This window comes from Cygnus atratus, chromosome 16 (assembly GCF_013377495.2).
Source record: "Cygnus atratus isolate AKBS03 ecotype Queensland, Australia chromosome 16, CAtr_DNAZoo_HiC_assembly, whole genome shotgun sequence".
Taxonomy (NCBI): domain Eukaryota; kingdom Metazoa; phylum Chordata; class Aves; order Anseriformes; family Anatidae; genus Cygnus; species Cygnus atratus.
In genome coordinates this window covers 2,536,181-2,596,945 of record NC_066377.1, presented here as the reverse complement: position 1 = coordinate 2,596,945, position 60,765 = coordinate 2,536,181, and the positions used below count along the sequence as shown (strand labels likewise).

The 60,765-nt window shown below is 45.7% G+C and overlaps 2 protein-coding genes across 3 annotated transcripts; both read left to right on the top strand.

The window, feature by feature from the left end:
* Positions 1 to 9,271: 9,271 nt before the first annotated feature.
* ARFGAP1 (ADP ribosylation factor GTPase activating protein 1) lies at positions 9,272 to 32,467 on the top strand. Of its 2 annotated transcripts, none has more exons than XM_035548006.2 (14): positions 9,272 to 9,416; positions 9,628 to 9,767; positions 12,711 to 12,774; positions 13,678 to 13,787; positions 15,267 to 15,438; positions 16,300 to 16,400; positions 17,179 to 17,265; positions 17,975 to 18,071; positions 20,492 to 20,548; positions 20,892 to 20,924; positions 24,145 to 24,201; positions 26,210 to 26,269; positions 27,430 to 27,506; positions 27,960 to 32,467. In XM_035548006.2, exons 3-14 carry the CDS (start codon positions 12,715 to 12,717, stop codon positions 28,312 to 28,314), a joined length of 1,266 nt encoding a protein of 421 aa, XP_035403899.1. In that variant the 5' UTR covers positions 9,272 to 9,416; positions 9,628 to 9,767; positions 12,711 to 12,714; the 3' UTR covers positions 28,315 to 32,467. The 2 variants fall into 2 exon arrangements, with proteins under 2 accessions (XP_035403899.1, XP_035403897.1); XM_035548004.2 differs by having other exon boundaries at positions 9,273 to 9,416; positions 17,176 to 17,265.
* An 8,380-nt stretch (positions 32,468 to 40,847) lies between these two features.
* On the top strand, positions 40,848 to 57,901 carry LOC118248987 (DEP domain-containing mTOR-interacting protein-like). The gene is made up of 9 exons (XM_035548489.2): positions 40,848 to 40,933; positions 47,955 to 48,133; positions 51,622 to 51,745; positions 52,935 to 53,113; positions 53,715 to 53,900; positions 54,271 to 54,411; positions 54,726 to 54,796; positions 56,673 to 56,777; positions 57,776 to 57,901. Exons 1-9 carry the CDS (start codon positions 40,848 to 40,850, stop codon positions 57,899 to 57,901), a joined length of 1,197 nt encoding a protein of 398 aa, XP_035404382.1.
* Positions 57,902 to 60,765: the final 2,864 nt, after the last annotated feature.

Here is a 60,765-nt window from a genome sequence, read left to right as displayed (position 1 = left end):
TGGGGCAGCCCGCTGCACAGGGCGGCCCGGTGGGTGCGGGGGCAGGGGGCGTGCTGGGCAGGCGAGCTGTGTATAGGGCACAGAGCCTGCAGGGCGTCCTAGGAGATGCAAATCAGGACTTTTTCCCCCATTCCTACATGTTCTCCTCATCTTCCGCCCCGTGCAGATACTGGCTTACTCGCCCCAGCATCATTAAACCCCGAATTAAGCTAAAATACAAAGGTTCTTACCATAAACTTTGTCAGCTAAAGTGCACGGGGAAGACAAACTCAGGCTGGGGGATAAAGCAAGGAATTCCTTAAAATGCACATTTATGGGTATTTAAAGTCAGGTTTGTGCATGAATCCCACCTGGCTGGCTGCAGAAGTGCGCAGGGGAGCACCTCCCGCATGGAGAGCTTCCCCGGGGACATCTCAGCCCCAAGTGCAGAAAAGCAGGGCTGTCTGCTTCACCTGCAAACGGCACGGCAAAGCCACAAGCACCCAGCCACCTCCTTCACCCCCTGAGCGCTCCCCGCCGCCTCCTGCCCAGAAGGAGGAGTGGGACCGGGAGGCACGGGCTCGTGGCACCTCCTGCCACAGGCTCCTGGCCAGCCCCAGGAGCAGGGTGCACACACGTGTGCTGTGAGCGGGACCTGCTTAGCACTAAGCTCTGCCACAGCAGGATAAGAAGCTTTGGGGGAGACTCATCTGACGGCGACGTGCTCTCTTTGCAGCCTCCAGCGACTTCGGTGGCCGTGTGATGAAGTTTGTTCTGCCACTGCTCCTTCTTCCTCGGACACAAGACCGGGGTTTGCTCCTGCCTCCCAAGCAGAGCGTGACTTTGGTACCAGGAGGGATCGGCTCCACGTCCCTCTGAACAAACACCACGCTGCTTATTGCAGTGGTGGGAGAAGGAGACGGCAGCTGAGATGACAAAGGCTCTATCATCTGGGTTGAGGGAAGCACTGCTTGATTATAACAGAAGGACGCAGAGTTAGTCCTGAGGCGCTGTGAATGCCAGAAAGCTGATATTAACAACGTTATTGTGATTCAAATCAGCCACAGGGAGAAAAACAAACAAACAAGCAAACTGCGAATACCTAAGCTTAGGAGACAGACTCTGAAATGATCACAAGTCCCACTGGTTTTAAATGGTGAAGTGAATTGATTATCTGACCTGTGCACCGAGCATAACGAGGGCAGCAATTAGTGCAGTCAGACACAATAAAACACACTTTATTGTAGGTGAAAGGAGTACACCCAGAGAAGAAACCAATTTACTTCCCCCAGAAAACCGTGGACTGAAGAAGCTGTGGCAGCATTTGTCCTCCCAGGAAGGTGGATTTGGGATGGCAGAGGCAGTAGGAACAAAGACCAGTTTATTTTTTAATGAATGTAGGTGCACCTTTCCTTATGAACTGCATAGGGATGTCCCCCTGCACTGTAGGGTCAGGCAGCCTGACATCCGAGCAGGAGCTCAAGGCCTCCAGGAGTGGTGTGATGTGCTCTGGAGACTGCTGGGAGCAGCACGGAGAAGGCTGGGCTGCAGCTGTGCACGTTACTACCTGGACTTCGGGGCATTTGTCAAGGTTTTCTGCATCTTTTATTGTCTCCTGCGTCTAAAAACCTCCCCTAAGCATAGCTCTTTTCCAGCACAGCCATACTACAAAGGAGACATTGTGAGAAACAGCCAAAGGTATCGCTGCTGAAATAATAAGTTTGACACAAATAAGCAGGATTTCCCCACCCCCTGCACTTTCATCTCGATAAGCCAAGGAAAAGGCAACTACGTGTGGGATGGGACTCCACATGCATCTGAAGGCGAACACTAAATCATCTTAGCCTCTTAAGCAGGGCAAAACTGCAGTGATAATGTAATGGTATCTCAAAGAGAGACCCGGAGCTCCCAGCGCCTGGTGGTGCAATCTACATTTGTGATTTCTCGGCATTGGTACGGCAGGAGGCTCTCTCATAGAGGGGATCTGCCCTGAAACATCCAGGTACCCCAGTGGATGGGGTTAGCGGGGCTGCTCCCACGTCGGAGGCTGCTCTTCGGCCTCGGCTGATGATGGACACCGGTGGAGGTGAGTGAGGTTTGAGCCTCCTGACAACAGGGCTGGTTTTTTGGTCATTCTTTGCAAGCCAATTAAAAAGCCTCCTGCAGAGCTCCAGAAAACCCCTTACCTCAGTGATGAAACATTAACTTAGCTGAATTTGGACCTAAGTGAATAAAACACACAGAATTTAGATCTTAATTGGGTATATTTAATTAGCGGGTGGATTAACAAGGCGCCGTTGGAGGGGTACATAACACAGTGCCACCCCTGATGTGCGCTCTGCCACCGGTGATGTGCCGTGGGCCACAGCACGGGGACACCTGGCTGGGCACGGCGCCAGCAGCTGCCAGCACCTGCTAAAAGCTGTGAGCACCCTGGAGCCATCTGAGTTCCTGCATGAGTGCTCTCCAAATGCGGTGCCACAAATACGTGTAAGGGATCCTGGTTGTTCCTTTTGTCTTCCTCCAGCCTCCTCCTGGGATGATGTCCAGCGGGGAATTATCCCCAGGTACACGCGAGGCTCCAGAGACTGAATGTCCCCATTCTCAGCCAGTGCTTGAATCAGGAACCCCGTCCCATCCCTTCAGAGAGGGAAATTTGTTGTGCCAAGTGGGGGGAATTAACCTGAAACAAGAGGACTGGTGACTGCTTGTTCCTGGCTGGCGACATTTAAATTATTTCACGGTCACAGTTCTGCTTTGGAAGAACCCAAGAAGCAAAGTTAGCACGCTTGAAAGAAAGCAGCAGTGCCTCCCTGCAGCTCGTTATCCCTCACATCCACAGCCTCCTCGGTCTGACAACAAGATGCACACCAGGGGCTGGAAGTATCAACCTGGGACACGTCTTTTCGCAGCCCAAGCCCTGTAGCAGTCAGAGTTGGAAGCTGTAGATGGTCCCACATCCCGCAATGTGCGTGGGGCACGTTATGCCTCTCACTTCATTTACATTCACCTCCTCTCCCTTTTAATAACCCCAGCTGGGTCACGGCGACTTTACGGACGCCTGATCAAACTCTTTGTTTTCAAGGGCTTTGTGCCCTTACTGTGCTCAGCTCGCTCCTTCCCTCGGGGCAAACAGCAGCCTTTCCAAGGTGGCACATCACATCCCGTTCTTCTGTCCCAAATCAGAAGCAAAACTTGCTGCCAGCCGTCTGACCGATGGCTCCTTTCCTCTTTGCAAGGGCCATGTTTGACACGATCGGCTGGAGATTCCTTACGTGGGAGCTGGGTGAGCTGCAAAAGCTCCTGCCCCAGGACGCTGGGGGTGCTCCAAAGGAACGGATGAGGATAAATCAGGAGGAATGTTGGATGCTGTGACAGGACCTGACCCGTGGCGACAGAGGTGTCACCGCTCACCTCGGGCAGCAAGGGCTGACAACAGGAAGCAGGCTTTGTGATACTCCCCTGTGTCCTACCGAAGACGTTTTTATATAGGAAAGGATTACTGAGCCGGCTAGACAAAAAAAAAAAAAATCTCTTTCTTGAGAAAGAGATTATGGAAAGGGCTAGCACTTTTGATCTTCTCAGTTTTAATTTGTGATGTTTTTAAGCTCCCATTACCCTGGGGTAATAACAAGGGAGTTGTTTAGAGCTGTTGAAGCCAAGAGTACCCGAGGAGAAGACCTGAGTGGTGGCAGCAGCACGCACGCGTCCTTCCTCCACCAGAGGGACCAGAGGCAGAGAAGCACAAAGCGAGCATCACTGCACATCACTGCAGTGCTGCACGCCCAGCCTGTGGTGCCCAGAGGAACCACGCTGCTCTTCCGTCCTTTTGCAGCCGAGCAAAACCACTGAGGAAACCAGGACAGCGCTGTGAGAGTGAAGCAAGCGTTTTAAAAATCGGTCTCATCACTACACAAGCGAGGAGACAATCTCGGTGACTTTCATGTTTGGAAATAGTTTCCCAGCAGTCCAGGGCAACCTGTAAAATTGATCAGAACCGGTGCGTGGAATCTGTTATTTTCCTTCTGGTTCCTGTGAAGTCTTGGATGCTGCCGGGGACGGCTCCTGATGAGGCTCTTTGGCATTTCTACCCCGCCGTCATCCGTATTCTGCGCTTGTATTTCCCTACTGTTGGCTTGCTGAGCCGCACGGATCCTCATCACTCTTTGACAAGGAGGTGGAGGGTGGCAGAGGTGGGAGACAGATTCGGAGCTCTCCACTATGCCAGAGCAACAGCGAGGTGCAAGATTTGTCCACATTTAGGTGATACAGCTGCCTTGTTCATATGATCAAAGGTTTGCACAAAGGAAATGTGACCGGTGTCACACCGTGATGCATTTTTCCTCTTAGGGATCACACACCCACGTTCCCAAAGGACACAGGTGCCTTCTCAGGCCCAGCCTGGGGCGGAGAGGAGGGAGTGCCCCAAGGGTTAATTCCCGCAGGGAAAGCAAGCTGTCACAGCTGACAGCCCAGTGTCCCAGCCCCTGCAATCCGAGTCCCTGGCATGATTGCAGCCACATTTCCAGCTGCAGTTTCTCTAGGCAGTGTGACCAAGAAGTAATTCAGTGCAGCTGCCAAGGTCCCTGGGTATCGATACCAAGTGATTATTCAAGGCTTCCATGCAACAGTTGCATTTCTCAAATGATAGGACGAAACGGGCCAAAAGGCTGAGAGCAGCCTCTGATTTTGGGCGGCCGTTTAGGGGGCTATTTTTTAGACAAGCTGCTTCCCTGTGTGCTTAGGAATCGTGTTTTCCTCCCAGAGAATTCCCCCAACCAATTAAAAAAGTTCTCGTATGCTACAATGGAGAAGAAATCAATAGCGGGGTTCTTTTAGGGTGCCTGCTGAAGGGCAGGGGGTCAGGAGGCAGCTGAACTGCCCGTGGTGGGGAGTGCACAGCAGGAGCACAGCCAGTCCAGCATTCACAGACACCGAACACAGCCCTTTTCTGCCCCGTTTAAAACAATATTTTTTTTCCAGTCCCAGCCCTTTTCTGCCCTGTTCCAGACATACTCTTTCCAGTCCCAGCCAGCAAGACCTCGTACGCATTAAGAAGTCAGCAGTGTCAGGTGCCACCAGGCTGAAGGAGCATTTTTTATACACGGCTACTTTAGAAAGAATTAATTACCCTGGAAATAAGCCTTCAAAAGTCCCTTCTGAATCCCCCCGGCAGCGGCAGCCCTCCAGCAGGACCACCAGGCTGCTGCCCCCTGCCCTGGCCATGCCGACCCGGCGCGATGCCACGCGTGCCATGGCTCAGCACCGCGGTGCTGGCTGCTGCACGCCCCTACGGAATGGTAACACAAAGCTGCAGCCGCACACAGAGGTGCCTGCTTGTTAAATCAAAGCTCTTCTGGTAAGAATCCCCGCTGTCTCACACGAAGACTTTCCGAATTTTGCCTCGCTCCCGGAATGACAAGGCGTGCGTAGGCAGAAGGTCCGGTGGAGGTCTCCGAACACAAGTGGCTGCTGAAGCTTTTCTCCAGCTCTACGAAATGTCACTGCAGCAGCACAAAGGAAGTCTCAGTGCCCTGATTGAGCACTGAGCTCAAACTAAACATGAATTTCCTATAACAGGGCCCAGGGCTCCCCGTTTTCGCTGCGGGACTCGCCTGAACTTCTCCTGCCCCAGCACCGGCAGGGCCAGCGGGTAACTGGAGGTGGTTATGGCTTTGGCAATGTCTACTTAACCAAGGAAATGTGGCAGAAAAACCCTTATACACATGATTCTTGGCTGAAAAGGAAGGACAAAGCCGTGTTCCCCTGCGCAGTGAGAGGGAAGTGATTATTTCATTAAGTGCAGGTGCCATTTCCACAGCCTAGTGGCAATATTCATTGGAGCTGGGTAAGGGTGCTGCGTCGTGGCTGCCAAGTGCATGAATATCAATGGCCCTGAATGCTGTAATTAATAATGAATAAATATTATTTATTCAGTGCAGTAAATAATAATAAAAAATGTTTAATAAGAACGGGATTGATGTTTCATCCCATGGCAGGAAATATTTCCTGTACTACTTTTCTTATATTTTTTTCTGTGCCATAATGTTAGTAGGAATGAGCTTCTGTCAAGATTTACAAAAATAAGACATCCCCCTGAAGTCACGCTGAGCCCTCAAACCCATTCATTTAAAAATGTGACTGGGTCTTTGGTGACAACTTGCTCAAGTTCACTGGGTGCTCTTCAGAGCCTGCAACAAATGAAAATGCCGAAAGATCATCCAAAAAAGGGTGTTACAACGTTCCAATCGACTAATGAGACTACTCATAGAGCTAAAAGTTCAATGTTTTATTATTCTTCACACAGTTACAGTTACATAAATCATAAATAATGACAACGCAGAACTCGAATGGGGGCATTTATCATGCAAACAGGTTTATTCCTCTCCGCTCACTCTTCAGATTTATTAAATAGGTTTATCTATCATGGGTATCTCTGCTCCTTTTTGGTCCCCTCCAATTTAATCGTTGTGACACCCTGCACATTACCCTGAGGTAGCGGCTAATCTCAGGTGCATTGGGAGGAAAAGGGGCAGTAAAAACCTACATCTGCTTAGTCCATGACAAGCGCTACCGGTACTATCATATTCATCTCACATAGGTGTTACTAAACAAGTCAAAGTAGAGTTGTTTTTTTGTTGTTGTTTTTTTTTTTTTTCCCTTTAATCTTTGATGGGCTGTGAGAAATCTCTCCCAACCCCATGCTCATGTTGACAGCTATTTTAGAAGAGATTTTTTCAGGTGTTTTTACAGAATTTAAACTGGGTGGTAATACTACTTCACTTATGTCAGGGACTGCAATATTAATTAGCCAAAATCAAGTCTTATTAATAGATTAGAAAGGGTGCAGGAAAGCTGTAAAAGAAGAAAATGTGAAAATGAGCATTCTTTGCTTTAAATCCTCTTCCAGAGACTTTTTTTTTTTTCACCTAAGAAATTTCATAGCCATCATTCAAAATCATCAACTTACAAGCAAAACCACATGCTATGTAGGTTATAGCAATAAGCTTTCACTTGTGATTATTCTTCACTGCAATTATGATGCATGTATTTATGATTCTTTTTGTGAAATTGGACTTCAGTTTTCAGTGCTCTCAAATCAGACTATGCTTCACATTTGAATGTTATCTTTTTGTAGCCAAGTAAAATCAGTTTTACTTGCAAAATCTCAGCATGGAATATAGCTCAAAGAGACTGTGCCTGCCTATTGCTTTATTATTTTATCCTATAATTTGTTTGTTATCATCGCATTTCATATGTGGTTGACTCTGGGCATAACGATTACAACAATGGCAGTTGTGCTAAAAATATTTATAATTTCTTTTCAAGCTAGAACCAATTCATAACTAGTGAAAGGGAAGAATTGGGAATACAATGTGGGATGTCTCTGCAAATGTTTCTTGCTGGCATTATCTATTATCTTATAGTAGATATTTGTCACACATTGCAGGGATGGGAAGAGAGCTATGCACCCAGCCCAAATTCCGGGAACAGAGCAAACTGGAATGGCCAGCGAAAGGCGTGCATTTATTTGCTTGCTAAGAAAGGCAAGTGCCTGTGGCTTGCCTTCATTCCTGCTGAAAACCAGCTGGTCCCATCCTGCAGCCTTCGTGCGTGCAGGTAAGTTCTTCTGTCTCACTGTACGTCGAGTGCTTAAAGGTGTTCAGGGCAAACTGCAATTTTGCTGCTGTTGTGAAAACAGAAGCATAATTTGTGCTCCCTTGGTAGTAGCAGTTTTGGTCCCAGGAAGACAAAGCTGCCACTGCAAGGGTTTGCTGCCCAGAGTGCGAACATGCACATTTGGTAAATCAGGCAAGAACACAGAAGACATTGGTGGCTTAGCCCTGCATCACGATAGATGAAAAATGTTGCACAACACTGCTCCCCTGAGGCTGTGAGCACAAGTATTGAATGCAGGATGCGAGCCCACCATTGCCATCACTGGACTCTCGACCAATTATACAGAAAAACTAAGATTAATATTCTCATTAGATCTTATAATTCAGTGTGCGCATAATAGGAACCTCATTGCCCATTAGTTCATGTTTACCAGAAAATAATGGTGCTTATCAGAAGAGACCACTTTGTCCTTAACTGGAAGACCAAATTATTTCAGTAGAGTTTGCTTTATGTTTCGTACCCCTCCCTCTCTCCTTCGAATGCACACACATTTACGGGCCCATTATCTTCTTGTTGATGCAAGGGGGTTATGTGTGTAGCTACCATTAACGGTAATGAAAATGGCTCTTGTTAATCTCCCATGCGCTGATAGTAAGATAATAGCCTACTTATTAAGTATGAAGGCCAGAATAGGAGTTGCACTGAAAATGAGCAGCATATAGTCTCCATGGGATTCATATGTAAATGTTAAAGCCTTGCTCCGGACTGTCTACAGTTGATGATTAAAATGAAATTAGTGATTATTATCTATGTGCTCTCTGGGCACAGGCCTGCAACCATCACAAAGCACTTCCACGTTCTCTTTTCATATCCTCTGATTCCCCATCACCTTTAGAGCATTGCTGGATGGCAATGAAACGAAATCTTCCTCCGGGCAATGAGGTCTGCAGGCCAGGAGTGCTCAGCCTCAGGTGCAAGCCCCCAAAGCCCCTGACCTCAACAGAATTCACTTGTGTGGCACCCACTGCCCAGAGGCCTGCAGCCCTAATATCCATTGGAACCTGAAAATTCCAGGTTTTCAGTTTGGAAGTGAACCAAACATCCAGGAAAAACAGATGCCCATGGACAAGGCTGAGCTTGGTTTTGGTTGTTTGACACAAACCTGTTTCTCTTCCCTTAGGAAAAAAATAAAATGTTAATTAAAAAAAAAATTAACATTTTTAAATACCTCCTTTACCAAAAGCAGGATTTGGAAATAAAAAGTCTTGAAGTTTAATTTCGATGACCATTTTTTATTTGAAACACGCACATAAAACCTTCACATTAACACAGAAGGCCTGAAGTGAGCCTGCTGAAACAATAATTTCCCAGTATTTTCTCTAACGTTTCTTCTTCCCATTTTTTTCATCCAGTTTTCACGTCACGATTTTTACCCCAAGCGCAGCGGCGATTATTTTTTTTGCTCGAAAACCCCACAACGACGGCAGTAAGCCTCTCGCGTTTCCTTAAAACTCAACTCCAGCTCGCCCTCCCCGCTCCGGCCCACCCGGGCAGCCAGAACCGGCCGCTTCCCCCTCGCACCGGGGCCCCTCGGGGATACCGGACCTCAGCCGAGCTCGGCCCCGGCAACCCCGCTCCCGGCCCCGGCTTCCCCCCCCGCTGGGTCCCGGTCCCGGTCCCGGCCCGGCGCGGGTTAAGGCCGGCGCCCACAATTCCTCGCGGCCCTGCAACGTCGCCGGCCGCGGCGGGGGCAGCGGCTGCGCCGTGAGGCGCCGGGCGGGACCGGGCTTACCGGGGGTGCCGGGGCCGGCTTCCCGGTGCGTTCCCCGGGCCTCCCCCGGGCCCCTTCCACAGCTCCGGGGCCGCCCAGGTCCGGCCTCGGGGCCCCGCTCCCCCGGCAGCGAGCGGCGGGCGGGCGGGGAGGCGCCGGGAGCCCGCTGGCGTGGCAGGGGGAGGTGTTGTGCTGTTGCGAGCGGCGTCCGGTTTTCATCTCTTTTATCTCTTTTATTTATTTATTTATTTTCCTAGAAAGGAGAAGCCGCGCTGTGCTCGCGGGGAACCTGGCCATGTACTGAGGCGGCTCTCCGGGACTCGCCGGGGATCCGGCTTGCTCGGTTCACGGTTAGCCTGAAAATATCGCCAGCCCCTCGTCCTCTGGGAAGCTTATGGTAAGGTGGTGGTGGGTCTGAGAACACAGGACTGCAGGCCTTTGGTAACGGATTTATTGCCACGTCAATATATATATATATACGTATATGTGAATATCTATGTAATATATATATATTAAAGTGAACTGTTAATATATAAACATATATGTATGAGTGAATCGTGCCTGCACCATGGAATTTGGTTAAAAACTTCCTTCAGCCAGCAAAGCCCCTGTGGTCTTTTCCCCCGGTGGGACCCGCTGGGATCCCTGAGGCATGCGAAGTCACGCAGGCGGCATCGCACGCTTGGTGAATCACGGAGCTTGTTGCAGGCCAGCTGTGTGAATTTGCTGCTGTATCGGAGGAGCAAAGTCCCTTTACAGCTCCCTTCGACTTACGTGTATGGTGCCACTCCTGCCTTTATGCGTGCTTTTAGGGAACTAGACATTCTTCATATAGCAGCTCCTGTGGTGCATGTGTAATTTTGCTCTGGAATTATAGAATCGTTAAGGTTGGAAAACACCTCCAAGATCATCTGGTCCAACCATAATCAGGTTGTTTGATGGGGAAGTCACAGCATGAGACCAATCGGTCTGAAGCTGGATGTTTCCACCTTGCAATCCTTAGTCCAAGATACTGATATTTTCAGTGAAAACTTATTCCTAAATTAACGTTTTGTTTACTGCTTGTGAGCATTTACATCAGATGAAAATGCTCAATACATATTTAGGCTGTCCACCAAGTTGTTACTTGGACTTTTACTGCCTGAAAGTTAAGCTGCTGTTAAGGGACGATGGGCCTGGTCATCTCTGTGGCTCAGGTCAACTGTGATAACTTGATCGCTTTCAATTTTGTGGTAAAATAAAATTGAAAGTAGGCTAGGCTCTAAAACAGTTACATGCTCTTACAAAACTTAGAACTTGAGTGTTTTTTTTCCCCCCCCCCACTTCCTTGTCCCACTTCCTTTCATTTCCAAATGATGGGGAAGAAGAAAGGTGAGAAGCTGATGGCCGTAGTTACCCTCTCCTATTCATGGATGAAGCGGTCTGGGTGAAGCTCTGCCATCCCACCAGAGACACCTGGGGGCTTGATTAGGGAAGCTCGTGTTTTAGGGATAGGCATGTGTTCAATCTGAAGTTGGCCAAAGGTCTTTTGATAAAAGGATTTCATTCAAAAAAGCAAAAAAAGCAGTTGTTTCCTCTGTCAGCTTGGAGGGTAATTTTACTGATTCATCATTAATTACAGTAACCTTTTCGGTCTAAAACAATTCTTTCACAATTTATCTGTTTTTGTTGAATAGAAGTTAATTGAAATAGAAAGGTAGCGTTATCTGAACTTCAGTGAAAGCACTGTCCCTTAAGTTATACAGAATTAACTGCTTGTCAACAAAATGTTTACAAAGGAATAAGTTCTTTAGATAAAGGCAGTGAGTTCTGCCGCAGATAACTTCCGCTTTTAATTGTAGTAATGCGTAGATAAGATTTTGAGGATATTTCTTTCCAAACCGTGTTGTCTTAGCTGGTGATGCGTATAATTGTATTTGCGCTGTTCTATTGCACTGCTGTGGCTGGGATTCACAGGAAATCTGTTTCGCTTTAGAGATGTCTAATAAATTGACACTGTCACATTCTACAAATTTAATGGTAGTTTTCTTACTTGTACGGTTATACTCTTTTTTTTTTAAAGTCTTCCTTTTCTAAATTAAGATATATTCTCCCTCCCTCCTCTGCTGGGTTGCAGTAATTGTTTGTAACACTTAATCATTTATGTTTTAAAATTACTGCACGGTTATCAATCCTTTTTATAATTTGAGAACTAAGGACTTTAGTTAAATAGCACAGTGAACAAATGGCAAACGCTTGCGTAGAAGTGAAGATGCTTCTGCCTCTCAGACCAGGATTTGATAGAAATGCTGACCTGTTATTTTTTGCATTGTGTCTTGACTGACCAGTACGCTTGGGGTTCAGTAGTTGGTGCTGTTTCTAGTCAGCCTGGTGACTTCTGTGTGTTTTATTACATCTTAGAGGTTCCTTTTATGGAGTAGAAATGGAAAAAAATCAACTGGAAGTAAAAAGGAAGGAGAGATGTTATTTAAAATTCATTTAAATATTGTACTACTGAATAGCTGGAAATGTGAATTCATTTTTTATCTTAACTTGCAGTTTGTGCTGCATCCTGCACTGCATTTCTTTCAATCATGAGTGTTTTGTGTCCTTTGTTTTTTCCAGGCTATATACTGTGAGTCGCATCTCTTTCTTAATGTGAATTTTATCTGTAGCTTACCATTGCTCCCTGCTGCTGCATTTCATGCTTTTGTAACAAATAGAGTAAGGTGATGTCTGCCAGCCAGAGATGACTTGCTGGAATTAAAATTCTGTTTTGTGTAAGAGACCCCAGTAATTGCCTTATTTTGTTAGAATTTCCTTGATAAGGAAACTCAATCCTTCTGGTAAATTAAGATATTTTTTGTGTGTGTCTTCTAGTAGGGTGTTCTTTTAGCAATGTGTTCAGCACTATTAAGTGCAAGAGTCCCTGTTATTCTTTGCTTAGGTCAGTTTATTTGTATGCATATGATTCCATGTAATCATGAATGATAAAAGAAGTGCTTTCAGAAAGGGTGCTGGATGGCTCTGGAAGCAGCGTCAGTGTCTGTTTTGGTGGGACATATGCCATAGAAGGAAGAGTTTCCACGTTTATCCTCCCCCTGCCTTTTCAGCTATGGCTGAATTATAGCTTTCCAGCAAGTGAGGTAGGATGACTAAAATTCCCAAAACCGTATGAAGTAAATGGAGAAGTAGGATTGTGGGTTTTTCTTTTTTTTCTTTTTTTTTTCCTGTAATTGATTATGATTCAGTGGTTTTGTTTGTAAGCTCTTTTTCGTAGAGATCATGCTTGTGTAGTGCTGAACATCGTACCAGTATCGTACCCTTTAACATGACTCACATTTTGTTTTTTCCTTTGTAGAATCATGGCAAGTCCAAGAACAAGGAAAGTTCTTAAGGAAGTCAGAGCACAAGATGAGAATAATGTGAGAAAATTATGATCTTTAGTTTCCTAGAATTAAATTTTGTTTTTATCTACTCCAGGTGTATGTTGCTGTCCATAAGAGTTAGCCCATTTATAGCACTTGTATGTCTAACTAATGGTAACATATAGAAATGTGGCTATCTCACATTTGTTGGCTCTAGCAACTTTTATTCATCTGTATTGTAACACATGGCTGTACATTTGGCGCAAGTCTTTCAGAGATTCTAGGAATGCTGTAACCCTTAGTTTCTGAGCAAGTGATGTCTTGGGCATAACTTAATTAAAACTGCCTATTTCAAGTGGCTTGATAATCCCTGCCCACAGACAGGTTCATTTGTGTTTACGTATTAAATTTTGACTGGTGATTGCATTCATAAGAGCTGAAGTTATTGTGGTGTATGAGCAAAAAAACTATTACAAAAAAGCCAAACTCCATTCTGATCTGCTATCATCTTGCAATTTACTGCCACGCTGTAGTACGTCTGAATGAATGTTTCGAACCTTAAATGTTTTATTTGTATTTTGCCAAGTAAACTTCAAGAATTCAGTTTGGTTAATTTCTTCTCCTTCAAAACAATCTGAGTATGATATCAAGATGACTTTTTTGTGCATTAATTTCAACTCTCTTATTTGTATTTCCTTACTGGTGTTTGGTACTTGGTAGAGTAATTTTACAATCCAGTTCAGGTTAAGTTAATGAGTATTTCTTTCCATTCAGCATAAATAAATATTTAAAGAAAGCTTATACTCTAAGGAGAGGTGTTTCCAAACAAGGAACTCTCCCTTCTGAATTTATTTCCGGCGTGTGATGTTTTCATGACTTGACTTTTTGAGCTGTGCCTTGAAAACTTCACGTGGGCATGGGTCGATTACAAGGTAGAGATGACTTTATTTCCTCTTACAGGTCTGTTTTGAGTGTGGTGCGTTTAACCCCCAGTGGGTGAGTGTGACCTATGGAATTTGGATCTGTCTCGAGTGCTCAGGAAAACACCGAGGCTTGGGAGTTCACCTCAGGTCAGCCCTTCAGGCTAAGTTGGGTTACCTTGGGGTGCGCTATGGCTGTGAACAGAAGGTGTGGTTTGGGAGGGGTGTACAATGTCTCAGTTTCAGTGTTCCACAGACAGTTTTGCCTTGTGCTCCTCTCCAAAGTGAGCTTTAGTCTATGGGCATTCTCTGTAATTAGTTGGAGCACACGCTGCATTGATGCAGCTGTGTTGTGCCCAGTTCTAGAAAGGAACATCTCCAGCTACATCTCGAGGTTGTGCTGGGGTGTTTGACAACATTGTGCTAGTCCTCCTTTTTTTTTCTTTTTTAAATCTTGTATAATCTTCATTAATTAAAACTGAAGTAGTACTAGAGCAGCTTGAGAGTTGTGCAAAAAAAGTCACAGTATGGTTGCAGAATGCTTCTGTAGTGTATACAAGTGTATAAAATCATTTTATTCCATTCAAGAGATTTTTTGTTAATATAAATTATTTTTTTTCCAAGAAACATACTTTACTGAGCCAGGAAACCGTGGAATAAGAACTGTTAAGTGTTGCAGAGACCCACAATGTATAATAGGGGCAGAACATGGCATAGCTTCCCAAACAAGAGAGATAAAGTCCAATAAGGAGACCACCAAAGCAAGGAGGCCATTCAGAGTTATGCACTTTGCTTTTCGGGGGCATGATCCTGAAGCTCATTAGTGAGTACAAATTGTGTAGGAAATGAGAGCGTGAGACACATTCCATGCATTATATGAAAGAAAATGCGAATTACTGAGACGAAGATATGATGAAGGGTATTTATTTTGGGACAAAAAGAAAGAAATTGGTCAACTTGCAAGTTTTAAAGAGCCTTGTTGAGGAGGATGATTCAATTTTTTTTTCTCTGACTTATATTTAACAGTAGGGTGTTTTTTTTTTTTTTTTTAAATACAATTTAATGAGCAGTAAGTAGCAAGAATTTATGCCCCAAAGCAGAGTTGGGATGTTAACTGCAGTCATAAATGCCTGGGATGAGGTCATGGTAAATGTTAGTGTAGGCTGTTCGAGACAGTTGAGTTGTCAGTACGTGAAGGTTATTATGAGCAGAAGCATGAAATGGGGCAGGAGGTGTTCTTGCAGATTACCTGAGTGTAACTGTGGAAACATGAAAACAGACAGGAAAAGGAAATTTAAGAATAAAGAAGTATGGGACAAGTTTTCTTTTATGTAGTGCACTAGGTTTCCAAGCTTGTTGGAGAAAGTGTTTTTTTTTGTTGTTGCTTGCCTTCTACCGACAGTCTCCTTTAAGTGCCAGAAGTTTATTTTTGCTTATTTCAGTGAGGATTTGACCGCCTTTTTAAGATGCTCTTTCTTTCTTTACTTTGCAAGTGTTTCATTTAACACTTCTGTACACCTAACCTTTGAGATAGGTTGCAATAAGCTTTTTTTTTTTTTTTTTTTTTGTCCCGGACAACATAGCAGGAAATTATAACAATTTGTGATTTTTTTTTAAATCAATTTGCAGTTTTGTACGCTCTGTAACCATGGACAAATGGAAGGATATTGAGCTGGAGAAAATGAAGGCTGGAGGTAACAGCAAATTTCGAGAATTCTTGGAGTCTCAAGATGACTATGATCCCTGCTGGACAATGCAAGAGAAGTACAACAGCAAAGCTGCAGCTCTTTTTAGAGATCAGGTAAGTTCAGAGGTGTGTGTCCTCGTCCCCTGCTATCTGAAAACCTCCAAGTATTTTGTCAGCACTTGGTCTTTAAAGGTTCCTGGTAAGTCTTCTTATGTGTGTGGTTTATAAAAAACAAACAAACAAAAAAGTTGAACTCATGAGCTTAGAGACTTACAAGGATACTGCGTTTTTATGCTGACCCTGCCAGTGAGGTGGTAGGAAGGTACATTCTATGCTCACGGGACTACTTGTGCAGCTTTGAGGTTTGTTATGTGCATTGTCTCTCTGCTTCTTTAGAAGTTGCAAGGGATAAGAGACAGCTGTCTGAAAGTGGAGTGTCTTGGTGAAGTCAAATAATTCTGGAGTTCTGTGCTGTAGCCCTTTTAAGCATGCAAAGTGGGGGTCTGTGGAATTTTTGTGGCAAGACCATTACTTGACAGCTATGACTCGTGTTGGGGGAGCAGTATAGGGGAAAGAAGTGAAGTCTGATTTCTTTCTTTGAAGTAGGTATAGAGAACATTTAAATTCTGCATATGTGTTCTAGCCACCCTAAAGAAGAGTGTAAATCCAACTGTGACTCCATTATTAGGAGATTGGAGCTTGATGTCTCTGAATTAACTTAGTCTTTGCTTTTCAGACCAAACAGGCCAGTTTTGGAAGAAGGTGCTTGAAGTTACTTGAAGTAAAACCAGTGTTCAATTTAACAATGCTAGGCTAACATTCAAAAGAAAAAAAAAATGTGAGTTTCTATTGAAAACAAATTAATTGATCTCTGTAACTGGCAGTGAATCGACTTGTTCTTGCTTTATAGGACCAGTGTATATCTCTCATGAAAATTTGTACCCAGGATTTTGATCGTTTTCCTGCCCCTTTTAGGTTGCTACAGTAGCTGAAGGCAAGGAGTGGTCCATTGAAACTTCTCCTGCCAGGAACTGGACGCCACCTCAGCCTAAAACATCTCTCTCTTCCACTCATCGGTATGTATTCTTGTTATTTAATGTTGGTATAGCAACATCAGGATCAAAACCTGACGCTTGAATGTCTGCTGGTTTTATTCTGTTGATAGTGTTGGCTGAACAAGCATTTCTTTGCTTCCTCATATTCCTAAACTTTAGCAAGAGCACTAATTTCTGTAATTTCTACTCCTTCCACCTTAATCTTAAAAAAAATAAATAAATAAAAAAAATAAAAAAAAGGCAGAGACAATTGAGTAAGAGAGGAGGACAAGACATACTGTTTTTCCCTTGACTTGTAGCGCACCTGAGATTCATCATTGTGTCAGTCATGCACGGTGTGTCACAGCCTTACCTTAACTACAGTTCTGCTCCAGTTCGTGATTGAGTACTGGTGACAAAGAAGCACAGGCTTTTCCTTAAGGTGCTAATTACAAAGAAGAGCATCAAAGCTGGACTGCAGTTTTGTGTTTCTGCTTCTGCATGTATGTTTGTTATTCCTTGCAGAAGGAATCAAGTTAACTGAAAAAGCAATTATAAATCAGATGGACGAGTGCTTTGTGCCTGGCCATCATCCAGCAGGTTCAGTGGGCTACAGTGGTCTGAGTAGCGTAGTCTGTGTTGCTTTATTCATTCAATACTCTAGTGGCTTTTAGTGGTTACGTTACAGTTCCCTACCTGATAGACTAAAGAAATAATCAATTTTGCGCCGGTTTTATGATGATATATGACAAGATGCAGTGCTGAGCTAGTGGTTTTTGCTTTACACAGTTTGATTCTTTTAAATCTTTCATTTCAGTAGTTCTGCTGGACAACCTCAGAATGTAACTGCCTCTTCTGACAAGGCTTTTGAAGACTGGTTAAATGATGATGTCAACTCCTATCAAGGGTAATGCAATATTTATTAACTTTTTGTGTGCCTGGTCCTGTAGTATTACAAAGAGTGGGACCTTACACTGCAGCTGGGCAACTGTGATGCTGATTCACTGGGCCATACTAGTTAACAGTTGCATCTTGTTTACTATTAAAAACATTTTGATAGTTTATAATGAGGGAATAGAGGAAGGAAGAAGCCTTTTAATGTATTTTTTGTAACAAAAATATTTGGATAGCATTCAAGAAAGAGCTAGTAAATCCAAATATTACTGTGGTAGGCTCCAAACTAGGGCATTCTTAGTGTGTATAGCATCTTACAGTGTTTTGGGTTAAATGGGAATATTGATAAAGCTGACACTTTTCCTCCTCTTCTTGTCCCATTTTCATATATCTTCATTAAGACTTACTCAGATTTCTGATCTGAGTGATGTGTTGGAGAAACATTAAGAAGACATTAGCTTGCATAGGAGACACCTTAATTTGCAAGGGTTCACCAGTGGACCTTTTTGGGTATTATGTCTCTCTGAAGTGGGTGGTTTTGTGTTTTTGGGTGCTAGGTGACTTAGGAATTAAGTGCTCATGCCAATGTCAACGCTACAAGGGTTTTTTTCTTCCAAGTGTATTTTGAAGTCTGTTAAACAATTATTCTGTTATACTTCTGTTTAATGATTTTAATGAATGTATGCTAATATGGATCTTATGTATTCATTTTCTTATTGTAGTGGGCAAGAGAATCGCTACGTGGGGTTTGGAAACACAGTAACCCCTCCAAAAAAAGAGGATGACTTCCTGAATAATGCTATGTCTTCACTGTACTCTGTAAGGAAGTGTTTGAAGATTTCTGTGACCTGAAGTAGTATTTTATTCTGTTTCATCCTCTCTTACTGGAATATAAATGGAGAAAAACTAAAGACTGCAAGTAGATAGAGAAAGATGTAGAGGACTAAGATATTCTCAGTGTGAGGAAAATACTGGGGGACTTTAAAAGGTGAAAAGAAGGGAACATTTTGAACAAAAGTTAAGCATCATGTCTGAGATCAGCTCTTTGAAATGAGGATATAGCAATGAATTAGGAACTAATACTCAACAGCCTTTGGAGCACAGAAAAACAAATGAATAAAAGTTTAACTTGACAGGATAATAGTAGTTGGGGTGATAATGCTCCAAACAGATGAACTATATTATGTTCAGTGGAAAACAATTGAAACGTTCATGTATATGGTGCTAAAAGCCCTGAACAGTGATGAGAACATTTGAAACACTTTTGGCAGGGCACGAAGACCTAACAGCATATGGTTGAGCAGTTGTCATGATTAAGTAGAGACGGTGAGAGATGTATTGTTGAAAGAACATGGGGAATAAAGTCAGGTGCTTTGATATGCTGGAAGGTAACAGTGCAGGACAAAATTTGGCATTTGCAATCTCTTTGAAATGTAGTAAGGTTTTCTGCCAGGATTAGTGGTCGGTAGTCTTCTGTAGAGCATCTTCGTATGATTTGGATATAGAAAGTCTCGTGTTAATGTGCTTGGAAGTTGTTATGGGTGGTTACTTATCTTTAAATTTGAGCAATTAGGCTTTGGAACACACTTCTGGTTGTCGTTAACAGTGAGGGAAAAAAACAAGATTTTTAAAGATGTATCTGGTAAAATGTAAGGGTTTAGATGCTTGTGATAGGGGACTGAACTACCCATTGAGCACACTATAGTTCTGTCTTCCTCTGCAGCTGGGAGGCATGTGAGGAAAAACTACTAAATTCTTGTAACTGACACAAAACTTTTAAATAACTTCCTCAGAAGTCTTGACTAGTGTAGTGGAGCACAGTCTGAATATCCAGACCAGGCTCTGCTAGAACGTAACAGAAAAAGGTAATGCCTGAGCCTTTGAACAGTATTCCAGGTGATCCTATAGGATACTTATACGTCTGCTGAATATTTTCTACTTATGTCATAAACTGGAGGCCAGAGAGTTAAAATTAGAAACCACATCTATAATGGATTGCAGATGTGCTAAGACAGCAAGAGTTGGTACTGTGTTGTCTGAGTTACTGTCAACTATTACTTGAATACATGATCTTTTTGAAACTTACGATTAAAATGCCCTCTTGTGACCACAGATGCATACTACAGCGTAATTTTAAGACATACTATACGTGCTAGTGATGTGTATAATTATTTTTCCCCATGCATGCTACATTTACATATATACATTTATGTTCTACTGCTGTTGTATTGGAGCATTTCTGTTTTCTGTGTTTCTAATTCACACTCACTATGCTGTTCAACTCATTCTGTAACTAACAGACATAATTGCAATTTAGATTTCGTTTGTGGCCCATGTGATTGTGCTTTGCGTAAAAACTACAAGACATCGCCTTGTCTGCAAAGAAAAAATCCTGTTATGTGTTTCTGCATTATTATAAACAAAGAGAACCACGGACGTATTAAATGTTTGTTTCTGGGTTTTGCCCATGAAATATGATTTATTTTCATTTGCTTTGTTGGATGGTTTCTGGATGAATGTTGCTAACAAAACATGAAATCTAAACAATTGAGAAATGATTTTTAATGATGTTAAAAAAACAAATTTAGAATCGCTTTCCTGCTTCATTTTCTTATAGCTGGCTTCTTAGCATCTGACAATCGATAGTTAGAAGAAAACTTTTCTGGCTCAATATATAAAAGTCTTTTAAGAAATGGCCAAATCTTGCCTGTGGTTGTAGTTTTTAGATCTTCCAAGAACCAGAGAGGCATAATGAAGTTTTGCTTATTTTTAAAGCTGAAGTTTGCAAGAAATGAGCAGTTTGAAGCTTTATTTGCTGCTTCGTTTCTGATTGAGTTTGATTCTTTTTTTTGTTTTTGTTTTTCATTCAGTGCATATTGTTGAAGTGCTAATCTCTGTTTAGTAAGGTTTTAATATGTTTTTACGTTCTCATACTTTTCTTGAGGGTGGAAGAATTTTTTTCATGTAGTCATTTGTAGCAGAATAACCTCGGAAACTCAGGTTCCTTCAAGTTGCAGCCATCACAGTGTTTTGGCACGAATAATGGAAGTTTGTTAGTCTGTTACACACCAGTGTGAGACTATAATTTTTGTTCTCACTAGCAAGTAATTCTTATGACCATGGAGCAGGGTGTATTGGAGAACATCTTGGCTTAATTTAGCATGTAATAGGCAATAACCAAGTGTTCACTATTAGTAGTATTCACATACAACTTACCACGTTCTTACTTTCTTTTAAAGGGATGGAGCAGTTTTACAACTGGAGCAAGCAAGATTGCCTCAGCTGCTAAAGAGGGTGTAAGTAAATACAAAACATTTCAGTGTAATTCTTGTAAGCTAAAAGAGGTTCCCTTATTGTGATCTGACTTCTCAAAGGGATGTATCTTTAAAAGTATTACCAAGATAGATTAATAATTAATAGATTCTGCTCTATTTATCTTTGCCTATGCCATATGAAATAGATGCACAATGAATGTTCATCTCTGCCTTAAGTATTTTGCATGTTTCTGTATAATCGTTTTTCTAAATTGTAAATTTTCCGTTCATCTTGGAAAGGATCGCACAGCATTTCAAATGTGTGTGTTTACTAGGAATAAAACTTTTCATTTTAAAATTTGAATTTATTTACTTCTTTTCACAGGCTACCAGATTTGGATCTCAAGCAAGTCAAAAGGTGATCTTAAATTTAAGTCGGTCTTATTGACAATAATCGGCTTTAAATGTCATGCATTTGCCTGTATCAATTTATTCAGATTTTTGTGTTTAGCCTTCATGGTGCACAGCAATTTTTAGGTTCTTGCTTTCATTTCCATGGGAATTGTAATCAACTACTGTGATCAAATTAAGCAGCAAACAAACACTGATAGTCTGCTGTATTTGTAGCTGTCAGGTGTATTCAGTAGGCAGTAGAATGAAATGCTTCAGTTCATGTTTGTGGATGTGAAATACCCATACTTTTGTGAAGCTTAAATGCTGTCTGTCTTAAAGTAGTTTTCTTCTCTAGGTGAACTAATGTAAAGCAAGCCATTCCTAAATCCTAATAAGATATTACGAATGTGAACTGCTTAATATTATTAAGGTAACTTGCTTGGGTGCATTTAAAAAAATTCCTAAAAACATTCCCTCTTTCAAACCAAAGTTAAAGCAGAGGCAGCTAGACTTGAATTATGCAGAGCTGTGACATAAGCAAGATCTGTTTGCACAGAAAAGATTTAAATTCAAATGTGAAAATCTGGAAAATAATAGGATTCTTAAAGTTCCAGTGTTCTGAGGGAGAGGGCTCATATGTATGAATATATTTTATAGGGTAGCACTTTGAACTGTGACTCCGCTTACATGTGCAGCCCTAGCCTGGTATGCTTTCTGATATGGCTAGGATGCTATTGTGCAACACGAATGTGAAACTGCAGGTGTTGGTGTTCAAACAGGAGATGTGTGCAGTAGGATATCGTTACTCTGCCAAACACGAGCATGTTTTTCAAGATTAACAAAAATGTCTCATGAATGCACCCAAACTTGATACTTAGAAGCTTCTAAAATATTTGCTGCTTGGCTTACCGAAGAAAAACTGTATAATAAGTCTGCCTTTTTCACTCCATCCAGCAGTTTCCCCTTTAGAAAACTGTTATTCTTTTGGTTTTATTAACACATGTAAATAAAACGTTAAGTGTAAAAGCTCCTCACATCTACTGACAAGAACCACAGCATTATGGTGCCCTGGAGCCTAAGCCGTGTTATTGAAGCTTAAATTTTGTTCCTGAAACATCTGTTCTGTCGCTCTGTAAAACAGATCTAACATCTTTTTGATGTAATACTTTGACTACAAGTGTATTTAGTGTGCAGTGACCAAACACACACACTGTTTGTATTGTCAGTAGATGTTAAGTTCAAGAAGATTCGTGCTACTTAACTTGCCTAAAAAAGTGCTTTCAATTTTTTGCTAAAAGTTGCTTCTTCTACCTTCCTTGCTCTTTCTCTTTCGCTGTCTGGGTAAAGTTTTGGGGCTACAAGCAGCAGCCAGAGCCGGTAACGCCCTCACATATGTTCTTGTGCATGGACTCCTTGTCACTGTTCGTGCTGAATATGCTCATTTGCTCTTGAGCTGTCTTTTTTTTTTTTTTTTTTTGCCTTGAGTCAAGTCTGTTTAGAATAATTTTGTGTGTTTCATCTGGTAATGTTTCTTCAAACCTACTTAAAATAGGTTAAAATGGGTAGAGATGTCCAGGCTCTGCGCTCTCAGAAAGCATTCTGTACTTCTTTCCATGCTCCTCATAAACAGTGATTGCAGGATTTCCTTTTGCATGTCTGATCCAGGAATGCAGTATACACACAACTCCTCTGGGGTGTTGTCTGAAGGCAAATTCTTTAATAAATGCACCATTATGTAGTGTTTATAAGGGTGTGTAAGGTGCCATCCTATATTCAAAAACAGTAAAGATAAAGAAGTGATTCAGAAGGAAACATAACTACCTAAACCTCCCTTTGCTGTATTTATGAAATTAAATGGTTGAGTAAATGGATTTATACGAGAATTCTTCCTGATACTAGCAATAATTTTAGTTAGCACAGCTCAACCACTGGTATGTTATACTTTTTATTCTGTAATATAAACAGTCAGTTTGGCAGGTTCAATAGGCTCCAAGGGATTTATCATCTTTGAAAAATCCTATTCAATCCCCTTTCTTGTTTTTCTTGAACGCTTTCTTAGCCTCGCTTCCAATGTGAACAAGCCTTATGTGATCTACATTCATTTTTTTTACTAGATAAAATTGGGGTTACCTTTTTCCTTTGTCGTCTTAAATAATTTTTGAGCTGGTAAGGACCAGAAGTATTGGAGATAATATAATGGTGGCTGGGTGGTGGGAGATCCTAGCAGTGATGGGGCTAAGGGAAGGGCTTTTTAGACACCTGGGAATCGGTGGAGGAAGGATGTTCATAGCTGTTCTATCCTCAGAGAGAATATGGATGAATACTCATGCCCTAACCAATGTTTTTCAGGCATAGGATGTAAACCCGTAAGAAATTAAACATTATTAGTCTTCGCTAATGGTTGGGAATGATGTTTGTCTGGCAAGCAAGTTGGCCCTTTTGGACTAATTACTTGAATTGAGAAGTTAATCTGTATAATGCGGCAATTCTGAAGAAAAGTTTAAATCAATCAAAGGCTTATTACGGTAGTAGGGAAAGGAGTGGTTTCAAATGAAACATTTGCAAGCCTTGTCGTCTTTGGCGATATCATCATTTTGTGACTTGCTCTGTGGGCTCACATTTTGTAAGATGCCTCTAAAGTGCAACATGCTTGTGCGTCTTCTGGATTGGAATAGATTTCTGGAGTTCACGGTTTCCTCCCTCTGCATACCTGGAGCCTTAAAAGAGATTTTAAGTCTTTGTCACAACCTTGCCTCTTGTGTATTGCTTAGAAACAGTTGGGTTGTTATTAATAGATGACAACAGGCGCACTATGAGACAGAAGAATTGGTGAAAAATGGTCTGAAAAAATTTAATTCTACAAGTAATGTCATGGAGGGGAATGGGGAGAAAGGCAGCTGAGGTCAGTGCTTCCAAATTCTCAGCAGCAGGCAGAGAAGGGGCCCCTCTTCCAGGCTCTTGCTGGTAGAACCATTGCTTCTGCTTCCAGTGCAAGGTCAGATTTTGCTTGGGCTCTGGGCATCTCCAGCAACCTACTGCCGTGTGCATCTGTGTCTGTTCTCTGCAGCACCGTGCTGTGTGTGCTTTCAGCTCATTCTGCTTGTACAAATCAAAGCTTAAGGCTTCGTGTTCTTTTTGGAGACACTGCTGAGAAACTACTCTGCAGAAAACATTGGCTGTGTTTTTTTTGTTTTTGTTTTAAGGAAAATATAACTGACTGACTTTTTGTTTTTGCTTTTAAATAGGCATCAGAGTTAGGTCAGACATTAAATGAAAATGTTCTCAAACCCGCACAGGAAAAGGTAACTTTGGATCTAGTAAATTACTTACAGTACATGATTACAATGATTTAGGCAGTGATTGTTTCCTACTGACACAACTGCCCAAGTTGTCAGTGTCTTTTTTTTTTCCGTATACTAGCACAGCAGTGAAGGGGAAGTACTGAATAACTCAGAGCTAGTATGTCAGCAAAGAAAAGTTACTGGATGTATTTTCCCTTGGCAATATTTTCCATGTCCACAAGATTGTTGAATTCTTTACTATTAGATGTTGTTTTTTAGATTTCATGGTTTCAGTAATTGAAGATGGGCTAAGATGAAAATACACCCTAAATGGGTAGAGAAATCAGTTACTTTTTCATTATTATCTTTGAGTGTTAAGTTTATAGTATTTTCCCCATCTTCCTATCAGCATTTCTTTAAATTCAACTAAGCATCTTTGAGCGTCTATAGTTCATCTGCTGCCTCATCAGAGGCAATAGAGTTCAGAGCAAAGTATGTGTTTAGGATGAATGGGGACTGTTTATCAATAGAAATTAAAAATGTTTTTGCAACCTTTATTTAGTATTCGTTCAGAACCTTCTGGTAGCTAATACCAAATTTTGCTTGTGTTCATAAGGAAAGCGTGGTCTGAAATAAAACCCTGTTTAGTTCTAGTTGTGCTGTTTCTAGGAAACTGAGATAAAGAAAAAAAAACCCTTCTTCAGACTATCTTCCCCTTAGAGTTGTTAGTGAGCACGAACATGTAGCTAATAGCACTTTCAACAGCAGTTATGTGGAAAGCACACATACCTGGGGAAATAAAGACAGTCAGTAGTGGGCATATTAAAAAAAAAAAAAACAAGAAAAAAAAAAACAGGAAGGTCAGTCCTCATAAGTGATTAGTGATAGATGATCCTGCCATTTTTAATCAAAGATTCACCCTAGTGTCAAATGTTGCCTTCCTGTTTCATATGTTCAAAGAAAAGAAAAAAAAAAAGATAGTGCATCTTTCCCATTTGTCATGCGTTTGTTCTGTGCTTCTAGAATTTTGGATCAGCTCCAAAATTTTGATGAAGGCTCTTCTGAGAATGTTGTGATCTACTTACCTACATACCTTTTCCCAAAATGTATCGTTTGATAAAAACAGATTCATGTTGCGTTCATAAGAGAAGTGATGCCACCACTTCAAGATGTGGATTAACTTTGAATTTGAAAAGTATGATTTAATCACATAACAAAATACTATTGCATTACCTTTATTAATTTAATATTCTTTACGTAGCATTTCAGATCACAGGAGAACACTCTAATTGGTTTTGTATTCCCTAGAATTATCCACAATTTATTTCAGAATGCTTAGAAATGTTATTTTTAGGGTGCATTTTCTTGAGCTGACTTACTTTATACGACAATTTAAAGAGGAACATTGGACTCTACATTAAAAAATAAAAAGGTGTTATTTCCTTTAGGAGGTTGTGCTGCTAGTTCTCAGTGTTACTGTCTGAAGTATGTATACAGTACTTTCTGCCTGACGCACGTAGGATTACGTGAAGTCACCTGCTTTGGAACAGCTGCCATTTATTAATTGGTGACAGACACCAGTTATATTCTGGTTAACCAGAATTCAAAGCCCTTTTAGTATTTACATAAGCATGTATAAAAGATTTTGAATAAAATGGATCTAATAGGTTTTTAATCTCTCCAAAGTGGGTCTTCTGTTGTAAAATATACTTATAAAATGTCAAGTAGGCAGGTTTTTTGGTGTCTTTCTTTTATGCTCAGCGTTAGTGTAATGGTACTTTCCACAGATTCAATGTATGTCAGTAATACATTCCCCCAAACTTGAAAGGACTGAGCTTTGCTCCATTGGAGATCGGTGGATTTATGTCACTTTCTTAACCTTGATAGCTTTGACTTTAAGTATATTTTGATTCACTTCAGTTTTTATTTTTTTTAAGCTTGGTTTTAGCTGTTACCACAAGTAAATTTGTTTTAAGGCTTCAACAGTACTTTGTTTTATCACTAATGACCAATACTTTGATTCGTGTAGGTGAAAGAGGGGAAAATTTTTGAGGAGGTCACCGTGGGGGTGTCACAGTTGGCCAGCAAGGTATGAAGAGGCCTTCTTCCCTTTAAGGAGGCCAGACAGCAAGCCAGTCTCCATGTTCTTACGAAGTGCTTTTAGTGAAACAAAACCACAACACAACTTTAGTCTGTACTTGTGTTGAATGTAGATAAATTTGGAAGATGCAACTTTCAACGTGTAGTTCGGTATTTTAACAAGTACTCCACAGGTATGATGCAGTCCTCTCCTCGTAATGGTTTCACTGAGGACGTGATGTAGAGCTATAAGACAACCAGCATCCTAAACACAAAAAGAAATGCCTGCTATAGAATATGGAGACAGCTTGCGTTATGTTTGTATGGTTAAACTTACTAATGCTCTCTACCTTTTTCTTTGTCTTCTTTTGCAATCATTGCTTGGTAATGTGGTAAGTGCTCTGTACAACTGCTAGGTACAGAAGTCCTGCACAATCTAATGCATATTTTGATAATTTGTACAGTATTACTTAGGAAGGTTTGTCTTTCAAGCACTAGCAGCTGCATCATGTAACAGTTTAGTGTCTTGATTGTTGGGAATATGTTAATAAGATATGTTACCTGTTCTGCTTAGAGCCTGGCAACTTTAAATCTGAATTCTGGGGTTCTTCCTTCATATCTTTTGACTTAGAAAGGTGACTTCCATGGATGTCACTTCAGAATTTGTGTTCCTAATCCAAAGCCACTCCAAAATAACAACCCTGGAATGATTCTCGTAGCATATTCGTTCTAGAACTCAACTTTTGGCCTGATCACATGAGCATTAAAATAATGTATGAAGGAAGTTTATAAAACATTAGAAATATAAATAATAGTTAAATGAAACATCCAAACACCACTGCTGTCATTAAACTTAATTTTATGTAAGATGTAATTTCAGCGTTTTTGTCAAGAAATTGTAGGAGAAAATTGAAAAGCTGTTACTGACAAAAGTGGGTGAAAATGCTGAATTTTAGCTGCTTCTCACAAGTTCCAGCAGCATGGTTCTGTCAAATGTGTTCTCTTTACATCAACCATGTAATTATCCGTCAAAAATATTAGTAGGTTGAGGGAAATTTATCATGAAATACGTTATTTTCATCTCAACAAGTGATAGAATGTGTTGTGGCTTTTGCTGTTGGACTTGGATGTTGGCTTGGTCCAGATGAATAGTGTGTTCTTCCTCTCTAGGTTCAGGGAGTTGGGAGTAAGGGATGGCGAGATGTCACCACTTTCTTTTCTGGCAAGCCAGATGATCATTCTGAAAGGTATTTCCTTTGTTGTTATTTTCTGCATCTCTTCAAACACGTAATTTTATATTCTCTGCAACATAATAGCACTAGGTATTTTTTAAATATGAAGAAATTGTTCCGTCTTTTGGGAAAGCTTTGTACGTAGTCCTTCCGTAATGTCATTCAGGGGCACATGAAGCTCTTTTCAGTCTGAGAGCAAAACAGTGCGCTGCACTTTGATTTTTAAACGTATGCCAAATGCACCACTGTCTTTGTATTTTAGGCTTTTACCAAAATCTGTGAACTAGAATATAAGCTTATGCCATTCTGAACAGTACATCTAGTTCTTCTGCCTTTGTCTGTAGTTTTTGTTTGAGCAAAGGGCAGTAGCATTATCATTTTCCTTGTGGTCATTTCTGTTTACTGTCATGTTTGTCATAACTAATTTATTTCTCCCTTCCTTTTTGTCTCCGCCCCTGCCAATAAAAGACCAGCTGAGGGAGACAGCTACCAGAACAGTGGAGGGGAGGGCTACCAGAACAATGCTGTAGATCAAAGCTTCTGGGAGACCTTTGGCAACTCAGACCCACCGAAAGCTCATAAATCTCCAAGCAGTGAGAGCTGGACCTATGTGGACAATTCCACAGAGAAGAAGAGCTCCGATAGCTGGGACGTGTGGGGCTCAGGAACAGTCTCCAACAACAAGAACAGTAACAGCGACAGTTGGGAAAATTGGGAGACCAGCTGGGAAAACACAGGAGGGGAGAGCAAGACCAAAAAACCTCCTAAGGCAACAAAAAAGGCATCTTCAGCTGATGATGGGTGGGATAACCAGAACTGGTAGAACTGTTAACCCTGTTTTGCACAGCTAGGGAAGGGAAACTGTGCTGGCTGATTGAGGGGAGAAAGTTTTACACACAGCTGGAGTATCTTCGTTGACCTTAATGATTTGTTACTTTTTGTGCTTTCCATTCATTCTCCTTTCCTTCTATCCCAGTTTAGGGGGGAAAAAAAAGTGTCTGAATCTTTTATTACATGAAGATGGTTCTTCCAGTTTTAAGGGTAGTGATTAAATATATATTCTCCTTGCACTATTGAAGCTGGGTACACTGACTTTAACAGCAATGTTCAAAAGAAAAAAAAAAAATCAGTGCAAGCACACTTTCATGCCACAACCTTGCATGTGTAAGTTCACAGGTACCCATCCAGTCTTCATATAATTTGAGGTGACCTGAGGTGTTTAATGCAAATAAAGGACAGGCTGTATCTTGAGAAGATAGCCTTTAAAAGAGCAGACTGCAGTTGAATAGATCTAGTTCAAATGCCTTATGGATTGCTGTGACAGTGTTAGGTCTGGCAATTCAAAACGGTCTTTAAGATACTTTTTATTGGAGCTTTTTTTTTAAACTTTTTGAGATTTTTAGACTTCACAAGTTATTTTCTCCCCTTAGAATTAGTAAGGAGTCTAGAGCTAGATGATTATTTGTGTAAACTCATCGTTCTGACAGCCTATCAAGGGATATTCAGAATGGCTGCTCCTTGCACTATGTAAACTCTTAACCCTTAAGCAAGAAGAGCAGCTCTCCTACACAGATATAATGCAATGGTGTGTGTTCTCCTTCCTTGTCTACACCCTTCCCACAGTTTGAGTATTTTGTAGGGTCTGTCTTTTCTCTTTCTTCCTTCTACCCATCTATTTTATCTATTGTGATAAAAATGAAATCTTTCTGCTGCTCGTGGCCTTTTAGACATCTGTTTGGCAACTTGGCAGTGAAACAGCTTTATTTAAAAAAAATCTAGTAAGGAAAAAATGCATGGAAAATATGAGACCATTGAGGAGAGAGGCTGGCAGCAAGCCCCTTTCAAGATGAGTAGATGTCTGGATTTAATAGTAAAGCTTAATTTAAACAGATGTTTTCCAAATTAATCTTTAATATGTCAAACTGTGTCTCTCTCTGTCATGTACTTCTCCACGTTTTCTTCCTGGACCTTGTTATAGAAATACTATTTTGGAAACTTCAGAAACTCCTTGTCAGCATTAAGGGATGGAATAGAAGATTCAGTTGTCTCAGTTTTGACCCAGCAAACTGCTTTGCATGATACAAATCATAACATTTACAGAAGATCTGTGACTCCTTTTAACAATAATGGTGTCCTGTGTATTCCCTTTTATTTTTGGGGGTGGATTGTAAACGTGCACTGCCTGAAAATAATCAACTCACTTAAACTTTAAATCATGATATCATTACATAGTCTGTATTGGTAGCAGCATGGAGTTCTTTACTGTGGACCTTGTAAATCTTTGTACCTATCCAAAAAGCCTTTCATTTTGTAAATTAGTTTATTGCTCAAGCAATTGATTGACCCAAGTTGTTGAAATTACCTCAAATGATGTTCCATTTTTTTCCTTGTTATAGAGGTTTTCAATCATATGATAATATCAGATGCCAAAAAGTAATAATAATCAGCAGATTAAAAAAAGCAAAAAGGTGAAAGAGAAGGGGAATCATGAATCGCCCCCAAAAGCAGCAGCTATTAAAGGCTTGCAGTCTAAGTGTCTGTAGCCTGATTCTGTATTCTTTTAGTATGATCTCTCAGATGGTCAACAAAATATTTTTCTGGTCTTCTCTAGCCCTGTCCTGTTAGGATTATTTTTCTTTCCCCCCTTGCTTCTATTGATACAGTGGTCTCCGAAGCTCGTGCAGCGGGACGTGGTGGTGCTCGTGACCCAGGCACTAGTTTAGGCTGAGCCATGCGAGTTTCCTGAGGCATCCTTGCTGACATGCCGACCCTTTGGGAGCAGAAGAGGCGTGAGAGATCTCAGTTTACAATGCTGCTTGTGGTGCCATTGCAGAAGTTTACAGCCTTGACTATAACACAAGGATTTTGTTCAGCTTTTTCTCCCGTTATACCTTTGTTATGGCTGAATTGCATGTCAAACGTAACTCAGTATTTTTATGCGTGTACCTCTGTTGCCTACTTGTCATTTGTCTGCTGCACAGCACGGATCTGTAATGCACGTCTGTGAGGCGGTGCTGCAGGTCCTGGCTAACAGTCCAACTCTGTTAAATGACATCAAAATGCATCTGATGGGTTGCGTTGTCTGACTGCTGCTGTCTGTCTGGAGTGATGCGAAGCTGATTCAGCTTCCTGCGTACAAATTCAGTGCGATTTCTCTTTCATAAACCTCCTGAAATAGCTCGTAGCAGGGCAGGCTTTATTTCAGTCCAGCGGTGTTTATTTCAGTCGACAGTGGTGTGACGTGTTTGCGTATGTCGCAGCTGTGTGGTTTGCCTAGGAGAAAACTGGTTTATTTATACATCACTTGTAGCTATGATTGGTATGAGCCTTTGGTTTGTTCTTCTGGATTTATTTCTGCATTTTTGAGACTTTATCTTCTATGTTAAAGTAAATAGCCAGAGCCCTACTAAAGTATTGCTTTGGGCAGTGATTTTTCTTTCAGTTCAGGAGGCAGTGGCCAACCAGTTGCCTTCTCTCTTTGCAGTCCTGTGGAGACACAACAATATGGTACAGCTCCCAGAAAGGTGTTAGTGGAAGAGGCTAAAAACCAATATAATGGCAGAAAGTGTAACTGCAGCCACAATGCTTATGTACCAAGTGGTTTCAGTTTGATGGGCAAATCAGTATTTTTTTATGACTTGTCTGAATCTGAATGTTTTATGATGTCTCCCAAAGAAGGGGGTGGAATGAGAGCATTTTCTGTTACAGAGCGCCCGTTTTACTGGACTTTTTTCTTCTCTTCTTGTTTAAGAGCACATAGTTCAGAAGCTTCTGCAGTTTGAAATTATGTATGGAGGGAGCATTTTTAATTGGACTTTTTAATCCCCCCTCCTCTCCCTAATTGCTTTTTTTTTCTTCTTTTCTCCTGATTGCAAGCATTGTAAACAGAGGCACTGGTTACAGCTTGCTGAGGCTGCCTGTCTAACTGAAGATACAGCTGTTGAATCTGAGTGAGTACATGGATTGGAAAAGCTTTGGTGTCGCTGTGTGCACTTCACCTTTTTGGTGGGTGAGCAGCTTTGTTTTCGTTTCGATGCCACACCATTTAGTAAGAATTCTAAATCGTACAAGCAAATTGCCATGGAGAGAGTGCAGTAGGTGAAATTGATACCGGAACAACTGGACATTGCAAGGTTGGATTTAAATTTCCTAATGTTTCAAATTGTTTTATTCCTTTGTATGGCTTCAGCTTTGGAAAATACAGAGCAGCTGGATTCCTGCAGGTAGACTGAAATCAGGGAAACACCAAGACATTCATACTACATGCTGCTTGCAGAGGAGTGAAAGACTTTGTGAGTGTTCCCAACCAGGAACAGGGGCTAATCCTGGGGGTTAGAGATTATTTTAAAATGTTTCACTGGTGTCTTGGTGCCTCTTAATAATCACTATGTTTTCAAGAAGTGCTTGGCCTGCTCTTCCTGGTGGTTTAGACCTCAAGGGTAATGCTGCTGCTTTTGTTTTCCCAGCCAGACTATGTAACATTCCATGGGTTCATAATGTATTTATGAGTGTAACGATCTGTGCAATAATATAACAAATGTAGGTATAACATTTGTTGTTTAATCCAGGATACGCTTAAAGATACAGTGGTCCTCTTTGAAAATTGCAGTCAACCAAGGTATTTCAGTTCTCACCTTGTTTTGGCGATTTTAAATTCCGCTAATGCTGTCAAGGAAGGCTTGAGCCATCAGTGATTTAAAGAGAAATCAAGAAACGTTATGATGCCCCTTATCAGAGTTTGATTGTCGTGGTTCACAGTGATCTCTAGTCGTCGAGCCCTTTTTCGTTTTCATGCCAGCAGAAACCTGGTCAGTATGGAGTGCTGTATCTTTAATTTTCCTGATGTGTTTTATGTGAAGTTCACAGGAATGGCAATTTCAGTGAACACTATTCATTGTTCTGTAGAGTGGTACCAGGCTTGTACTGCAGTGTCATCTTTTAAAGAGCATTATAATAAAGCAAAAAGATACGGAGCAGAGTGGTGTTTAGCCCTTTTTCAGGAGACTTCGATTACTTTTTTAAAACCTTGGAAAACTTATCAAATTTCATTAATGTAGCTTATGTGGCCTTTTGAATGAAGCAGTTCTTAGTGTAGTTAGCATCACAAAGTCACCTCAAAATGGGGTGCTTCACAACTAAGAAATCAGCAAAGTATTGTGCCGGTATCAGCAGGGAATTTCATGTTGGAGAGAATCATTGCTGTCATTCCACTGACACGCTGTGTCCGTTCCTGCCCTACCATCCTGCGTTGGGGCTGCTCTGAGTGCTGCATGCAAAGCGTCCAGCTGGGACTAAATCAAACAACAGGATGTGCTGGTTCTGGAGGGGGGGCTGTTTGGCCCTCTGTTCTGCAAGCGTAAGGAGGCCAATTACCTGGGAACGGACAAAATACCATGAAAAATAATGCCTATTCTAAGCACTACCAGTAAAAGCTGATAGACAAAGTGACGTCTGTAGACCACAAAAATGCCATGGTCATTGACCAGAGGGAAAACAGACTGCTACTGCCATTACAACGTCCAGCTCACTTCCACTGGGTGAACTTTTCTGTATCCTGTCCCAGCTGTCATTTGTGCTGTGATCCCAGCAAGGAGCAAATTCAGCTTCAAGCTGTTTTACTGGTACGTAGCTGTTTCTGTATGCTTCCACAGCAGATGCAGGTTCAGAAAGCAGCTGCTTGGGTTTCCCTGGGTCCCTACCTCACTGATGAATCAAACATTTTGCCCTCAGGTGTCCGAGAGCCCGCAGCTGGGATGAGGCCTGAGCACGTTGCATCAGCAGCGGGCGGCATGGGGGGACATGGCTGTGTCCACAGCCCCCAGCCCTGGTTAACAGCTTTGTGGTCTGGGTTTCCCTTCTCCTGTGCCGCAGCTATTCCAGTAGTTTCATCAGCAGGATCTATTTTGAGACGTGCTTTTGGCTCTTCCAGGAGCTGGCTGGGCACCTCTGCCTTCCCCAGGATGTGACCATAGGGTGAGAGCTGGAAGTCCTGTAAGGAACGTGAAGGGCAGCTGGGCTGTCCCGTCTGGAAGCAGTAAAACCCCAAGCTCCAAAAAGTGCAGCACGATCGTTCTTCATCTGTTAAGTCGCTAACTTGCAAGTGGGCCAAGACACGTTGCGGGGCTGTTTTGGCTCCAGCTGCTCGTGCTGTGTCAGCGAGAAGCTGCATCCCCTCGGTGGTGGGGGAGAAGAAAGGTTAGCCTCTTCTGATTGATGCTTGCTTTAGGTGATGGATGAAATTTTTACTGTTTTTGGTTTTTGTTTGGTTTTTGTTCTCTTTCTATCCTCAAATGATTCTCTGTCTCCTACTACCAGAACAGCCAGGTGTAAAATGGAAAGGATGAAATACTGAGAAGACCGCCAAGGAGAAACCTTGAACTTGCAGGCGCTAAGAGCCGAAGGCTGCCAAGGCTCTGGTTGTGTTGCACCTCACCAGGATCGTGATCGCAGCTCAGGCAGGAAAATCCAGTGCTATCGGCTCTTGGCAGTTTGTAAAACTGCCTTTGTCTTTCCCTTTAAGCTCTGCCAAGCTGTGCGCCCTCAGGGAGGCTGCTCGGCTCTGCTGAGGCTGCTGAATTTTGCAATAGATAAATCAGCTTCTGCCAGGAAACGCAGAAAGGCTGGAGTGTGTCTTTCTGGAGGAAAAAATAATAATAAAAAAAATGGTTCATTTCTGATTGAAGTGCCACTGCTTAATATCAGCAGTTCTTTATGGGATTGCTCAAGCTGCCTTAAATATGTGTTCAATTTTGGCTGTACAGGGCAAAAACTGCTTGTGTATAATTTTTCTACTCTGCTGATATGGATGTTTAATATACGTAACTGATGTGGCAGACAATATGAGGGATGTTGTGATCAAGGTCAAACCAGGAATTCTCTTCTTTACAGAAACCTGTTTTGCTCTAGCGTATGAGCTTGTTCAGTTAAGGAGCGAATTGCTGATTTAACTCTTTGCAGAACTCCTCCTGCCACATTTGGGCTGTACCTCCCTGCAATTTGCTGAATCACAAATATATTCTGTATCCCACCTGGCCAAGGTTTAACCATTCAACGCTGGCTCCTCGCTGTCACCTCGGTACAGGCAAGTCCAGAGAGAGAGGCTGAATGTGAAAGCCCTGGCAAGTCTTAAGCTTCTTGTCCCAACCAAGTGTCTCTCCAAGTTGGTCATACACCTCGTTGAGGCAGACAGATCCTATTCAAGTGGAATAAAAACTTGCTGTGTAGCCCAGGCTGCCAGTAATATCCAAGCTAGTCAGACAGAAGGGCTGCAAAACGCTTCTCTGGCTGCTGGGATGGAGAGGGCAATGCCCAGCCCCTGGGGAAGGCGGCCGGAGGGTGCTGCTGGGGGAGGCTCACCTCTCCTTCCTTCCTCTAGAGGGGATTGTGTCACCAGGCATGGCTTGGGGGAGTCTAGCGCCAACGATGATTTGAACAGCTGGATGCGGGGCTGGAAATTTGTTTCTCCTCGTGTATCTGCTGACCCCCCATCCCAGCCTTTCCTCCACCTTTGACTTTCACGTTTCATGGTGTGCTGAGCCTACGGGGTGCGAGTTCCTCTCCCCCGACCTCACGTGCTGTGCTTTTCCCACGCGTGCTGTGATTTTCCTTCCTGCCTCCCGACTTCGGCTCTCCCTTCTCGCCGGCAGGATGCACCACGCTGGATGCAGCACGTCCGAGCTCAGGCTGTGACAAACACCGGGCTCTAGAACGGAGTCCAAAAAGCACGAGGCTCATCCTTCCCCGCCTCCAAAGCCTGAGAATTTATGCTACGGGGAAAAAGCGGGGCCAGAATCACCCTCTGCACGTGCCGTGCTGCATTTGTCATTCCCTGACCTGACCCTGACCAGGATTTCGAAGCCATGCTGGAGAATTGCGGGGTGGCTGTGGCCGCAGCCTGGCTGCCGTGGGCAGCTCGTGGAGCCGGGGCAGCCGAACTTCATCTCATGGGGACTGGGTGGGAATTAAACTCATTTGACTTGCTGAGTGTTTTTTTCTGTTCTTGTTTTTTTACAAAAATGTTAATTACTTCATTACAAAATAAACTTTTTGGTGGTGTTTTCATTAAAGCTGCAGGTCCTGAAGCAATGCAATCATGGGAGTTGTTTTTTTTTCTTTTTTGTTTGTTTGTTTTAGTGTGTTTGTGTTATTTTTGTTTTTCTTAATGTAAAGCTCCATTCCTTGTACATTTTGCAGAACTATAACCGAGTTGTAATTCTTCAAAATTTCAAGGGAAACAAAATTCCCTCTCCCCATTTGCTATTTTGAAGTCAGCCAGGTTTTGTTGTTGTTGTTATTATTTTTTACAAAGTTTGATTGCTTGGGGTCAGTTGTTTTTCTTTTCTGTGGAAAGAAGCATGTATATGCCCTAACGCCTCCTCATTTATTTTCTGGAACAAAACAAAGGACGCTCAATGACACGAAAGCTCCATCTCAGTTTTATAACTGGCTAATGAGAAACCGTTGAATAACCCGCTCATTTTCTGCTGGTAGAAGGCAATAAATCTTCCCCCGCTTCCCAGACCCCGACAGACCTGCTGTCCTGTCCCATTACTGGTTCCAGCACGGGAACGGAGGCTGGGGCAGAGCCTTTCTACCGCAGTGCACCTCCACCACTTCCTTGGTGCATGCCGATCTCCAGGCTGGCATTAGCTCCGCACCAGGTGCCCCCAGTATTGCTGATCTGCCTTTTTTTTTTTTTTTTTTTTCCTTCATTTCTCCCTGCTTTTGCAGAGTTTGGAGGTGCTTGCTGTGTGCTGGCCTCCGTCCTCCAGTGGCACAGGCACTGCCACATGGAGCAGCGCTGCAGGAGCGCAGCCGCAGCTTTGCAGCCAACCCCAGCTTCTTGCAGCAGAGCCCAGCTCCCGGCACCTCCCAGCCCTGCAGGCAAAGGCACCTTGCTGAGAGCTCCCTTTGGCTGCAAACCCCCTTCTTGGGAAGCTGGACTAAAATCGGGGTGGGGTGGAGGGTGGCTGAATGCCAGCTGCTGGTGTCTGTGCCAGCTCGGAGCAGGAAAAGCTGAGCCTGCCTGCAGCCGGGCTCTTCTGCCCTGCACGGGGGGTTTGTGCAGCTGTCCTGGGAAGGACAAAGGTTAGGCAAAAGACTGACAAAAGCTCCTGGTTGTTGACAGGGACGCCGGTGACAGCTGGCGGTGTCCCCCGTGCTCACTGCTGCAGAGAACTTTGCAAGTTCTTTCCCTTTTGGTAACTCGTGTGTATTTTAAATTTCTAAATGAGCTCATCGAATTTCCTCCTGTGCATTCCTCAGCCCTGCTTGGGAAAAGGAAAAAAAACAAAACAAACAAACAAACAAAAACCCAACTAGTAAGTGCTGAACCTTCTGCCAAGGTTGGGAGCTGAAAAGCAAGAGGCCTGGCTGTACCCACAGGATCCTCTCTCTTTTCTGCTCACTTAATGACTCGAGCCACTTACTGATCTATTGAAACAGAAAAATCAGGCACTACGGCTCTTCAGGAGAGGAACCAAATGGGTTGACCCCGCAGCGCTGTGTGCATATTCATGGCAGCCTTGACTCCAAAGCCCCTGTGAATAACACCTTTCCTCTGTGCATCCAGCTGATAACTGATTAAATCTAATTAATCCCTGCACGTATGGGGAGTGGGGAAGCCACGTCTGGGGATGGTTTTTCGCAGCCCTGAAATGCCGTAACCTCCAGGGTGGCGGTAGCTGCAGTTTGCTCGCTGGGGGTTCCCTTCAGCAGCACAAAATGCTCGGGGGAAAGCATCAGATCTGCAAGGGGCAGCCCTGGGGTGCGTCAGACTTGGGGCTGTGAGCGTGGGGCACGCGGGGCCTCATTTAGCAGCCCCCCCCACCTCCTTGCTCAGGGCTCCCCCTTGCTCCTAACGCCCAGAAGATTGTGACATCCAAACTGCTGTGCTAATGGAGAGCAGAAGCTCCTCGGGGCCTGGGTCTTTGCTCCGATGCAGAGCAGTGGCAGATGCTAGGGAAGGAGCAAAGGAAACGGTGAGCAACCTCTGCACCAACACCTTGTGGCTTCCAGCAACGAAGGCAGCAGTAGGCATCTGGATTATCCTGTTCAATACCGAGACCCATCCTGCATGAATGTACCTAATCCCTTTTTTAATCCCTTTAGACTTTGAGGCTTAATATCTAGCAGTGACAAATCACACAGTTTAATTTTCTGCTGGTAAAGGGGGAAAAAATATCCTAGTTTTACTCAATTCTGCTGACTTGTTTCATAAGACTGGTCCTGGTCATTGGTGGGAGAATAACTACTCCGTGGTCACCTTCTCTGCAATCCACACCGAGTACTCTCAGGGCTTGATAAGGGGAGAGAATATATTGTTGTAGCTTCTCTTTGCTGTTTTTGTGGCTTAAATACTAACATTAAGGTCTAATTTAAAGAAGTTTCTCCCCAGTCGAAGAGAAAAATACCAGCCCCAGGAAGAAAGCTAAAGGGGGAACCCTTCCTGTGCACCCCCGTCGTGAGATGTGTGGTCATGGGAGCCATCAGAGCAGCTCTCCTGGTCAGCATGCATTCGTGCCTGTGTTATAAAGGATGCTGCAGTGCTGCCTGCCCCGAGAGCACCTTCCAAGCCCACTGCACAGCCTGGGACAGGCACCCCATCATCGGCGATGCTGGAGCAGCCATCAGTTAGCTGAGCCTCCCTGTGCGCACAAGGGGAGCCTGTTTTCCCCGGGTGCAGGAGAGAGGATGCCTGGGAGAGCCTGCACAGAAGCAGCCTTGTTGGTGCTCCCCGGGCTGCAGCCGCTGTTTGGCTTGGACGCGAGCGCCGGGGCTGAGACGTGGTCAGCCCCCCCCCCCCCCCCGGCTTCACCTCTGCAGCAGGGAGAGACGGAGGAAGGCCAGCTGCAGGGAGCCTTTACCCCATGTCTGCTGCTCCTTCTCGCTCTGCCCCCTGCTTCTCCATGTGCAGGTATTCCCCCATCTGCTCAGACTCAGCTCCGTGCTTGGACAGCTGGAGATGGTCAATGTGTCCCTGTGGTGGTGCCCCTGCAGGGTGCTCCCGCCCTGGTGCATGTGGTGGAACAACTTCTTGTGCAAACCAGTGAAAGCCTGAGGCAGGGCTCTGTTGTGGGGTGGGAAACCTAGAGGGCAGGTCAACCGAGTCCTTCTGCCCTGCTTGGGTGGCAGTGGTGGCCTCTAGATGGCAAAGCAGCAGCACCTGTACCCCAGCAAAGTGCCTCTGCAAACTGCAGCCTGAGGAGAGAGCTGCTGACACGTCCTCAGCCTTGTAAAGGAGGTTTAAGACCCCCTCCAGACTTGGCAAGGATTAGTGGAGCTGTGCCTGTATCCAGAACTGGGTGTTATGGGGTGCTGTGCCCCAGCCTGAGCTCCTAAGAGCTTGCAAGACATCTGTGTCCCCCTCTGAAACCCTTCAGCACCCACCTTGTAGGAATCCAAAATCTCCCCCCTTAGGACTCGGTGACAAAAGGGAAGTGTCTCGGTGTTTGCTTTCGGGACAGAGGTCTGGAAAGGTAAGAAAGCCACTGGGGGCACAGAGAGACCAGGGCAGCTCAGCCAGCACAGGGCCTGTCCTGCCTGCATGCGGCCCTATAGCCACAGACAGCGAGCAGATTTTGGGACACTGAGCTCATTCAGGAATGTCGAGACCGTGTGGTCCCACGTGCCAGCTCGCTGCTCTTTCCAGGAAGGCGCCACACAGTTCTCCCTTTGATTTCAGACCCCGCTCCCTGCTGCGCTTCTTGAAGCTCAGCTGACCTGAGCTTGTTTGATTTACCAATATTGTGGCGTGGGGGGGAATTTAAGCCTGGAAGGCTCTGCTTGTGCTAGTGAGGACGTGGATGCTGCTGCAGAATATGGGGTTTGTATCCTTGGGGTATTGCAGAGAGCCAGACGGTCTCTTAAGGAAAGGGGACAGACAGAGGAACTGCAGAGTGCTGCAAAGGCAGGGCTGGGAGTGCCTCCGAGTGCCCTGCCTGCTGCAGGGAGCCTGAAGACATCAGCACCGGTTTACCCCAAAACTTCCTCCTCGCTGATATCAAGGTGACTTTGTACAGAGCTTTGGCACTGACGCAGCAGTGTCAGAGGGTTTTAGTGTAAATAAAGTCGTTTCCTGCAGTAACTAGCAGAGACCGCTGCGTCTCTGGTCCCAGCAGAGCGCTCCGGGCTGGTGGCTGCTGGCAGGGCTCATCCTGCTCCCCCCTGCCCAGGCTGGTGTCAGCACTGCTGAGGTGACAAGGGCAGCATCGGGGTGCTGAGAGGCAGCTTTGCTGGTTCCCTCTTCATCTTTCACTGCAGTACATTCTCTGTTCCATTCCAACAATCTCTTGTGGATTGGGGGAACTGGTGGGGATATTGGGTAAAAGCTCCCCGCTGAGAAACTGCTGCTAGAGATGATCTAATTAATGATGGCATCGACTTTACTGATGCTTTATTACGCTTTGAATTGAAGTAGAGTTTCCTTAATTGATACAATTTCCTTTCCTTCCCTCAAACCCATCTCCTCTGCATTTTCTTTTTGTAAGGTGGCCCCCTATTTACATTGCAGGGATTTTGTCCTCTTTGCCAGCCGCTTTTTTTCCACTTTGCCTTTAACTAATGGAAATATAATTGCACATGCATCTGATGGCAATGACAGCTGTAATTAATCACCTCCATATCCCAGTTCCTCTGCTTATTGCTTTACTCAATATTATCATTGCAAGGTCAGCTTTGGCCTGCAGAGAAAGATCTCCAGTCGAGGAAAGGGCAGGCAGGAGCGGGGGCAGGTGTCGGTGCCTGGAGGCAGGCTCTAATGGCCCAAGCCAGGAGACCCATCACCTCCAGCCCTTGCTAATTGCAGGCTGAGCTTCTCCATCCGACCTCTATGATGGTTGCTACCACGAGGAAGGAACCAGGCTGCCCTGAGCCCGCTTTTCAGCCCGCGTTGGCCATGGTGTGGGATGGAGCCGGGAGGAAAGCCCTTAGGGAAGAGGCTGGGACCAGCCTCCACTCTGGGAGTCAGCAGGAGACCTTCTTAGGGAAGGCACAGCACAAGGACGGGGTCGCTGCCTGGCTTTTCCTCACCCCCCAACCAAAAGAGCATCCTCCAAGCACAGCAGCACCCCGCACCCGTGCGGGCAGGGCGAGCACCCTGCAGGTGAGGCCAGCTCCGAGCCTCTGCGGGGCCGGCCTCGAAGGCGGCCTCGGCTGTCGGGAGGCTCCTCCTCCGGCCTCCGGAGAGGGGAGGAGAGGCCGGGAGCGGCCCCGGCGGCTCGGGGCTGCCCACCTGAGCCTCGTTTTGCAGCCGCAGGGACCGAGGGTTGGGACCGAGCATCCTCCGGCCCCGCAGCCCATGGGGGGCCCGGGGAGGGTGCGGAGCTCCTGCCCCGCTCGGGCTGCCTCCCGGCCGGCATGGAGAGCCTGGGCGGCAGCCTGAAGAAGAAAGCCTCGGAGCTGCACTACAGGGCAGAGGTGATGATCGCCGGGGAGCAGCTGAGGTAGGAGGCAGGGCTGGTGGGGGCTCGGGGCTGCACCCACCTGCGGGGGGCTCCCAGCTGTGCCCCCCGGTGCTCGGTTTGCCGAGCGCCCCCCGCCCCCCCCCCATCTGGCACCGAGTTGCCGGAGAAGCAGGTCCTTCCCCGTGTCACCCCGTCCTGCTGCTCAGCACCGGGCAGCTCCTGCCCTCCGCCTCCGGGTGCTAGAGGATCGCCTGGTGCTTTTGGGTGGCAGCGGGTTTTCTGCTCCTCCGGCATCCTGCACCATGTCCAGAGCCTGCTGCAGTGACACTGGCATCCCACGGGGACACTGACAGCCTGGGGACACTGACAGCCTGGGGACACCAGCACTCTGGGGACAGCCCTGCCCATGGGGCTTGGACTTTTGGGGCGATGCAGGAGGGCATTCCATGGGTGCCGTATGCCTGAATCCGAGCAACCTGAAGGGTCTTGTGAAAGTTACTTTTGGAAACTTGTGCTGTTTCAAGGTCCCGGTTCTCAAGCATCTTCTGAGCTCTCTTCTTATGAAGACAGAAATAAGTTCTGCTATGCAGGGAAACCCGTGTGTCTGAGAAGCATGCTCCCTGTGCGTCTGGGGTCGGAAAAAAAAAACCCTGCCTCTAAACGTGCAGCTATAGGCTTTTCTCGCTCTCCAGCAGAGGTGGCTTGTTTGTATCTGGAGCCGTTCTGTTTTGCTTTGAAATGTGGGTGGGAACTAGGAAATATAGCCTTGAATAATGTAAAGAGCCCGGAGCCCATGTCTGTTAGCACCAGAATCCTAAAAGTACCTCTGTGCCACTGTGCTGTCCAGACTCAGTGTTCATGTTAGCCTTACCTTTATTAATTTGCATTGTATTAAGGACTGATAATTTCCATCTAAAGATTAGGGCTCCATTCTGGAAACACAGCCCACATCCAAGGTGGCTGGAATGTAAATGTGCAACAATGGTCAGCCACATTTCCGTTGTCTTTCCCAAATATTGACTGCATTGTAAGTGAGGTTTAGAAAATGAGCTTAACTTTCTTGTAGGGAAGAGCAGCAGCAGATCTAAGAGTGCGTTGCTTCATTTCAGTAACTCATTGCAAGTGACGCTAAATTATTGCTTTTTCCATCCCACAGGCAGGGCAGGCTTATTCATATTTATATTTCCAATGTTTTACTCATCTGGAGTGACTGCGGTCATGGGCGCTATAGCCTGGGCCAAAGGAAGGGGTCAGGTATTCAGAAAATAAATTAACTGAGCCATGTGTCAAAGCTGCAATGAGTGGGTGTGCAAGGGCAATGATGTGACTTCCTAGCTCTTTTTACAGGTCAGGAGCATGTCAAATCCTGGAGCATTTTGACATTTGTGACTGTAAAGAGGAGATGGGGGCACAATAAATCTATCTGTGAAAAGAGCTTTTCTACCATCCTGTGCACCGCCCTAGTTCTTATAAGCAAGGAAAAGATGCAGTGCAAATGGTACATTCTTCTGAAAACCCATAATACCAACTCATTTTTTCCGTCCAATATTTGTCTAGGAGCTTCAGTCCTCACTGCCAGTGCAAATGTGCCCTCAGGCTTTAAAAAAAAAAAAAGTGCCATTTAGCTTTAAAAACACAGGACATATGTACTTTGGGGAACAAGATGCAGATACTTTTTGAGACACCCATATAAATATTTTTTCCCTGTAGCTGGAGTGTCTGGGAGTTTCCTGGTTTGAGTTAGGGAGCTCCCCAAATCCCAGTTTTCAGACCCCTTGCAGCAGGTTGCAGTCCTGAACTGAAACTTGCTCCTCTTGAAGACCTCGAGGTTCATAGCACAAGTCTTATGGGGAGCGGTGGAGGGAGCTGGGGTTCCTCAGCTTGGAGAAAAGGAGGCTCAAGGGAGAACTTATTGAGCTGTACAATTACCTTAAAGGAGGCTGTATTGAGGTGGGGATCGAGCTCTTCTCCCAGTCACTTATACAAAGGAAATGGCGTTAAATTGTGCCAGGGGAGGTCTAGGTAGGGTATTAGATAAAATTTATTTACTGCAAGGGTTGTGAAGTATTAGAACAGGCTGCCCAGGGAAGTGGTTGAGTCACCATCCCTGGAGGTCTTCAAAAAACGTGTAGATGTAGAGCTTAGGGAGATGGTTTAATGGTGGGCTTGGCAGTGCTAGGTCAAAGGTTGGACCAGATGATCTTAGAGGTCTTTTCAACCTGAATGATTCTGTGAGTCTAAGCTCTTTGTTTCCTAGAGGACAGCAGGTGGCTTTCATCCAGCATGACTGCACTGCTCTTTACTTGTGCTTTGCAGGTGATGGGTCTAAATGCTGGGGTCTTGGGCAGAGCAGTCTCATCCTTCTGCCTTGGTTTGGGCAGGAGCTTGTTCCCAGTGCAGAAAGTCTGGAGTCTGCTGCTGGGCAGGAAGGTGGAGAGCTGGACTCCAGCAACCTGCTGCCCAGTTTGTCCAGCTGAAAGGAGAACTGAGTGACAGCAGAGCACGCTGCATGCTCGAGCTCCTCTCTTATATTTTGGGGATCCTCCAGCCTGGCAGATAAAGAGGATTTAGTGTCATGAATCTTCCCAAGGCCAGTTGGGTAGGTATTGATGGGGAAACGGAGGCACAGAGGCTGGATGACCTTGCTGAGGCAAGGACAGGACTAAATGCCTGCGTCGTGTTCCCCTGCTTGCCCTTGGATAAGGAATCACGGCACCGCATAAAGGAGCCTCGCAGACTTCTCCCGTGCATGCTCTGTAAGTCTTGATCAGCAAATAATGCTGTTGTATCTACAAAAAACCTCAAACATTTGTTTTCCCTGTCCTCCACTTCCTGCCCTGCCTCCTCCTTGCTATTGTATTTAGCCAAACAAACCTTTGTTCCATCTTTATGGTTCTTTCGCTTCCCAGCAAGTTTGCAAATCCCTCTCGGTTTGCTTTGGCTGGAACGATGAGTCTGTTCAGTGTCACGATGCATTTCCCAGCCAGAAATAGCTGCACAAGTGAGGGGTGAGGAAATGCTTCTTGGGGATGGCCAGGACTGAACTTATCCTAAAGAAATTGGGGGGGACACTGCGTGCTGTGCTTGGGGCTGGCTGCCTGCTGGCTGCCTTCGCTTCCACGCAGATGTTGCTTCCTGGTCCACGGAGGGGGAAGAGAAGTTTGGGTCCCAAGTCACTCCCCATCAGAAAGACAAAAATATTAATTTCCACTGATATCTTGGTGCTGTGTTTGACAGGGCTGCTGTGTCAGGCATTCCTCGCGTCTCCTGCTGTCGGTCTTTTTGTTTCAGCCGGGTAATCTTGCATGAAAATCCCAGTAGTTTTACTGGGTGTTGAGTGCTCTTGGGTGGCATTCCATAAGAGAGGCCCAATTAGTCATTTCTAATTGCAACAAATGGCTTATCTGCACAGAAATATCTGGGAACAGCTACTGCACTTTGAATTCACACCCTTCTGTAAGCTGGGTTTCTCAAGTATAGACAAGTCCTTGTGCACTCCTCTGGGGATTCATCACGGTCAGGTGAACCAGCTGTTCTCCAGTAACTCTGCTAAGCTGCATTAATCACTCGGAGATGTGAAATATACTCAGTAAACTTATGCCCGGTCTTGAACAAAAAAAGGGAAGGAAGGTTTTCTCCTACAAAGAACAAAGTTGTGATTTCAACTGCTGTCCAGGACTTTCCAAGGTGGTGTTTTAATTGGATACTCCGACTGAGACGCTGCTATACAGAGTGCTAATACTTTGAGGCTTTGAAAATTGAGTTCGCTTCAAGGTTTGGAGCTGAACCTGCCCTAGTTTGTATCCCTGGCTGAGATAGTGGGTCCACAGGAGGTGCTTGGTGTGGCAGTCACCAGGTGAACTTCTGGCTGTCGTTCGGAAGATCATACAACATGGTCAGAAAGCCTGCTACTATATTTTTATTTTATTTTACTTTTACTGCTGGTGAAAGAGAAGACTAAGAAGCAGAGTTGCTCTTGCTGGAATTGCTTTTTGAGGTTTAAGTTCAGTTTTCCTGTATGTGAATTTAGATAGAAGAAGGAAAATAAAACACCTCTACGTCTTTGAGTGGGCTGCCACAGTCATGCAAAGCTCTCCCCTCCCCAGTGCGCTTCTGCTTTTGCAGGTATGGGAGTGCAGCAAGCTGGGTTCTGCAGTGGTTGATTTGTAAGAATGTTCCTCTCCAGCAGCTATTTTGCAGATGCGCTCTTGTGGCTGTTGCTCCTTTTACTGAGCACTCAGCTTTTTATTTTTTTCCCCTCTCTAAAGATAGGAAAATAAAAGGTCATTTGGATGATGTATCTTCAGGGTCGTTCATTTATATTTAATTTCTGTGGGAATGCAAACTTCAGTTAACGTCCTTGAGATTTTCACCTTGGCATTTGTGCTGCTCGGGGCCCGTTTATGCAAGCAGGAGGTGATGGGGAGCAATGAGCAGCGATTCCCCCAGCTCCTGGTGAGGGGTCCCGCTCTGTGCCAACACACGGGGCTCTTGGCGCAGGACAGCTCTCACTTCAGGGATTGCTCTGGCTGTCCAGTTCCCGTGCAGTAAACCCAGCACCCTTTCCAATACAAGGAAGTGCTCGTGTTGCTGTACGTCTCTGATTCAGGCTCTTGGTTCCAAACTCTGTGAAATGTGAGTGCACAGAAATTATGGAGAGCGGAGCTGCGTGGTTGGCAATGCACCCCAGTGGTGGGCATCCCTCAGCGTGTTGGTAACAACCAGTGGGACTTAAACTCTTGACTCCCTCGAGGGTTTCTTAGAATTTATTTTCTGTTTGTGCTGCTGCAGGTCAGCCTTTCAACAAGGTCATGCAGAGGGAAGGATGGTGTCTTTTTAGTGACCTTGACGAAGAAACAAGTCGGTTACGCAGCGCAGTCTGTCCAAAGCAAGTGCATGTGAAAGCAGCGTGCTGGCTGCCAGACCAGGAACGTTTCATAACAGTTGGCTGTCGTGTTCCAGCAAGCATCTTATCCTTGTATTGTGCCTTTATTTATTTATTTATTTTATGTCCTTTTGAAGAAATAATATGTACATGGGAAAGGTTTTGGCATGTAGAAAATTTGTAATAGTGCATTACATACGCTTCCTTAATGTTTTTGTTCACTTGGAAACATGGTTACGAAATAGTCACAGCTCCAGTGACTTTGTTTTTCCAACATGGTATATAGGCTGCTTTAGAGGGGTGTCAGCCAAGCTGCTCAAAGATGCAGTTGATGTTATGCCCTTGTGTATCTGAAGGACACGATCTGTCTCCTCTTAGTTGATGGGAAACATGAGGACAGTGAACAAGACCACAAGGACACTCGAACTGTGTGTCCTCCACTGCCTTGAGTCTGTGGGCAGCAGGGCAAACTTCTCACAAACTCCAAACAGCACAAAAGATCTAAGACACTGCTGCTCCAAGATGTTTAAACCCCACTTTATTCCCTTCCTGACAACTGTTCACAGTAGAATAGTTTCAAAATAAGAATGTATGTGTATTTAAATCCTAGTTTTTAACAGTAATTCTTTTCTGAAAATCTTCTTTTTCCCCTCCCCTGAAGATCTGTGCATTTCCTGCAGTATTCTGAAATGTGACATTTTCGGTTTAGTCATTTGTGTTGCTTTCTTTGTGTCTCTGCATTGTCAAATCCTGCCATGTTTCTTCGGGTGTTACCTGGAAGGTCCGAGCCTATCTCTTAACAATTATGTTGGCTTGTAGTAGCCTGAACACTAATTGCAGCAATCAGTTACTACATTTTTATCCAACGAAGGTTTTATCTTAAGACTTTTGAGACCCTGGCGTTTGTTAATCCTATAATGTAGGATAATTTGTTATCTGATAGATTTCAGGATATTTAAAATTTCTCATCTGGTGCTTGCAACTATTGTTCAACAGGCTGCCGCGTACGATGTGGTGTCTACAAAACTTCTTCAAAAAGAACAAAGGAAATTGAGGAATTAAACAAAGAAACACTGCAGTGATTAATGCCGTTGTAAAATACACTGGCTTGAGGCAAAGCTGTGAATTGGAATAGATAATTTGGAACCAGAAATGTCCTGAAGTCACAGAGAAGATATTAATTAAGCATCTCCCCTCTGAGTCTGCTGCATGCACAGGGCGTTTTTCAGGGTGAGCGTTTTGAGAACAGCAATGACTACAGGGCAGAAGTTTGGCTGCTGGTCAGATCTCCTGCCGGGCTGGGTTACCTTTGGCATGAGCACACAAGATCTCTGTGCTTTGCGGCTCGCTCTGTCATTAAAGTCCTTTTAAATGTCAAAGCTGAACCCACCTGAGCGACCTTCACTCGTATTCATCTTTCCATCAGAGCTGCAGACCAGCCACAACGTCAGGGTTCTCAGGGTAGGACGCTTGTACTTCTGGTGAAATCTGTCCCAGTCTATCCCAGTTTGAACCAGAAAAAGTCAGGACTACCGCTGGAGCGAAGGCAGCGCTATCTCTGAGCGAGCTGTCTTTGGCTGGCTCGTGGTTCGGATCAGTTTGCTCGTGTTTTCTGGGGATTATTGGTACAGGAACACAGGAAAGCACAGATCTGCCTGGCATTCGTCCTTGTTAGAAGAAACAAGGGCTCCCATTGACGGTCCCACCCTGAACTCCAGCCTTTAGGCTCCAGCCTTTGTCCTGGTGGCAGCGACGTTCCTGCTCCCATACTTATGGGGAAGGAAAGCTAGACGCAGAACCGTGCCAAGAGGACAAATATATGTGCTATTATTTTGTGTGTGCGTTTTGGCACTTCCTCACAAGCTTCAGTGTGCTGCTGTGTATTTTTCAGGGGCTTGTTTAGAGCAAAAAGTCTTGTGTGGTTCAACGTCTGGTGCAGGCAATCACCAAATCCACGCAGTGGGAGTAGGGAGGAGGGGATGTTGAAGAGAGGCTCCTTAGGATGGACCTATGCAGTCTAGCAAGGCGAAGAGGTTTGGTTGAACTTGTTAGCCACTGGGTGCTTGCCAGAAGTCCCAAATCAGCCGCAGTTTCTCTAGGCTGGGCAGGTGCTGGGTGCTGGACTGAAAGCTCCCTGCAGCGCCAGCTGGGCTCAGCAGCCGACTTTCTCCCCAGGCTTCGCCTCCACGATGGGAAGCTCATTAAGGACAGACGCTACCACCTCCGAACATACCCCAACTGCTTCGTGGCCAAGGAGCTCACGGACTGGCTGATCGACCACAAAGAAGCCCCAGACCGAGAGACGGGCATCCGCCTCATGCAGAAGCTGATGGACCACTACATCATCCACCACGGTGTGTGGGTTTCTCCGCCACCCACTGAGTCTCCCCAGGGGGTGGCTGCCTGTCTGCTCACTAAGTGTGGCTGTCAGAGGCACGATCAGGTCCCTCTTTGTGGCCATCCCATGGGCGAGGGCTCCTGGAGGAGCTGGGGGTGGTGGGCAGGCTGGATGGGGTCGGATCAGAGTTGCTGCAGTGCTTTGGGGGATGTGCCAGTTCCCTGTCCTGCAGGAAGGGAATAGGGCTGGGTGTTGGTAAAAGCATCTCAGGTGGCTTTTATCTGAAGGTGATTTCAGTAATTCCTGACCTGTATTCACCTACAGCGAATGTACCAGCAGAGGGGTGGTTATTTTTACAGTAGCTAGTGTAGCTTGTGCCAGGCAGGAGTGGAAGCTGAATGATGATGCACGCTTCCTATCTGCAGAAAAGCTCATTTTTTACTGCAGGGGCCCAGTATTCCCCAATTTCTCCATTCACGCCTGGGTGGGACAAGAGGGGGTGTGGAGTCCACACCATCCAAAACAAACAAATAAACCAACTGTAAATCTGGGGGCAAAGCTATCCCTTGAAAATTAGGTGTGTGATGCCATTTCAAAGGCTTTTCTTTGGAACCTGTTAAAAGAAAAAAAAAAAAAAAGGGTGGGGGTAGATAGAAAAAAAGAAAAAGCTTCATTCCCAAGCCCAACTCGTAATATTCAGGCTTTGTTCTTTTTAATATTTTTTTGAACTCCCGACAGTTTTGGACTGGCCCATGTCTCGCGCTGTGGTCTGTGCCCATCCCTGAGCTGCAGAGCAGTCACCGAGGTCAGCCCTGGCACATGCACCTGCTGCAGCCCTGCCTGCACCTGTGCCTTCACCTTTCTCTCCAAAAACATGCATGGCACATCCTTGCTGCAGGCCCTGGTCCTGGGTGTGCAGCTGCTGTCACTTCTGGCAGAGAGAGCTGCTTTTTTCTCTTCCTTTTTTTGGAGCCCAGAGCCTCAGCCCGCTGAAGGCTATTCAGCCTTTGATTTTTTTTTTTATTTTTTTATATATTTGTAGGCTGTGCCTTCTCGATGGAGGCAGTGATGCTCCGACTGCCTACACGCTTCTCAAAATGTGTGGCCATGCTTCTTCCATGTTAGATGAAATATTGAGAAACGGTTGGCAAAGAAGAGAAGGGGCTTGAGCAGAACAAGGTTCCACGTTCAGCTTTCAGCCAAGCATCCAGGCAAGGTGCCCAGGTGTTCAGCCACATCTGGGGCTGCTTCCCCATGCCCTGCCTCTGCCTTTGGAAGGCATCTCCTACTCGGACAGACAAGGGCAGAGGTGCTTAAATAGGAATGTTTGCAGTTGCAGTGAAGATTTTCTCAGATTTCTCTTAACTAAGATTTTCCAAAGAAATCTTAAGGCTTCGGGCCTATTTTTTTTTTCCTAATAAAATAATAAAACAGATTTTTTTTTCTAGGAGAAGGGAAGCTTTATTTTAATATGAGATCTTTGGGACACGAGCGCCAGTAACCCGGTGTGTGGTGGCAGTCTGTCGTAAGCTGAGGAGATGGAAATGGATGCCAGACACCAAATTCAGCCCTCTCTTCCCTCATCTTCTAGGAGCTGCCTTTGACCAGCGCAATGCACTCTGTTGCCATCTGCTCCTTGCTGGGTTCATGCCCTTTGCGTTACGCTGCCTTGAAAAAAAATAAACCCCGCTGCTGTGCTTTATTGCAAAAGCATAACACCGAAGCAGTGAGTTCTCAGTTATCCATTAACGCTGAAAAGTGATTATTTTTCCATCTCTCCAGCCAACAATTTCAAATAAAGCCACTAGTTAGCTAAACCTCTGCGGCTGTGGCTGCTGGTGCTGCTTTGATTGCTTATCGTGGGCACGTCCCTCCTGCTCCCGCGATAATTCCTCGCAGAACACACACGCTAGCTTTCCAGCTCACCTCAGGACCATTAACTTTCGTTAATCCTGTGGAAATCGGGCTGTCTGCTAACTGCAGCACTGCGCTAAGTGCTTTGCTATCGGCTGCCTAAACTGTTCGCCCTCTTCTCCGCTGGGACCCAGAAGGCAATAATTATCTCGTGCAGACTGCTTCCTGTGCTGCCCGATGTGGTGCACTCTGGTGCTCTGTGACACACTGCAAACGTGTTAGGCTTCACACAGCAAAACGCTTTGGCTTCCTAGGGATGCTGTCCTGTAAGATTTTGTGCTCAATTCTCATCTATCACCCAATGGCAAAGGCATCTAAGGCACCACTCCTTTCAATTAAGATGTTCCCAGCTTTCACCTTTCAAAACCACCGTCCCGACCTGCCCTCTGCCTGATGAGTCACGGGCTTCGGTGTCCTGATTTCCCACCGGGACGACTGCTCGGGAGGAATTAGGAACTCAGGATAATCTGACAGGCTTTGGCATCGTTGACAAAATGGGAATGAAGTTTTGCCAGTTTGCTTGGAAGGAGGAACAAGCTTTAAAGTTTTCACAAGAAGTATGTTATATCATTTGGATTTTGCTCTGGTGTATCACATTACTTCAGTGAGGAAATCAGTGTGGTTTTCTTTGTCTCTCTCTCTTCTCTCTGGTCTACTTTTCTTTGTTTTCTGGGTATATTCTTTATACCATTTTTATCAGTGAAGTTTTTCCCTTCTTCCTTCAGACAGGTTGACCTGAAGCAAGGCAGGCTGACTTATCTGAGAATTGGACTGTGATTTCTATTTTTTTTTAGTTGTAATCTAGGCGCTTGTTGTAGGCGTTTGTTGTAGGCAAGTTTATCTCAAAACTGTATCCCAAATATTTGCCCGCTGAATGTCACATGAATTTAACAACTGTGCATTTACAGACTGTGATCTCATCCACAAGGTAAATAAGAAAGTGGGACTTTTCGTAGTGATTGGTTTATTCCAGTTGTGTGCACCTAGCTTTGAAGGAAGACAAGAAACAAAAAAACCTCTCTTGAGGTCAGCTTGCCAACAAGTGAATTGGGCAGGGCTGGCAGAAAATGGTGTGGAAAAGTTTTTGTCATTATACCTTATAATTTGCAAGTAGGTGGTCTGGGATTTTGGATGCGGTGATGTAGGGTTTCTTTCCTCCCTTCTTCCAAGTCTCCATAAACACGGCAGTAGCTTCCTTTAGAAAAAAAAAAAAATTGAGACAAATCTGTTTGTTTTCTTTTAGTCTAAACCTAAACACTAGCATTTAAATTAAAATCAACAATATCCCCATTCTAACGAAGCAATTTAGTGACCGGGTCAAAGTGTGGCCTCAGAGCCAAGCTTTCCCAAGGCCTCTTCCACGGGGCTGACCTCTCCCACAGCCCTTCGCGATCCCCTAATTCGGGGACCGAGGGCTTGGATGCTGGTTATTGCAGCGTGGTCGAGAGGTGGAGGTCAGAGCACTGCACAGCCCCTGGAGCTTCTAACCTGGGGATAAAGCTGAGCCTGTGCCCGGTGCTGCTGTCCGTCTGTCCCGTACGGACTGACATCCATAACACTCACGTCCCTGCCCTGCTCTCCTCCTTCCAGTGTGCGACGAGCACTCGGACTACAAGGATGCCAAGCTGCTGTACCGCTTCCGCAAGGACGACGGGACCTTCCCCCTCAACAAGGACGTGAAGGTGTTCGTGAGGGGGCAGAGCCTGTACGAGAAGTGCGTGAGTCCTTCCCTGCCCCGCGGCTCCTGGCGAGGGCTGCGCTCGCTGCTGCTGCTGCTTTGCGGCCGGGACCTGCAGCCACAGCAAGCTTCGCTATTTCTTTTCTGTTCCCCGTGCTGCAGCATTGGGAAATGATGTTTTCTGAGCCCTGCCACAGGACAATTTGGGCTTGCAGAGGTGCTGGGCTCTCAATTCACAGCTGCTTTGATGTGGTGCTGGGGGTTGGTAATGGGGAGCACGAGGGGCCAGGCTGCAGGCTGAGTGTCCCCAGCAGGGACACGTCCAGTGGCCGTTCCCAGTGCCCCCACAGCCCCAGCCAGTCACATCTACCAGCCCTGCTCGGCTCTGTCCCAGCAAAATCGGCAGGGCACAGGAATGTCAGGGCCTTTCTGGACCTGGCTCCTTGCGCCTCACTTAGTGTGTGTGCAATGTTTCTCATGGAAAAACATTTATAATAATTCTCGGACAGTAAAGGCAACTCCCTCCACCTCCAAATGTTTGGTTTTCTTGGAGTTGATTGTGTCTGGTTCCCAATCTGAATTGTCTTCCTGACACCTGAGGAATCTGTTTGTCAGACTGGGTTCAGCCTCGTACCACCCTGTGGACCCGTTTTCTTTAACAGCCTCTTCCTATTTTCTTGATCCTCAAAGCAATCAGCTGCATGAAGTGGCACGGAGGGAGGTGTCCTTCAGAGGACGGGGGGGGGTTCTGCTGTCCCCATCCCCTTTGGCCGTTGGGCATCGCTTGCGGTTTGCTTCTGCTCCCAGCAGCAGGCAGGGCGAGCATCCTGCGTCTCACGGCTGAGGCTGCTGCACCCTCTCGTGGAGGCACTGGATGTAGCTCTCCCATGCTGCAAAACGAACGTGGCCTTACCAAAACTCATCTTCTTCACCAGTTTGGCATCAGCCGCTCGCGCACGCCTTGGGTTGCTTGCTCAGCTTTCCCCGTAGGCTTTAGCCGAAGTCGCAGCCGAACTGATCTCCCTGAATCTGCCTCCACTGCTGCGCTGAGGATCTACAAAACTGCCTGACTGCAGCTCTGCCTTTCCCCCTCCCTTCCCGACGCCCCCCAGCAGCGATGTTTTTGGCAGGAGCGCTTTGCCCGCTGCTCTCGTCCTTGCCTCGGCCGGCTGCGTGCGGCGGCAGGGCTGCACGGCATCACGGCGCCTTGTCCCACCTCCGCCAGGCTGGTCGGTGCTGAGGGGTCCATCCTGAAGGTGCGGGAGGAGAACTCGATCAAGTACCAGAGGACGTTCCTGGGCTGCGAGATGGTCGACTGGCTGGTTCAGGAGGGGGAAGCGGAGAGCCGAAAGGAGGCGGTGGAGCTGGGCCAGGCGCTGCTGGAGCACGGGATCATTCAGCACGGTGAGCGAGGGGAAGGAAAGCAAGCGATGAGCATAGCTGTCGTGCCAGGAACAAATCCCCTTTCATGGCACGCAACAAGTGCTGGTCAAGTGCCCACTCAGAGATAGCAATGGGGCCTTTCAGTTCTATGTTTGGAGCTGGTGACCTTTGAAGCCCGAGCAAGCCGCCACCACCCGCCGGGGCTTTGAGCTGGAATCCGAGCCCATATTTCTGCGGTTCTTCAAAGTCCCAGGCTGCAGGCCTGGGATCCACCCTGAGTTCTGAGGGCTGGTGGTGAGGATGTAATGTTCAGCTCCGCTCGGTCGGAGATCACACCCATCTGCGGGATTTAAACTTTCCATTTGGAGGGCAGGGAGTCCTCCAAGTGTCTGGGACAGGGGCAGGTTGGGGCTGTGACTCCGTGCTGTGCTTCTGGGAGACGACATTTTATGGAGAGGTGGCCCTGCTGTTCCTCTTTTCCTGCAGGTAACTTTCTCCAACAGTCAGAAAATCTGAAATATAAAACAGAAGCACCAAAAGCAATTCACCTGGGTCCCTCAGTATATTTTCCATATGTTTTTCACACCCCCTCAGCCTCCTCCTCCTCCGTTGTTCTCTCCAGTATCCAACAGGCATCACTTCTTTGACGGTGACCTCCTCTACCAGTTCTGGATCAACTTCCGACGCAGGCGGCGTCTCACCGAGCTGCTCAACGAGAACTCTTCCCGCACCTTGTCCGAGAGCCCAGACAGCCCCTTCTGCCTCCGCAAGCTCAACCCAGACCCAGGCAACACCAGCTTTCTCTCTGGTAACTGTGCTTGCGTTGGTTGAGGGGGGTGAAACCAAAGGTTCCATCGCCAGAGCATCTCAGAGCCGAGGGATTAGCTCCAGCAGAGCATTAGGGATCCTATAAAGTGACTGCCCATCCCATGGACTGGTTTGTGGTGGAGGTCAGGGTGCAGAGGCAGTCTCTATCATGGCTCACCATCCCAGGAAAATAACTCATCAGCAGCTCAACTCAGCTCTTGGTCCTTCTTTAAAACTAGTTTTGTTCTGCCTAAACTCAAATGTCAAATTTGGTGCATGTGTACCCTTCAGACGTGGGTCAGGCTGGTGTGGGAAGTTTGTTAAACTGGTCTGTTCTTTCCTTGGATAATTGTTCCCTCTGCCTTTTTCAGTGCAGCCCAACAAGGAGATCAAAATTGTCTCAGCGGTTCGAAGGAGCAGCATCACTTCCCTCGCTGGAAACTCCAACCCCTACTTCAGCGTTACTCCCACGCTGGTGTTCCCTCCCGTGGCTGAGTGCAACCCCAAATCAGGTCGGGGCTTCTGCACTGCCCTCTTGCTGCACAGGGTGCGCCTCTTCCCTCTGGGCACGAGCTAGCTCGGGCCTCGAGTTCCAAACCCTCCACCTTGTGCTCGGTGACTTGCAGGAGGAGAGGGTCAGCTTCACCCCTGAAGCCTGATTTGAAAAGTTGTGAGGTTATTTTGAAAAATATTGATATGAATACAGAGGTTTCTGGGTGCAGATTCTGACATCTGTTCTCCAGCCCATGAACCCCAGGCTGCCTTATCTTGTGCTTTACTGCATGAACCCCACGATTCTGATAGGATCTGTCACCTTCTGCCCTAGTGTTAAAGAGACCTGTCACCAATGAAGAGCTCCTGTCCCCCGGGGCTCCCTATGTCAAGAAGACGCTAACTGTAAGTGACCGTAGCGAATGGTATCGCTAATCTGATGGTATTGAGCTCCCCGGCTGCTCTTTGATCACTTTCTGCCTGCTGCTCTGACCTCTGCATGTTAAAACTTTGATTGCATGTCACTTCATCCCAGCTCTCCTTCCTGGTGCCTCTCGGCGGGTCGATGTCTTCAGGTGTTCTTGTGGCTGAAAGTGGCGGTGACTGCTGCAGCCTCTGCTTTAATGCATATCAAAGGGGAAAGAGAATGTTTCCTGGACAGGAAAAATCAGATTTGTTTCATCCAGCTCCATGCAAACTGTAGATTCAGTCAAGTCTTGTGACAGTTGGGGCTTTGACGCTCATCCTGTCTGCCACAGAAATGTCACCTTTATGCGCTGCTTTATTTAACTCAGATTTGGGTTCCTGTTCCAGAACAGATATATCGAGGCACTCCATCACCTGCTGATGGAGTAGAATTGAACAGGGAGCATTCAGGGACCACTGTTCCCTTATTATGATCGTTTTTTTTCATGCACAAAATGAGCACACCACAAAATCTCTGTGATTCTGCAGACAGCCAGAGTTTGAGGCTTTTTCTTTTCAAATTATTTCTAAAGCTGTAGGACCAGACGGCTGCAGCTGGCCAAGGCAGCTCTGCCTTGAGTGCTGGCTGCGAATGCCACAGCTTCTGCCTGAGGATCCTAGCGTGCTCTGTTATTTTGGGGTAAATATCAGCCCTTCCCTGCTCACCTCCATGAGGGGAACCTGTGGTGGCCAGCTACGAAGCGTGCTGGCTCTCCCCGTACTGGTTTCATGCAATTGGGCTCACAGAAGGGCTGAAGATCTGGTCCCCAGGGTAACTGGGCTGTAGAAGCCAGTGGGAAGGAAAAAGAAAAATAAAGCAGGTGATTAGTGTGGCATGCATGGGGACATGCCGTTTGTTCTCCTCCTGAATGTTCTTGCCCTGCCCTTCAACTCTGCCAGCCGGGGCCTTTCATGGCTCGTTTCCTTCTGCTTAGCTGCGCAGTTGCTGTTATTTATTTATATGGCTAATGTGCAAAGTCCTTCGAGAATTCATTTTCTCCTTTAGTCACATCAAATGGCCACAGCATTAGAGCACACTGCTTTGACAGGCTGAGATCAGAGTGGGAAAAGTTAAAATGGTGGCTGCTTCCATCCTGGAAATGCTTTTTGGTGCCAGCAAAAGGGCACAGCATGCACGCACTTTGGAAATGCCCTCAGTCTGCTCCTGGTTCACACCTTGCCCTGGCTTCATGCTGCCATTAACTACACCTGCAGACAGAGAAATAAATAGTCCAGGAGGGCAAAGACCTCTGGTATGCTGGATTTTCAGGTGATGCCTGTTCAAAACCCTTTCATAAATTCAGAGTGGAAACCTGAAGCTAATCTCTGCCCATCGCTGAGCATGAGGGGAATGGGGAGAATGGGAGGGATGTGTCGTTGCCAAGTGTGTGCTGAGAGACACTGGCACAGGTGAATGAAAAGGTCCACCAGAATTAAAGCAGAGAGAGAAATGGGCTGCCCTTGAAACCAATCTTTCCAAGAGCAATTAGTCCCCAGCTGCCATGCAGGGAGCTGGCAGAGACTTTTAACTGATATGGAAAGCTCCCTGGTGCCCAAGGATGTTCTCCTCCCATCTGGGAGGCTGAGAAAGAGCCATCGGGTGACAACAACTATTGCTAATGTAACAGAAGACAAAAAATGAAGGTCCTTTTTTCTTACTGGTGTCAGAGGAGCCCTGAGGCAAACCCTGCTTTCCCTCCCCACCCACGATGGAGATGAGGATTGTAAGCAGAGCTCTCTGCATCAGTTGGAAATGTAGCATCTCCTCTATCGAGCCCATTCCTTTGTATTTAAAACCTTTTCATTCTGTTTGTAGATTGTGGGCGATGCTGTGGGCTGGGGGTTCGTGGTCCGAGGAGGAAGACCTTGCCACATCCAGGCCGTGGACCCAGGAGGACCCGCTGCTGCTGCGGGCATGAAGGTACTTTGCTCGTGGTGACTTGACACGAGGCAGGATTTATGTCCTGCTAGAGACTGTCAGGCTGAACGCATCCTCTGTGATATTCATACCTCCTGCAGCAGAGATGGAGCCTGCAGAGCGCTCTGGCCACGCTGTGAGAGGCCTTGGGAAGGATGCTGTCCACAGGCAGAGCAAAGTGAGCAGGGAGGGAGTAAAGATTTATTTTGACTCACCTGCTGCTCTCATAGCTCCCGAGACGTACTGCTCTTTGTGTATGTCTGCTGTTAACACCATAGTTCTGCACTGAACTATTTTCCGTGTTCGTGAAAGATGAATAACTTTAGACTGATACTCTGATTTGATTTGTCACGTAATTCCCAGTATTTGCGGCTCAGGTGAAATGATCCGAGGTCCTGAAAATCATCTCAGACCTGCTATCCAAGCATGTGTGGGTTTTGTGTATAGAGCTGGAGGCCTGGTTTTAGGAACGAATGAAAGAAACGGAGAGTTTCACAGTTCCCCTACAAGAACCCCAGCAGTGAGGGAGCAGTTTCTGCAGGCTGGTACAACTCTACAGCCACGTGGATATTTGAAATAATGGGATTCTTCAGAGGCAGCGTGCGACTCCTTGTTTGCTTCAGGCAGGGTTGGAAGGAGATGGCTGAATACATTTCATTTGCTCCAGAGCCCAGTTCATTTCTCCTCACCTAATCTCATTTGCTACCAAATTACTAAATGTTATTATTGTGCCTCATTTCCATTTGTGAAATGAACCACTGCTCACAAATGAGTCTTTTCTCTCTTTGTTAGCTCAGTCTAAATCCCTTTGGCCCCTTTTTCATGATACAGTGATTATAGCCCAGTGATTATTAGCGTGGCTTATAGAGTGACAACGCTTTGGGGTTTGCAGCGTTTTGTAGCAAGTTATTTGCAGCGCAGCCCCTGGCTCCAGCCAGGCATGAGCAGAAGTTGCTGTGACTGCATCGGCTGCAGGTAACCAGCCCTTCCTCTCCCTGCAGGTGTGCCAGTTTGTTTTCTCAGTGAATGGCATGTATGTTTTGCACCTGGACTATCAGACCATCAGCAGCCTCATCATGACAGGACCACGAACGCTCGTCATGGAAGTCATGGAAGCTGTTGAATGAGCGAAGGAGCCTCGTCCCACCGCTGGGTGGAAAAGCAGGACACTTTGCAAACAAGGACGGACTGTGGGGAGGGACCGAGCTTGACCTTTCAGTCTGAAATGTTAGGTATTCTAACATATTTTCAAATAAATACATTATAAAGGACAAGTCTTGGATTTGGTTGATGTTGAAATATGTGGCTCTGCCTGCTCTTGAGAGGGTCTGAGCTCCTGCAGCCCCTTTCTGACACTGGTGGGAGAGTTCAGCACACCACGAAGCCAAGCCTTTGAACAAGCCACCCACACAGTGAGCTGCGAGGCGGGCGGTGCAGGCTGGTAAGCAGCAAGAAGCTCGATACCAAGCGAGTCTACCGAGAGCACAACGTGCTTTCCAGATGGCCCCATAAGCTGTGCCATCATCTGTGTTAAGAAAATAAGGAAACGACTGCAGTGATGTGCACTGCCTTGTAAAGGAAGACCAAGAGCCCTGCAACACTTTTGGTGTAGGTACACAGCCAGGACTGGTTGCTTTTCCCAGCTGGGTTTCCTGTAAAGGTGAGACTTCTGTAGCAGCTCTTTCTGTGCCCCTCATTCCCAGTGATGCTTACGTTAATTAACCAGAGTCGTCTTGGCATGGAGCAGGGCAGAGGTCCCAGAGGTGGTAGGCTGCCACCGACCCGGGGACAGGAGACAGAGGGAGAGGAGAGACCTGGAGCGGGGTCTGCCTGCAAGAAGGGCTGTGGTCAGAGCCCAACTCTGGGAGGGAAGGGAAATGAGTGAAAGCCACCCAAATCCAGGCCTCCTCAGCCCTGCTGCTCCCAGGATGACTTCATTTGTAGACAATGTGGAATATTCATATGCTGCCTACTGTGAAAGTGAACCAAATGTAGAATAACAGGTAATAACAAGAATCTGGGGAGGTTTCTTGCTTTCCAGTTCACAGAGCATCCGGCTCGTATGGATGATTTCCAGCAGTCCTGCTTAGGGCAGGTCCCTCAATGCAGATTTCCTGACCTCCACCCAAACCAGACAACCAAACAAAAAGCAAAAACAGCTGGTTATTGATCACTTCAATTTGTCTCTGAATGGGAGCTGACTTTCATGGAAAAACTGGTGCCAGCCATGTGTTAGGGATAGCAGTACTGCTGGCTGGCGTTTTTCTCTTTGGCGTAAAGGGCTGTGTGCTTCCTTAGCGCTGGTGGGGAGGAATAGGACTACTTGCAGCTCAGTCTCCCCTGGAGCATGGTCTAAGCAGGGTGTCTTTCCAGACCATAGGCAAAAGCAGTCAGTCTTTTAAGCCTTTTGTCAACATGCTCAGAGTTGTTCCATCTAGCCATTCTGTGCACAAAGCAGCATCCCTCTGCCTTTTTGTTTTTTAAATTAGGTTTTGTATTGCTGTTTAAAGAGGTGCTAGACACCTGTGATGGCCCCAAGGTTTTATCTTGAGTGACAGGGATTGAAGACAAAGCCAGGAGACCCTGGCATTGCGTGGCCACCTTGGAAAAGGAGGCTAGAAAAGAACAACACAAATGTAAGCACGGGACGCAGCTCTAGTTTTTCTCTGTCATAAGCAGCATAAATTTTGGCTCTAGGTTTGATTTTCCCTGAACTTGAAGTGCAGGAGGTGTGTGCTCTTTCCTTTCTCATCTCCTTCTAGTTTTGTAGTAAACTGTCACCAATCTGAGCAGCTGCCGAAATCCAGTAGGAATTACAGCAGAGGTAATTCGTGGTATTTAAATACAGGGCTGTGTCAGTTCTGTGTTTACAGGCTCCTGCACCAGGTGCTTTATGTTTTGTTTTAAAAAGACTTAAGTGCTTTTTTTTTTTGGTGTTTAAAAGAAAAGTTAAAAGTTTAGTGTCTTTTATAGAACCCTTTGTCTTCTATATTCTGATGCTTTAAAATATTTAGTAAGTATTTTAAATTTAAATTTATTTAAATTATTTTAGGTTATAAAACCAAACTTCAATGAAGTACTAAATATTTGTTTAATGTGCAAAGATATTTTAAAATGGTGATTTTCTTCCATCTGACACTTTCAAAGGTGCCTGAGTCTCCCGGAGAACGGGCGATGCACGTTTCCTGCAGCTCACTGCTGCAGCGTGAGGCCGATGCTGTCAGTCCCCGGGGATCCAGCTGTAAATCTGGTCTCCAGTCGTAAGGAGAAACGCCGCTGTCAGTTGTTCCGTTCCTGGCAGCGAGGAGAAAATCTTTTTGGACCAAGCTTTGGCGCGGAGCGGGGCAGCTCTCCCGGGGCAGGAGCACGCGTGCTGCCGGAGGTCGGGGCTGCGAGCACAGCTGGAGCGCCAGCTCGTGATTCAGGCCCTGGGCTTGCAAAGCCTCCAGATGTGCTTAATTTCCTCAACCAAATGCAAGACAATTAGCCTTCAGTGCAAAGGCCGGGCTCTCAGAAGTATTTAATGCGATGTGAATGTAGCTGGGCTGACTTCATCCTTGAGAGCATGACAGTGGGTGGGAGCCCCGACTTGTTGCTGAGCTCTAGGAAATCAGTACGCGGCTTCCTAGATGGAGATTTAGCATTTAGTTAGCAAAAACGCTGCGAGCCGTTTGCTGATTTTTGCAGAAACAGGCTCTTGTTTCCCGGGCGCGCTTTATTTAGCTGCGTGTCCGGGCCACTGCTCTGCCGCGTGGTGGAGGGAAGCGGGGGAATCGCTGTCCCCCCCCCCCTCCCCTCCCCTTCCCTAGCTGGCCTGACGTCTGGGGCTGAGATCTCCCTCACCACGCCGAGAAGCAGCCGAGGCGTTGGGGCTGCTTCTCCCAGGACCTGAGGATGTAGCAGGATCCGTCCCGCCCGCGGCTGCCTGCAGGAGAGCCGTGCCGCTGCGCACAGGTCTGTGGCTCGCTCCGTGTGCGGGGACGGGGGTGCA

Excerpts from the sequence above, each read along its gene's own strand:
- LOC118248987 (XM_035548489.2), top strand. The coding sequence starts at position 40,848 with ATGGAGAGCCTGGGCGGCAGCCTGAAGAAGAAAGCCTCGGAGCTGCAC. Across the intron at positions 40,934-47,954 it reads ATCGCCGGGGAGCAGCTGAG|GCTTCGCCTCCACGATGGGA; the intron begins GTAGGAGGCAGG and ends CTTTCTCCCCAG. Across the intron at positions 53,114-53,714 it reads GCACGGGATCATTCAGCACG|TATCCAACAGGCATCACTTC; the intron begins GTGAGCGAGGGG and ends TGTTCTCTCCAG.
- ARFGAP1 (XM_035548004.2), top strand. The coding sequence starts at position 12,715 with ATGGCAAGTCCAAGAACAAGGAAAGTTCTTAAGGAAGTCAGAGCACAA. Across the intron at positions 15,439-16,299 it reads CAGCTCTTTTTAGAGATCAG|GTTGCTACAGTAGCTGAAGG; the intron begins GTAAGTTCAGAG and ends TGCCCCTTTTAG. Across the intron at positions 17,266-17,974 it reads GATGTCAACTCCTATCAAGG|TGGGCAAGAGAATCGCTACG; the intron begins GTAATGCAATAT and ends TTCTTATTGTAG.